The following is a 72,089-nucleotide window of genomic DNA, read 5'->3' on the forward strand; positions in this document are numbered from 1 at the left end:
TTATCAGCGTACCCAAAGATTAGAAACACATACATCATCCATTGAAGTGATCAGAAGAAATTGGAAGCATGGAGGTTTCTAGAAGGGTATTCACATATATTGCAGAGAAGAGGATGATGAGGATTGATGGTCCTGGAATACGATTTCAAGTGAGTGTCAATTAAATTAAATTGCCTTTTAGATTTCCGTACCGTTGTAAATTGATATCAAAGACTTCTCTAAATCTTTTTGTATCCTACTTCATTGGAATCTTAATTTTTTTTTACCAAGAACTGGCTCGTTTAACTGATTTTGACCTAATTTTGAATGGAGAAGAAGATGAGGCAAAGAAGATGGTCATACTTGGTTCGCTACCTTTTAGGGCACCAAAGTCGGATGTTACTCTTGATAATACATTCACCAGGACGGGTAATTTTTGTTAAAAGCCTATTGCTAAACAACAAATTGAAGTAGTATTTTTTTTCTTAATTGTTATATTTTTATCACAGATCAAGAAGTGCTTTTTAAAAGTAAAATCTTCATTTGTAGACTGAGATCTTCATTTGCAATTTAGTTACATTGCCATAAGCATGGAAGAGTTTTTGGGACGGTTGGCTTTGGTTGAATTGCATTTCCAATTTGGATTTGTTGGTTAGATTATTTACATCTGTCATGTTTCTAAATTGATCAGATTATGAAAATCTAGGTGAAGAATGTTACTATGAATTTTCTTGTGGAATTGGGTAAAATTTGAATTTCATTATCTTTGGTTTCAATTTCTTTCTTATCTAACTTAAGGTAAGGTTTTTGTTACCTGAAATATATGGATATAATATGTTTTGTATAAATTTCAGGTTTTCTCCACGTGAAACGTACACATTCATGAATCTGATTCATTGTTGCCCGTAAAAGTGGGTCTCAAGGTCAATAATTCTTAACCTTGCAAGACCCTTAAGAATGTCTTTACAGCTGCAAGTCAAGATCTCTTCTCACTATTTTTGGTGACCTTATTTGGTGAGAATAGAGGAATCAGGAGATGAAGGTAACATGGTTGACCGAGGTCTTTTTTGTCTGTGTACAAGAAGTAAATCTGGCCACATCTTTGACGCTCGCATTCTTCAATCCCAACAATAGTTCTCGTAAATCTACAACAAATTTTAGAAATTAGGGTGTTTACAAGAGCTTCACAATTAACCGTTTTAGTTCTTAAAATCGACCAAACCTACTTCAGGTAACTCATTTTCCTCTGTAAAATTTATTTTCTTTTAAAATTTGGTTGTCATGGAAACTTTTATCCGCCACACTCATGTGTTCTACACTTTGGTTTTTAGTTGTCGCCAGACAAAGATTAGAGCTTGATGAAAGTCGCAACCAGTTCTGCTCTACCAGGTGCTTGAAACCTTTTCTCATTTTGTCTAAGTACATTTTCAGTACTGGTGAGGAACCATTTTTATCTATTTCTTGATGAAAATTTTATTCTTGCTTTTGAATTTTATGTTGTTGTTATGGTGTTCTAGACTAAACTAATTGATCAAGACAGATAAATGAGAGTTGTTAAGCAGCCTCTTTAGGTAAATTAAGTTTTTTTTTCCTTTTATGTATTCAGGTTTATGCATTACACTGGCTAATCGGCCAAAATTTATCAATAATGTGGGTTTATATTTTTTTGACAACACAAGCACCTTACAAGGCTAGATAATGCGTTTTCTTTCATGAATTTCTGAATGATTACAAATTTTGAATCTCAGGCTCATTTATGATTAGATAAAAAATTTATTCATGCGTGTTTTTTTGTAGTGTTTATAAGTTGGTAGTTCTTTTATGATGTGGTAGTTTTTATATGACGTGAAAAAATATAAGTAACCTGCCATTATTATTTGTATAATAATTATTCAATGTATGTTATTTTTTTAATTTAGAATTCTAATTACAAAAAAATTTACTGCTAAAATTACTCTAATTCACGTTTTTTTTAAATAAACACTACTTGATGATTATGAAATAGGAAGTGAGAACAATGAAGAATTATCCAAGACTCACCTGCAACATGAGATGCAAGAGATTGAAAACAATCATGGCGGATTCATGAAAGTAATTAAGAAGTTAAATAAAAAATTGGATTTTGTAACAAAGAAATCATCAGGTTTGATCAAGAAATCGGAAATTGAAGATGTAATTATGAAAATGCCACTGTCGTGCAAGATACATAGATTTATGAAGCCTACAATCCACAGTCCATCAAAACCGGAGACGGGTTATCAGAATTCGTATAAGAAAGAGACTAGACATGAAAGAAGGGGGTAACAATTACCATTATCTCGGGCAGAATCTATGAGTTTTCCTATAAAAGGTCTGACCAAAAGCTACGATGTAACGACCCAAAATTTAAGACCAAAAATTTCTTTTAATAAATCATTACTTAAAGTATAATCATCATTTCAAAACATAATACGAGTATAAGTTTTCAGAACACATGTTCGTTATAAGAGTAAACATTCCCAGGTTGTCTAATCTATGGTGTGTGCCATGCGATCACCCCGAGCTCTTCCCTCCGCTGCCGGAAGTACCTAAAACCAAAACTGAAAACCGTAAGCACGAAGCTTAGTGAGTTCCCCACCCTACCACATACCATGCATAACCACAAACTGCACATGCTGGGCCACACCCCCTATCTTGGGCCTCGCCCCTACCTCGGGCCTCGCCCGCTACAACGGCCCCGCCGCTCCAGGCCCCGCCTGGCTTCGAGCCCCGCTCGGATACAGATCTGTTTTACTTAGGCCTCGCCTGTCATAGGGCCTCGCCCGTCAACAAATAATAACATATAAACATTTCATAACACATAACTAACACATGCAACTGGTTCTGTCCTAAGGCCTCGCCTATCCTGGGCCTCGCCCATGTCCTGCTACTGATGAGATATGGAACCCCATCCACACTCTACTATCGGTGAGATACGGGACCTTGCCCACACTCACCTCCCTACCAGGCACATACATGTATCACACAGACGACAAGTATAACTGTCATATAAACAATTCCCTGGGCACCCGCCCACTATTACTGGACCTCGTCCTGCTGATAATACTAGCATACTATGCCTAGGGCTAACCCCCGGGTCTTCTACTCATAACTACATGGGCCGACATTGTGGCCTTAGACCCATTCACACAAAGGGAAACTCACCTGCACTGGCTGAACTTGCTGATGATCTCACTAGCTGCTTCCCGACAACTCACGGAACTCCTGCTCCCCTTGCTCCCCGAACTACCAATATCAATGCAACACTGAGTCTAACCGACCCCCGAAAGACAACCAAGTCCACCCTGGTCCAAAGTCAAGGTCCTGGTCAAAGTCAACCTTCCAGGTCAACCCTACTCGCCGAGTTCGAAATAGTCAGATTCCTTCCATTCGCGACTCGACTCGCCGAGTCAGTCCATGACTCGCCGAGTCTACCGATTTCTGAGTCCAGACCTGTCCAACTCATTGAGTCTCCACCCGACTCACTTATTCGAGTCACAACTCGAAGGATTTGGGGTTTCGCGACCTGACTCGCCGAGTCCAAGAACAGACTCGCCGAGTACAAGGCAATCTTCATACGACTCGACGAGTTGTTCATCCCACTCGTCGAGTTTCTCCACAACTTCATGCTACTCGCCAAGTCCACTCAAAGGACTCGTCGAGTCCCTTCAGATCTCCTTACATGCAGAGGATTTTTGAGTCATGCATGGACTCCAAACTATAGATCCACCCTTCCCAAGCCTATTCCACACGTAAAGTTGCAAACTTTACGTGTAGAGAAGGAGATCTAGGCAAAATATGCCATAAACTAGGGTGTAAGGCCAAGGGGCTTCAAAATCGACTTAATGGCTGATACTTTATGCTTCTCCAGGCCATAACACACTTGGATCTGAAGTAGCAACTCCAGATCCGGCTTCTAACTCAAAATAATAACATTATGGCTAAAGAGCCCCAACAACCACACATAGATCTAGGTGCAAAAAGGGTCCAGGAACTAATTTATTACCTCCAAGTGCTCAGAATGAACTCACAATCCCAGATCTATAGCTCCTTCTTGCTCCTCCAAGTTCCTTCTTCCTTTTCCAAGCTTTAATGCACCTTCCAAGACTCAACTAGGAGATATGACGGCTAGGGTTTGATATCCAGGGCTAAAGAGGCAGTAAGGAACCCTAGGAAGAAGATTAAGACATTTATATAGGCTCCAAGTCCCGAATTTAGGGTTTTCCACGCACAGACCAGACTCGCCGAGTCACCTTGACCGACTCGCCGAGTCAGTCGCTCACACCTCGACCCGGAACCCGCTCGGACTCGCCGAGTCGACCCTTAATTTAGGGCTTTCCTTTCCTTTCTTGGCCCTTGAAACTTTGGGTGTTACAACTCTCCCCCACTTAAACTAAACTTCGTCCTCGAAGTTTACTATACTCTACTGCCGGCGATCAGCCTCCAAATCCCCACCATCCATTCTAGCACCAGCTGCCTAACTTTGCTGGCCTTCCGTTCAATCATTCAGACCAACATCAATCCTTACAGATAATAATCTCGGGTCCATCCTGAGCCTGAACATCCTGTAACATAACTTACTCAACCGACAATCTTTTGGTAATTTCCAAATACTGCACTGACCCCGTAGGGGTTCACCCTTTCTTTCCTTACGCGCTTTCCTTGCCTCCCCAAGGCAATGCTCCATAACCATTTATCCCTTCTGCCACGGTGAAGACCCTTTCCTCACCAAATCTATTACTCCTGTCACTCCCAGTACGGGTCATCGTTGCCAGTACCCACTGGGCATTCTTCCTACAATCATTCGGTGTCGAGCACCCCACGATCGACTAACTGAATCCCACCATACTCTGCATCCCCGCACTACTACTGATTAGAAATCCTGCTATTCTTATCTGGCTTCCGAATGAACTAAGACCATCCTGGTCCCTACCAACCTATCAATATCTGGATTACCGACTCTCACCGATTACTGACCCAGCACAACCACTAGTCGCTCCCAGCGACATTCGAAGATACTTCCGCCACCTATACTGCTCAATCTATTCTACCATGCTGGCACTACAATTTCCTAGGATCCCCGATCCCCTTGCCTAGATGCTAAGATCCTTACCAGGTCCCACCTGTGCTGCTAAAACTCACGGGCCTCGCCCACGGTGCTCACCCAACCATACTACTGAGCCACCCGGCTCTCAGGTTTCACCTATACTGCTATCATCATACGGGCCTCACCCACGGGTCTCACCCGATTATATCCTAGAGAGGCCTCTTCCAAGGTCTCATCTCTTAATGGCTATACAGGCAACTCCATACCATTCTCATCCATTCCCCATTTCCGATCCTTATCTGAATGTTAGGAGATAAGGGCCTTGCCCCGACTCCGCCAACGAAGCTACTACAAAATGCTACGGCTTCCCCGTAGTCTTACATCACTTTCCACCACTGACTGCTGACACGAAAACATCTCCTGCTATTTGACCTCAAGATCCCCATTCCGACTCACACGAGCTCTACATGCGGCCCTTTAACCTGAATCCGAACCACATACCCACCATTACCCTTCACACGCACGCACTGATGGGAAGTTGTCAAACTCCCAACCCTGAACTTCTAAATGCTGAACTACCCCCTATCCTTATCAGAAATCATATACCCGATCTGGATTTGCGTGCCCTTACCCTATACACTCGGAGGATTCTCCCCCACTTCGATCCTGCTCACGCCTCGATGCTCGATGAGCAGAAGCCCCAATCCTTGCTACCATAATCAATCCGCTGAGGAATCCCAAGCTTACCATAGCTAAGGATTTAACATGTCCATACTAAAACTCACACGACTCCAAACCAGCAAGACATACCGAGTCTCTCCAAAGCATGCTACGGATACTGCACTCAAGGTAACCTTCTTCGATACAACCCATCCCTTAATTACTAACCAAATATCCAAGGTATGCAAATGGCATATAACTCGATCACAATGAACCCGCTCGAAAATAAAATGCTCAACCGCTAATGATACAGAACCATAACAATATAATCATGCACAAACTAAAAGAATTGAAAACGGAAGTCGCATACTTGCAATGTCCGGTGCTGCTCGCATCTCTAGAGTAGCCATCTGAAAAGCCCTGCCTCCAACTGCAGGTGCCTCCGCACGGCCCTGACGGCCGTCTGTGATCCTCAAAGTCGCAGGGGCAGGTGCCATCACCCGTCCTGCTGAAAGAAAACTGGGGCACTGGGCCTTCTTGTGGCCCCACTGATTGCAGTGAAAACATATCAAGTCTGACCCCTGAGTGATGGTAGCAGTACAATCTTTGCTAAAATGACCAGTCCAACCGCACCTGAAACAGCCAGACTCACCACCACTACCACTCCTGCACGCGCCCCCGTGTGTCCTGCCACACCTTCCGCATCGACTGCGGTCCTGATAATCCCTCGATCTCGACTCTGATCCCTTGGGCCTTTTGCCCAAACTTGCGGCCACCTGAACCTCATCCGGCTTCATCTTCCGGATCTGCTCCAAATCAATTTCCCTCTCCCTGGCCCGAGAAATCATATCTTCCAGCGTCTTACAACCGGACCTGCTCACGAACTCCCTGATGTCATCCCTCAGCATCTCGTGATATCGTGCCTTCTTCATCTCCTCATCCACGACATACTGCGGAACAAGAAGGGCTCTCTCTCTGAACTTGGCGGTGATCTCCGCCACAGTCTCAGTAGTCTGCGTCAAATCCTGAAACTCCCGGGCCAACTGTTGCACCTCAATAATCGGCGAAAACTCCGCTCTAAACCTCGCTGAGAAATCACTCCAAGTCATCGCGTCCAACGCGGCATCATCACCCAAAGCGTGACTAATCTCCTCCCACCAATCCCTCGCTCTGTCCTTCAGAAGACAGGAAGCGAGTCTGACCTTGTCCTCCTCAGGACACCGGCTCATACGGAATGCGTTGGCCACATCAGCCAACCATCTGCTGCTAGCGATGGGGTCCCTAGCCCCATGATAATCTGGTGCCCCGCAAGCCCTGAACTCCCGAAATGTCAAGGTACGCGCTCCCAACAAAGCCATCATCTCAGTACGGAAGGCTCCCAGCCTCTCATCCAAAATCTCCAATATACCCTCCTTGGCCGTGCCAAAGATCACAGGAGTCTGAGCTAGAATATTGCGCGTAACCTCAGCTGATATCAACTCTCTCATCCACTCCTCGAGCTGCTCGGTCCCCAAACCCGAGCCTGATCCCACTCCGGCACCTGATCCGCCCGCTGGTCCCTCTTGCAATGTCACCATACTGAAACATACAACATAACCACTATCAGAATACTCCTCACTGCTGCGAGACCAAACATACTCACTACCAGGTTCCCGGTCTTGTCTCGGCCTTTCCCGAATCGAGTACGGATCCTCTGCTTTCAGTAGTACGGGCCCATACTACCTTCCACATCTATCCGTACTTTCCTCAGGAACTGCTTTGACTCCACCAGGTCCATTTTCTACTTCTACTGCTCCCAGCACTACCCCATCCTAGGCTTACCCTAGGGAAACCCTTGACTCAACTCAAACCAGTCCTCAGCTGTTGAAGGCCTCCTCGCAATGCCAATTAGCCATCACCTGGACACCATAACATGTGACGAGGCTCAGATAATCCTTCAAGTAAAAGACTCGTTCCTACAACGGTTGGACTCAAACAAGAGCTGCGCAATAGGACCAAATCCAACACTCTGAGATTATTCAACCCTGATCACATGTGACGTGACGTATCCACCTAATGGCTAACTCCCATCACTTAGAATCCCACAATGAACAAAGCAAGCAGCATTCAGACAAGGGGAAAATCTAATCATAACATACTCAAGCAATCATATCCACATAGCAAGAATATGAACTAGCATACAACACAACTCATAAACTCAGGCATAACCTAATCAGGCTATCCTACTACTGACTATTCAGCACTATCATGCAGATCAAAAACACATATAACAGGCACATAAGGCATCCTCCCTAGATCCTTAGTCCTAATCTAGCATGCTGTTCTATTAACTGATAATCAAAACATAAACTTGTATGGGTATTTTGGGGTACTTACTTGAGCTCGGTTGATTGCATGCACCACACCTCTTTTCTCTTTTCAAGTTCTTTTCTTTCTGAATTCTTTTAACTTTTATAAAACCGTTTTCTTTCTCAAAACTCTCTTTACAAAACTATCTTTTCGCTTTTGAAAACTTTTTATCCGACCCCTCAGTTTGAGTTCAGGCACACCCGAGAGTATGCCCGAATCCCTCAAACCAAGGCTCTGATACCAACTTGTAACGACCCAAAATTTAAGACCAAAATTTCTTTTAATAAATCATTACTTAAAGTATAATCATCATTTCAAAACATAATACGAGTATAAGTTTTCAGAACACATGTTCGTTATCAGAGTAAACATTCCCAGGTTGTCTAATCTATGGTGTGTGCCATGCGATCACCCCGAGCTCTTCCCTCCGCTGCCGGAAGTACCTGAAACCAAAACTGAAAACCGTAAGCACGAAGCTTAGTGAGTTCCCCACCCTACCACATACCATGCATAACCACAAACTGCACATCCTGGGCCACGCCCCCTATCTTGGGCCTCGCCCCCTACCTCGGGCCTCGCCCGTTACAACGGCCCCGCCGCTCCAGGCCCCGCCTGGCTTCGAGCCCCGCTCGGATACAGATCTGTTTTACTTAGGCCTCGCCTGTCACAGGGCCTCTCCCGTCAACAAATAATAACACATAAACATTTCATAACACATAACTAACACATGCAACTGGTTCTGTCCTAAGGCCTCGCCTATCCTGGGCCTCGCCCATGTCCTGCTACTGATGAGATATGGAACCCCATCCACACTCTACTATCGGTGAGATACGGGACCTTTCCCACACTCACCTCCCTACCAGGCACATACATGTATCACACAGACGACAAGTATAACTATCATATAAACAATTCCCTGGGCACCCGCCCACTATTACTGGACCTCGTCCTGCTGATAATACTAACATACTATGCCTAGGGCTAACCCCCGGGTCTTCTACTCATAACTACATGGGCCGACATTGTGGCCTTAGACCCATTCACACAAAGGGAAACTCACCTGCACTGGCTGAACTTGCTGATGATCTCACTAGCTGCTTCCCGACAACTCACGGAACTCCTGCTCCCCTTGCTCCCCGAACTACCAATATCAATGCAACACTGAGTCTAACCGACCCCCGAAAGACAACCAAGTCCACCCTGGTCCAAAGTCAATGTCCTGGTCAAAGTCAACCTTCCAGGTCAACCCTACTCGCCGAGTTCGAAATAGTCAGATTCCTTCCATTCGCGACTCGACTCGCCGAGTCAGTCCATGACTCGCCGAGTCTACCGATTTCTGAGTCCAGACCCGTCCAACTCATTGAGTCTCCACCCGACTCACTTATTCGAGTCACAACTCGAAGGATTTGGGGTTTCGCGACCTGACTCACCGAGTCCAAGAACAGACTCGCCGAGTACAAGGCAATCTTCATACGACTCGACGAGTTGTTCATCCCACTCGTCGAGTTTCTCCACAACTTCATGCTACTCGCCAAGTCCACTCAAAGGACTCGTCGAGTCCCTTCAGATCTCCTTACATGCAGAGGATTTTTGGGTCATGCATGGACTCCAAACTATAGATCCACCCTTCCTAAGCCTATTCCACACGTAAAGTTGCAAACTTTACGTGTAGAGAAGGAGATCTAGGCAAAATATGCCATAAACTAGGGTGTAAGGCCAAGGGGCTTCAAAATCGACTTAATGGCTGATACTTTATGCTTCTCCAGGCCATAACACACTTGGATCTGAAGTAGCAACTCCAGATCCGGCTTCTAACTCAAAATAATAACATTATGGCTAAAGAGCCCCAACAACCACACATAGATCTAGGTGCAAAAAGGGTCCAGGAACTAATTTATTACCTCCAAGTGCTCAGAATGAACTCACAATCCCAGATCTATAGCTCCTTCTTGCTCCTCCAAGTTCCTTCTTCCTTTTCCAAGCTTTAATGCACCTTCCAAGGCTCAACTAGGAGATATGACGGCTAGGGTTTGATATCCAGGGCTAAAGAGGCAGTAAGGAACCCTAGGAAGAAGATTAAGACATTTATATAGGCTCCAAGTCCCGAATTTAGGGTTTTCCACGCACAGACCAGACTCGCTGAGTCACCTTGACCGACTCGCCGAGTCGGTCGCTCACACCTCGACCCGGAACCCGCTCGGACTCGCCGAGTCCCTCCTTGGACTCATCGAGTCGACCCTTAATTTAGGGCGTTCCTTTCCTTTCTTGGCCCTTGAAACTTTGGGTGTTACATACGATCTCAACTCGGGGATGACCTAATATTCTATGTTTGATGTAATATTGTAACAAATCCCCTTTCCTTTCTTAGCATCAAACTTTATTCATCAGTTGACATTTATAAAATTTGAGGAATAGGAAGATATTTTGATTTTTATGTTGTTTAATAAGTAATACCACTCTTTCTGTCCATTTTTAAAGATATACTACAGATGGAGGCACTAGAGATACCCTTGCTGAAGCAACAATAAACAGAGATGCTGACTTTTCAGGTATGATAACATTTAATCAATGCGATTGGCTTCTAATATATGTTGTTGAATACATTTTCAATTTATTCCGAGCAATAATGTGACATCCCCAATTTAACGGTCAGAAAATATCAATTTGTTTATGCTTTGTTTTTAAAATCAGAGTAATCGTTTAAAGAAAACAGTTGCGGAATTTGTTCCCAAAATATGATAAAGATTTATCAAAGCATTTCTTTAAAGAAATGTATTTTCATTATATTACAAAATCTCGGGATCTTATGTTCCGATACAGACACATAAGCATAAACAGAACTTACATTATTTACACTAAAGATTTTACATCTCTTTTAATCTCTCCGTGAAATATATCTTCGTATCGATACATGTGATACAAAGAAAACTGAGTGGGTCAGGCTTGGGAGTCTGGTGAGCATATAGGGTTTTCAACCCACAATAATATAATTATTATATTCAATTATCAAACAATCAATTCAAATACCCACCCCTATTATCTCCATTTATTTCTTAAAGATTTATCCTAAGAATCAATTACCCTTCTCCCATTCATTCCTAAGGATTGCCCTAAGGAACTTGCACAAAGTCTAGTGCTACCAAGGTTCTTAGATTACCTCCGGTGAACACGCAATTCACAATAATTAATGAACACCTAGTTCAAGAACACCTAATGAACACTTAGTTCCAATATTACCCAATGAACACCTAGTTCACAAACACTTAATGAGCATTTAGTTCAAATATTACCCAATGAACCCAATCACCTAAGGAACACAAAGTATGAAAGCTCTTAATTCAAACAACGTGATAATAAAGTATATCTCAATCCTACAAAACCACTAATATTATAAACACATATAAATTATATTTCTAAAACAATTTATCCCATCCCATCGATCCCCACATACTAACCCTATACAATGATCTTACGAGATCTAGCCTAAGGAATCGATATGAACCACAAACTGACGAAGTTGCTTAGGAAATTCCCTGGCAGCAAACGAAGATCAATAAAGACATCAAATGAGGGGAATGGAATAAGTTTCACCACAAACCTTCGTTCGTAAAAGAAAGAACCATAAGACAGTTAAGTCAGGGGTAGTTATCTAGATAACAATGCTTGGGCATTGTCCGACTATCATGAGGTATTATACCCCCAGACTCTACCTATCCAGCATCGAACTTTACCTAGCAGTGGCCTGAATACATGAGGTATTTGACCCCCAGACGCACCCTATCCAGCAATATAACACCAGACATACCTAGCAGTGGTCTATTACTGACACACTTTATTAGGCAGTCTACAAAGTTCCCTTAATTACTTCGTGAAAGAAAACACTTACATATGAAGCTCGATCGATCACTTCATAAAAGAAACACTGACTCCAAAGCTCTCTCAAAATAAAAGTGTGGGGAAATACTACTAGAGTACTCCCGTATGCTCCCGTAACCGACACACAAAATTGTCAAAAATACTTTGTACATAATAGTACTTCTGGCACATTATAGTACTCTGGTATGTGAAAGACTCGTACTCGAGAACATAATAGTACCCTGTCACAAGCAGCACCCAAGACACAAAGCTTTGAAAAGGACTTCGTACATAAAATGTACTTCTGTACGTAGGACATACTCCACCGATCATCAATCTCACCCCACACATACTCTTAATAAGAGACTACCCAAAGTCCAATCTTAATTGAACTAAACATCCCATTTAAGTCTTAACCCAACACTAGGCAACGCCAACTAGTGTATGTTTAACACAAGGTTTTAAGTAATAATATCATATATACACATCTTAACACGTATTGAACCATATCTGATTCGCACGTTGTATATTATCAAATATATCTAACACGTATTTCGGATAATGACATATACTTCACATACATATGTATATTTCATACTTTAATCAATACTCGTATTAAAATCACGTTCCTAAAAGGGAATAGACACATGATACCTTATCGAATGAACACGTAGTTCAAAAATACATAATCCGTACTCCCGGATCTTAAATTTGCCTCATTACCTAATCCATATTCTCGGATCTAAAACTAACCTATTGATCTAATCCATGCTCTCGGATCTAAAACTAACCACTTGATCTGATCCATACTCTCGGATCCAAAATAAGTTTATCTCTTTAACCTTTTATCTCATGGTCCAACCCATCTTTTATTACCTACGAACAACCTCATCTACCTATGTTTTACCTAACATATTTGTAGATACAAAATACATATACAGTTTAGCTCATTAAAACTTATATAATTTATCCATTCCACAATCATCTCAAATAAACAACAATATATTATACACATAGCACGTATTTCATAACAAATACTTAATATTTATGTGTTAGAAGAAAAGTGACTACACACTCACTTGATCAGAAGATGATCGGACAACGTTACGACTTGTAGAAGTAGTATTCTTCGGTAGATCTGGAAAATCTTCACAAAAATTGACTTCTCGCGGACAGAGCTTCGGCTCGAAAACTTTACTTCTCGGGATATTCGGGGCTTCGGGTCTTGGGAATGATACCGGGGATTCGGGATATTTCTTGCACGAAAATTGAGGTAAAACGGGAGAGAGAGAAGAGAAAATGAGCAAAGGAATTAGACAGCCTCGCATTCTATTTATAGGGTGTTGAATCTAGGATTACGCTGGGCGTAAATCTTGGTACGTTGGGCGTACGCGATGTCATTGCGTGCTTATGTACTCGAGTGACATCATTGCATGTGTAGCTGAGGCGGTTCCGAGTACGTTGGGCGTACTCCAAAATTACGCTGGGCGTACTCGATTAAGCAGACTTCAAACTTGCGTAACTTTCGCATACAAGCTTCGTTTTTGACATTCTTGATATCCACGCGTAGGTAAGACTCAGCTCTACAACTTTCATTTAGACACCGTTGGCTAATTTTGACTTTATTATTATTATTATATTTTTAACAGGCCGGGACAGAAATTGTCCGTTAAAAATTCATAACTTCTTCCTCCGATGTCCATTTTCGTCTGTCTTTTCACCATTGCACTACTAATAATGAGATCTTCAATTCTCGTTTAGATTGCTTCGGCTAGAGTTCACTCGATCTCATAAATCGAACTTCAGGCTGCACACTGATAAGCTGAAACTTAGAAAAATCATAACTTCTTCATAAGAAGTAAAATTTGGGCATTCTTTTTATGCACGCTCTCGGTTTAACGAACTCTACAACTTTCGTTTAGATCCCTAAGGCTAAATATCACTCTAACGTAAATTCACTTTTTACGTCATTCAGCATCGTGTCGATTCTGTCGCGAAACTTCGATATGTCATAACTTCTTCGTTATAACTCGGATTTCAACGTTCTTTATATGTACGGAATCCTTGTAACATATACAACAATTTAGATGAGATTATTCATTCTAAATAATCTTCTATAAAAAAGTCATTTTTAACGTTTATCGTCTCTAAATTGACTAGCACTAATGTACGGGAGTTACAAATAAACATCTTTTATTAATGCGCTTAACTTCCTAAATTGGAAATATCAATTGTAGTTGTTGAATTTTCAACCGGAGAGGATCCTTGGTCTATATTTAACTTGCAAAAGGATTTTAATACACCAAGAAAATCATTATGGATTATCCTTGAATTGTGTCATTTTATGATGCTGATAGTAAGATATTTCAGAGAATTTTACACACTGCTAAAGAAAATAGGGACCAACAATGAAAAAAGACTCATTTTTGGACGAAATAAAAGAAAATCACTTTACAAGGACAAAAATTGGTTGTTCTTTTATTATTATTATTATAAGAATGACTCTTGTGCATATGGCCTAATAGTAATCATTATTGAACGTCTAAAAAAATAAAAAAAATAAATTTACTTCCACCGTCATATAACTATTTCCTGTCATGATTAAAGTTGACACTCAGTCAAACCTTTGATCAAATTAAGTAACTATGCTTTTTGAACTTACTGTAGACAATGAGTAGATTGATCTTCATACTAATCTATAACATTTCTTTATGCAACTGATAAAAACAAAAAATAACATTTGTTGCAGTTTACAAAATACGGCAGATGCACCAAATGACATTGTACTTCATGCAGCTTGACAAAACCTCTACCACCAAAAAACATCTACCACCAAAAAGCATATATTTATTTTTCTTTTTTTAACTCTTATTTTGAATTTCTCTATGTTTTTAATGACTTACACCGAAAAAAATCACACATCTAGCCCCGCAACGCGGGGTAACTCACCTTGCCAAAACCTTTATTTTTGTACAATGTTTTTTATTTTTTGGAATAGAAAGAAATAGGGAGGAGGAATAAGGGAAACATAATTTGTTATGGCTTTTGTTGGTTGAAAATGGACTGAAAATGAGCTGCAACAAATGAGGCATCTTTCGTTGTTTAGTATCGTCCCGACTCTAATTTATTTTTAGCTAGATGACATTGAGATTCTACCCCCGTTGAGTGGGGGTAACTCTCTAATTATTAGACTATAAGATTTATAATTAGTAAGAAAATTATAAATTATCAACGTAAATGCTATTTTAGAAAATAAATAAACTTTTTTTATTAATATTATTATAAAAATAACTCAATTATTATTAATAATAGTAATTAATTATAAACTTTTATAATTAAAATATTATAATTATTAACCAAATAATCAATTTTTTTTATTAGTATGAGTTAGGGGTGTTCGCGGTGCGGTTCACACCAAAACCGCATCGCATATGCGGTTTGAGATTTTCGAAAACCACAAACTGCACCGCAAAAGTTCTAAACCGCATTATGTGGTGCAGTTATATGTGGATGATTTTACAGTTTTTATGCGGTTTATACAATTTTAAGAACGTAAATACTAAATTTAATTTAAGACTTGTAGAATAAGACTTGCAATATTAATTTTTACAACCTTAAAAATCACAACTTAGTTTATCAATATAGTATATCATTGATAAAATCTTAATTATATTAAATATAAATTTTTTAAAAACTCACGATTTATATTAGGTACTTTGATTTTCAAATAAAGCATAAAAAAATCGGTCTTTTCTGGTCGTGAAAATTTGGGATGTCACGGTTAGTATCAGAGCATTAGTTTAATCGAACTAGGAATTTGTAGGATTTCTAGACTTAAACTTGGAATGCTAAGCGACGATTGCGAGATGAGTGTCTCCTATATTTTAGACACAAACACTAGCTTATTTTAGGAAAGATGCATAAATTGCTCTTATGTGCTAAATGATTTGTGTTATAACTATAAAGATGTCGTATATGCTATTATTTGATCGGATCTATGGTCTGTTGCCGACCCGATCTGGAAACCTTATGTGTTCAAATTTCTAAACGTTCGACTATGATATTAGAATTGGCATATAACTTTTCAGAGTAACAATGAGGATTAAACATCTATCGTAATTAAAGATCTAAGTTCACCTACTTTGGTGTATAGATCGACATTGTGAGAACACGAAGCGGAAACGCTAATGGAAATGTTAATCAGCGGCCTGTGACTGAGCGTACACTAGAAGTAGCAGCTGCACCCGAGCCAATCACGATGGTAGAAGTATAAGAAATGATTCAAATGATGTTGGATCGTCAGTTGGAAGAGACAAGGTGTAACGTCCCAAATTTCAAGCCCAAAGCGGCGGCAGCCACCACCATGGATTTTTCTATTATTATTCTTATACTGATTACAATTTACAGCCCAATCTGAATAACACACTCACACACTGATCTAATAAAAAACACACACAACCGTGTTGTGGTGGCATGTGGTGGTTGATGGTGGCAGCCACCATGGTTGGCGGCCATAGTGGGTTTCTCCTCCATTTTTCGGCCACCAAACAACACCTACAACACACATACTTCAGATTGCATAATACACTCCAACCACCCATATGGTAGTTCAAGGCGGCGACAACGATAGTTTTAAGATGGCAGTGGCGGCGGCCACCAAGGCTGACGGCCATGGTGGTTCTTTCCATCAATCTCCGGCCAGCAACCCTCGCACCATACGTCTCGGATTCAACATCAACACCCATCCAAACATAACACGAGACCACAACTCCCGACTAACGACTAGGCGGTTGGCCAAAATGAGACGACGACCAAGGGCCACTTCCAACGACAACAGTGGCCTGAATGACGTTGAACACCTTGAGAAGGGCAGAGATGCGAGATGAGGTTGGTCTAACCGATAGGTTCTAGTTGTTCGCAACCTGCTCTTCTTCGTTCACAACCCACACTTGGTCTCGGTGAGGTTTCCTGGCCATTCACGAGATTACAACAACATCAGGTGGCGGAACAACAACGTTCGTCGACGAGGCAGCAGGTGGAGTAGCAGCGTTATGATGGCGCTTACAACGACGGTTAAAGGAGGAGAAGAAAAAGAAGAAGAAGAAGAAGAAGAATGGTGGAGGTTTGGTGCCCACTTAGCGGCCACTAGTTGATCGGAATGGGTGGCGACGCCAGTGGTGGGAGGCATAAGGGTGGTGGTGGCGACTGCATTCTTTCCTACGGTTAGGGTTTAGTGGTAACCAGTAGTGCTAAGGCTATATACCCGTGCCCTAACAATCTTATTGCCATAATGCCAAGATTAACCCTCCTTTTCTATTTTTCTTTCAAACCAAGGCCATAATTTACTCTTCCCACCCCTGCTCACAAAATTCCTTTCATATTTAGTCCCATAGTTACCATTCAGCCCCTCCTTTACAAATTATTCCCAAATAAAGTCCATATGTTACCCTTTTAACCCTGGATTTCAAAATTCTTTACAAATTGAGTCTGAAATTAACCATTTAGCCCTTACTTCCCATAATCTATCCATCTTAAGTCTCGCTAATTTACCACGTGGTCCCTACCTTAATAAATACTTACAAAACTACTCCGGAACTGACACTTTTAACCCCCAACTTCTAAAATTGTAACCTTTGGCTCACGAAAACCAACACCTTGCTATATAATTATTGAATTTAGGGCTATTATATAATTATTAGTTTATTTATTAAATAAACGGGATGTTACAACTCTCCCCCACTTAAATTAGATTTTGTCCTCAAAATCATTCATTACCATTCCTTACACGCTCAACCATTCTAGTAACATGGTTACCATCCTGGGCACACCCTAGTCCTCCCAGGGTATTCGTGACCAATCTTCTCAAAGCCCTAAAATCCACATATGTATGAATTTCTTGCAACGGAATCACGTCTACTTCATCTGAAATCTGCAATCTTTAGGTGGTGAGACTCCTAGGTAGTTTATACTGCATCCGTATCGTTGAACCCAATCCGTTTATCCCTCAACTGACTACTCAACTTTTGATAACTCGAGGTTCCCACTATAAAACAGGGTCACATGCCCAATCATCCTTGCAGACTACTTATACTTGGCCAAGGCTCAAATACTCCCACTGTGAGTGACTTGTCACCCCCAAATCATCTAGCTATTATGTCCGTACTCACAAACATGAAATACAAATGCTAACACTGCCCAAATGCTGAAACTACTAGAACACTGAATTGCTTGAAGTAGTGAGCTGCTACATAGCTGCTTCCTAAAATCTATCGAGACCTTCCTGGTCTCAATCCATTCGTCAGTCATCTGAAATATCGGGTTCGAGCCCGGTCGCTGAGCTAAAAGGGCTCCCACATAGTTGCCTTACACGACTTCCAAACGAAATCCTTACCTGTAACTAGTTGCCACTAGTTATCACGCCACTGTGACTTTAACATCCTCCTGATCCAATAATACTTAAAATACATTCTCGGATTAGGGTTTGTCTTCGAAACGAGGTGTTACATAAGAGCATAAAAATTGTATTTATTATAGAAGAAATATAATGGTAGAAATTTAAAAAAAAAAAAGAAAATATAATTATTATAATGCAAATCAAAAAGCTTTTATATAGGTTGATTGTACCAACAAATATATATTTTTAGTAGGTTTTTATTTGATAAACCATTGAAAATCAAGCTTTAATAATACATGTTATAGTTTTGAAACTTAATAACTTGCTCAATTTGATAAACTCAATAACATACTCAATTTAGGGTATATAAAATACGTGTAGTAAATCATTTCAATGAGCCTAAATGACTATTTATACTTATACTACGAAAAACAAATTTCAAAATATTTAGAAAAAAAAACATCATAAATGGTCCATGTATTTTTTCCAGATCTGAAGTTTAGTCTCTAAGTTCAAAAAATTTCACAGAAGGTCCCTGTGTTTTAAAACTTTTAATGTTTGGTCCTTATTGCTCATTTTGTTAAGTTTTTGTTCGTTAACTAAAGGATATTTTCGTCATTTCACTACCACATAGATCATTTATGAAGTTTTGTCTTATTAAAAAAAAAGGAAAAATAAAATATAACTATTTAATACAAAAAATCTCTCTCTTTCTCTCTCTCTCTCTCTCTCTCTCTCTCTCTCTCTTCTCTCTCTCTTTCTCTCCACTAAACATTTCATGGTATCAAAAGCTTGATCTATACATAGATCTAGATTTGAAGATTGAAGCTTCAATACACTTAAAGAACTAAAGTGATGCAAGAAAATCTATTGTTATCTGGACCTGAATTTAAATCTGAAGTGTCAATGTGTTTGAAGGTCTCAAATGATGTCTGAAGTAGAACTCAATCCCAAATGGAGGGGGTTAGGTCGAGGAAGCATCAATTTCAGAAATAATTGTCAATAAGTCACAAAATGAGAATATGGCTTTAATGTGCTTCTGGAGGTTCGATAATGGTGGAAATTGAGGTTAAGGTCTTCCTAACAATGGAATGAAATTGATGATTCCCACCTTCCACTATTGTTTTTTTTTTTCAGATTTGTTGGGTTGAAGAACATATGCATATGCATCTTTGGAAATCAATCTTAATTTTGTTTCGAAATCAAAGTTCATTGATTTTAAGTCCTATGAGAAGAACTCACTGCTATGATGTTTCTTTGTTGTTGTATGTGTTTGAGGATGAGAATTATGGAGATGATGGTGGAGAACAATGTCATGGCTGGACTCGTTGATGAACAGAACTGGGTCGGGGACTAGAAATTATGTTCGATCGACTGAGAAATACAAACAAATGGTACTTTGGGGTAGCTTGATTTGAACCTTTGAATTGATTTCCAAAAAATAGATCCCACACCAAAGTATGAACCATTGTGAATCATTTTCCAAATTTTATGTGTGTGTATGTGTTAAAGAACTTGGAGGGCGTTTGGGATTATTTTTTTTAAATTACTTTTGTCTTTTAACTTTTCTAAAAAGTCAAAAAGATGTTTGAGAGATACAAAGGTCCTTTTGTAAAGAACAAAAAGGTGGGTTTCCAAAAGTCAGTAAAGTGTGACTTTTTGTGACATTTAGACTTTTAAAGCTAAATTACACTCAAAAGTCAAGAAGTACGACCCAAACATTTTTATAAAACAACTTTTGGCTTTTTCATCATTAAAAGCTAAACTCAAAAATAACTTTTACAAAAAGAACTTTTAAGCTCAAACACTAATCCCAAACACCCCTTTTATTATCTATTTCAAGAACAAGACAAATGGTTGTGTGATCAGGAGAGAGACCCTTCAAAATATAAATCATATATATAAGACAAAACATCATAAATGGTTCCTATGATTGTGAAATGACGGAAATATCATCCGAATATTATAATCAAATAATAGTTAACGGTCAAAAGCTAATGAAGTTAGCAAAAATGACCAAACATCAAAAGTTTTGAAAGCATAGGAACCATCTGTGAATTTTTTTGAACTTATGGACTAAACTTTAAATATAAAAAAATACAGACCATTTATGATGCCTTTTCTAATATTTATCAATTTAGGTACGGGGAGTCGGTATGGGACATAACAAGCATCGATGAGGCTGACCTGGAACTCTGAAACGCCGTCATAACGTGGGGAACACCCCCCCCCCCCCCCCCAACTCGTTGCATCCCGTCGAGCAAGTCTCGTGGGCGTTACGACGAATTGAAACGACTACATTTTTACCGTTAACTTTAATGACCATTTGCAAACGGTCAATATTCAAATTATTATATATATATATATATATATATATATATATATATATATATATATATATATATATATATATATATATATATATATTGTTAATCAAAAAATGGAGCAAAACTCAACCCCCCCACCCTCATCATCAAACCCAAACACAACCTCGCCTCTTGGATTGGCCGGTTATGAAAATTATTTTAACCTTTTATCGTCTTAAGGCTCACCACAAATCCCATACCAAGGCGCCACTTTCAATCCCGCTTTACCACCACTAGATTTTTCCAACTCATCTTATCTTCAACAAAATCAATTTGGTCAAAACCCAAATTTACATCAAAATATTTTCTCTACTTATGGTTCGATGCAACAAACAACCAACCAACCATCGCCTACAACACAACCATCGATTCAAGTGGAAGCGGAAGGTAGTAAGAGAGGGAAAGGGAAAGGAAAATCGACAGCGGCTGAAACAGAAAATGCAAACGTTCCACAACGGTGGATATCGGATGAGGTATATGCTTTAATGGTGGCTTGGTGTGCCACTTCAAAAGACGAACTTTGCGGAAATGGAATGAAAAATGAGCTTATTGGGGGGCGGTGCTCGACAAGTTTCACACTTTTTTGAAGAAAAATCCGTATTGCAACAATGCATGCTGAGCAGCAAATGGGGTCAAATAACTAAGCATTGCAACAAAGTCAACGGTATTTACAACTGACTTGAGACGCAACAACAAAGCGGAACCAACGACTTCAATTTGTTCAAATATGTTAAGGAACAATATCATGTTGAAATGGATCATGTTTTTGACTTTGAAAAATGATGGGAATTATTGCGAGCGGATCGAAAGTGGAATAAAAAGCCTACATCGTTGACGTTCAATCCAAAAGGTCTCGCAATTTTAGCTCGGTCGACGTGTCGGACGCATGGACTAACATCAACTTAAACACTGACGACGATGAGATCCCGGATGATATCCAAGAGATATCTCCACCACGACGACTGACCGAACGCGACAAAGCAAGGCGCGCTGCAAGATATGCGGGGGAGGTGGAGACGAGAGCAAAGGAGGTGGTGGAAATAAGAGCGAAATTCGACGAGCACAATTTATTAATAAAAGAAAAAAATGAGTTGAAACATCGTCATTTGGAGTTGCTGAAAAGACAGACACGGGAGAAGCAGAAACAAAAAGAGAGGGAACTAATGAAAGATTAGTTGTCAATTCTTCAGACGAGCGACAGGGTTTGGCGCCTGCTAATCTAGCAGTACTACAAGCGATGAAAGAACAAATTAGGAAGAAATATTTGGGTTAATTAGGATTGTTATGTAGTTTTAGTAGTAATTTGAATGAGATTTTAGTTATGATTTTAGGTTTAAAATTATGTTTTTTTAATTGTAATCGTAATTTTAGATTTTAAATATTATGTATTTTTCTTGTTTTTAAAATTTTATGTTTTATAAAATATATATTCATGTTAGTCATTAAAAAAATGCAAAAAGTAAAAAAAACGGGAAAAAAAACAAAAAAGTAAAAAAAAACAAAAACATAAAAAAAAAACCAATTTCGAAAAAAAAAAAAAAACATTTATTTTCAAAAAGTTTGTGTTAAATCTTGTTTCTATTTTCCCACTTGGTGTTATAACACCACTTGCTTATGTGACATGTGAGGTGACACAACTTGGTATTGTACATTGTTGTCCACACCCAATGCTCTAAGGATTCATCGATTTTAAAGTGAAAAAAGAGTGAAAGAAAAAAAAAGATAAATAGGTAAATGATTAATGTCTTAAAAAATTAAACCTTATTTTTTGGCTTAACTTATTTAGGTTATGTTTGGCGCGCCACACTTAGCTGATAAACTAGCTTATTTTTTGAGTTTTTTATGTTGTCGTGTTTGGTAAGTAAAAAAGTAGCTTATTAGCTAGCTTATAAACTAGTTTTTTGAAAAACTACTTAGACTAGCTTTTTAAAAAAATTTCAAATACACTCTTTAATTAATTATAGAAACACATATTCTTACATGTCGTTTTATGTAATTTTATATATTTCAGCTAGTTTAAATAACACTATCTTTTTAGCTATCAGCTCGCTTTTCAGCTAACAACCAACTTTTCAGCTAGTACGTCAAACATAACCTTAGTCGTTATGCCTAGAAACATCATTAGATGTACATATTAGGTGTTTAAGTGATTATACAAATTAATAACAAAAACAACCCTTTATTTTGATCAATTCTAACTTTCGGTTCCTTATATTTTCCGGTTCAGTTCAGTTTGTTGGGTCCGATTCAACTTTTTTTCATACACTTAATTTGATGATATTGATTGCTGATTCTTGAAAAAATTATTTCGAAACAAGAAATGTCTAACGAGTAACGACAAGTAAATTTAACATACAGTTTGTCAAAAGAAGGAAGTAAGCATGATATTTATGGACAGGTCAAACGTCAAAGAATAATAATCTGGGCTAAGCAATCTTGAAACCCAACCATCTTCAAGCCCACAAAATTACTTCCAAAGCCCTAACTTTGCTCCCGAATAATCCACATCTATAAAAGTATAAATCATCGTCTCGTATGAGATCTAGGGTTTTATTTTTTCTTATCAGTGCAGGCGGTCGGTAAGTTTCTGCTCAAGGAAAATGGTGAAGGGTCGTCAAGGGGAAAGAGTCAGGTATAATGCTATTCTCTTCTGTGAACCTAGTCTCCTAGTCATATTCAAAATCTGTTTGGAACGTATTCGCTTACTTATCATTTTCAATTTCAGACTCTACACCAGAGGAACGATTCTGGGCTACAAGAGGTAAAGTAAAGTTGATTTTCTAAATAACATTGATAGGATTGTTCAATGAAATTGCTATTGAAATCGAAAGTTTGTTGACCTTTTCTCATCTTTTGGTTCAGGTCGAAGTCGAACCAGTACCCAAATACATCTTTGGTTCAAATTGAAGGAGTTAACACGAAAGAGGAGGTAGGATGGTATCAAGGGAAACGGATGGCGTACGTCTACAAGGCAAAGGTGAAGAAGAACGGATCACATTACAGGTGCATTTGGGGAAAGGTTACTAGGCCTCATGGTAACACTGGAATTGTGCGTGCTAAGTTCACGTCTAATCTTCCTCCCAAATCCATGGTAATTCACGCTTATAAATCAGAAACGAAACATAATTACAGCGTTTTGAATGATTTCTGGTGTCAGAATTTGATAAATGCTTGTCTCTTTCGTTTTGCAGGGATCTAGGGTTAGAGTGTTCATGTACCCAAGCAATATCTAAGGTATCTTTTATACATTTTCTTCTTCACTGTGCTTTTACTTGTTAGAAATCTGTTATTCAATTGATTGTTTATGAATTGAGGGGATGAAAACCAGTAAATTTAGTCTTCAATTCATCATTTTGCTACATTCTAGCTAGGTGATTCTCCTCTCTAGTAAGCTGACGAATAGAAATAAGTTGACCCACAATCATTTACTAGGTTTATTAATCATTCATCGCTGTTAAACATCTGATTCCTTAAACATGTATGTGTATGATCTCTATGCATACACAAAAACGTCAACCAAAACAATGCTTGCTTGATGTTTTACCTGATTGTAATTCCTTGTAATCGCAGGTTTAATCAACATTGGTATGGAGGATGTTGCTGCTTTTATTTTCATTGTTCTTGTAGTTTTTTGACGATTTGTGATGGAAGTTTTTTATTTTTTATATGGAACATGTCTAGAGCATTACAATGTCTTCTACCTCCTCTTTAAGATTGCAAGACTACATGTTCAAATGAATTTCTTCATCATATAATATGCATGTAATGATCAGTTCTAATGGGATCTAGTTTTGGACTAAGGTAAAATTGCTCAAATCAAGTTGAACACCTAATGAACACTTAGTTCCAATATTACCCAATGAACACCTAGTTCACAAACACTTAATGAGCATTTAGTTCAAATATTACCCAATGAACCCAATCACCTAAGGAACACAAAGTATGAAAGCTCTTAATTCAAACAACGTGATAATAAAGTATATCTCAATCCTACAAAACCACTAATATTATAAACACATATAAATTATATTTCTAAAACAATTTATCCCATCCCATCGATCCCCACATACTAACCCTATACAATGATCTTACGAGATCTAGCCTAAGGAATCGATATGAACCACAAACTGACGAAGTTGCTTAGGAAATTCCCTGGCAGCAAACGAAGATCAATAAAGACATCAAATGAGGGGAATGGAATAAGTTTCACCACAAACCTTCGTTCGTAAAAGAAAGAACCATAAGACAGTTAAGTCAGGGGTAGTTATCTAGATAACAATGCTTGGGCATTGTCCGACTATCATGAGGTATTATACCCCCAGACTCTACCTATCCAGCATCGAACTTTACCTAGCAGTGGCCTGAATACATGAGGTATTTGACCCCCAGACGCACCCTATCCAGCAATATAACACCAGACATACCTAGCAGTGGTCTATTACTGACACACTTTATTAGGCAGTCTACAAAGTTCCCTTAATTACTTCGTGAAAGAAAACACTTACATATGAAGCTCGATCGATCACTTCATAAAAGAAACACTGACTCCAAAGCTCTCTCAAAATAAAAGTGTGGGGAAATACTACTAGAGTACTCCCGTATGCTCCCGTAACCGACACACAAAATTGTCAAAAATACTTTGTACATAATAGTACTTCTGGCACATTATAGTACTCTGGTATGTGAAAGACTCGTACTCGAGAACATAATAGTACCCTGTCACAAGCAGCACCCAAGACACAAAGCTTTGAAAAGGACTTCGTACATAAAATGTACTTCTGTACGTAGGACATACTCCACCGATCATCAATCTCACCCCACACATACTCTTAATAAGAGACTACCCAAAGTCCAATCTTAATTGAACTAAACATCCCATTTAAGTCTTAACCCAACACTAGGCAACGCCAACTAGTGTATGTTTAACACAAGGTTTTAAGTAATAATATCATATATACACATCTTAACACGTATTGAACCATATCTGATTCGCACGTTGTATATTATCAAATATATCTAACACGTATTTCGGATAATGACATATACTTCACATACATATGTATATTTCATACTTTAATCAATACTCGTATTAAAATCACGTTCCTAAAAGGGAATAGACACATGATACCTTATCGAATGAACACGTAGTTCAAAAATACATAATCCGTACTCCCGGATCTTAAATTTGCCTCATTACCTAATCCATATTCTCGGATCTAAAACTAACCTATTGATCTAATCCATGCTCTCGGATCTAAAACTAACCACTTGATCTGATCCATACTCTCGGATCCAAAATAAGTTTATCTCTTTAACCTTTTATCTCATGGTCCAACCCATCTTTTATTACCTACGAACAACCTCATCTACCTATGTTTTACCTAACATATTTGTAGATACAAAATACATATACAGTTTAGCTCATTAAAACTTATATAATTTATCCATTCCACAATCATCTCAAATAAACAACAATATATTATACACATAGCACGTATTTCATAACAAATACTTAATATTTATGTGTTAGAAGAAAAGTGACTACACACTCACTTGATCAGAAGATGATCGGACAACGTTACGACTTGTAGAAGTAGTATTCTTCGGTAGATCTGGAAAATCTTCACAAAAATTGACTTCTCGCGGACAGAGCTTCGGCTCGAAAACTTTACTTCTCGGGATATTCGGGGCTTCGGGTCTTGGGAATGATACCGGGGATTCGGGATATTTCTTGCACGAAAATTGAGGTAAAACGGGAGAGAGAGAAGAGAAAATGAGCAAAGGAATTAGACAGCCTCGCATTCTATTTATAGGGTGTTGAATCTAGGATTACGCTGGGCGTAAATCTTGGTACGTTGGGCGTACGCGATGTCATTGCGTGCTTATGTACTCGAGTGACATCATTGCATGTGTAGCTGAGGCGGTTCCGAGTACGTTGGGCGTACTCCAAAATTACGCTGGGCGTACTCGATTAAGCAGACTTCAAACTTGCGTAACTTTCGCATACAAGCTTCGTTTTTGACATTCTTGATATCCACGCGTAGGTAAGACTCAGCTCTACAACTTTCATTTAGACACCGTTGGCTAATTTTGACTTTATTATTATTATTATATTTTTAACAGGCCGGGACAGAAATTGTCCGTTAAAAATTCATAACTTCTTCCTCCGATGTCCATTTTCGTCTGTCTTTTCACCATTGCACTACTAATAATGAGATCTTCAATTCTCGTTTAGATTGCTTCGGCTAGAGTTCACTCGATCTCATAAATCGAACTTCAGGCTGCACACTGATAAGCTGAAACTTAGAAAAATCATAACTTCTTCATAAGAAGTAAAATTTGGGCATTCTTTTTATGCACGCTCTCGGTTTAACGAACTCTACAACTTTCGTTTAGATCCCTAAGGCTAAATATCACTCTAACGTAAATTCACTTTTTACGTCATTCAGCATCGTGTCGATTCTGTCGCGAAACTTCGATATGTCATAACTTCTTCGTTATAACTCGGATTTCAACGTTCTTTATATGTACGGAATCCTTGTAACATATACAACAATTTAGATGAGATTATTCATTCTAAATAATCTTCTATAAAAAAGTCATTTTTAACGTTTATCGTCTCTAAATTGACTAGCACTAATGTACGGGAGTTACAAATAAACATCTTTTATTAATGCGCTTAACTTCCTAAATTGGAAATATCAATTGTAGTTGTTGAATTTTCAACCGGAGAGGATCCTTGGTCTATATTTAACTTGCAAAAGGATTTTAATACACCAAGAAAATCATTATGGATTATCCTTGAATTGTGTCATTTTATGATGCTGATAGTAAGATATTTCAGAGAATTTTACACACTGCTAAAGAAAATAGGGACCAACAATGAAAAAAGACTCATTTTTGGACGAAATAAAAGAAAATCACTTTACAAGGACAAAAATTGGTTGTTCTTTTATTATTATTATTATAAGAATGACTCTTGTGCATATGGCCTAATAGTAATCATTATTGAACGTCTAAAAAAATAAAAAAAATAAATTTACTTCCACCGTCATATAACTATTTCCTGTCATGATTAAAGTTGACACTCAGTCAAACCTTTGATCAAATTAAGTAACTATGCTTTTTGAACTTACTGTAGACAATGAGTAGATTGATCTTCATACTAATCTATAACATTTCTTTATGCAACTGATAAAAACAAAAAATAACATTTGTTGCAGTTTACAAAATACGGCAGATGCACCAAATGACATTGTACTTCATGCAGCTTGACAAAACCTCTACCACCAAAAAACATCTACCACCAAAAAGCATATATTTATTTTTCTTTTTTTAACTCTTATTTTGAATTTCTCTATGTTTTTAATGACTTACACCGAAAAAAATCACACATCTAGCCCCGCAACGCGGGGTAACTCACCTTGCCAAAACCTTTATTTTTGTACAATGTTTTTTATTTTTTGGAATAGAAAGAAATAGGGAGGAGGAATAAGGGAAACATAATTTGTTATGGCTTTTGTTGGTTGAAAATGGACTGAAAATGAGCTGCAACAAATGAGGCATCTTTCGTTGTTTAGTATCGTCCCGACTCTAATTTATTTTTAGCTAGATGACATTGAGATTCTACCCCCGTTGAGTGGGGGTAACTCTCTAATTATTAGACTATAAGATTTATAATTAGTAAGAAAATTATAAATTATCAACGTAAATGCTATTTTAGAAAATAAATAAACTTTTTTTATTAATATTATTATAAAAATAACTCAATTATTATTAATAATAGTAATTAATTATAAACTTTTATAATTAAAATATTATAATTATTAACCAAATAATCAATTTTTTTTATTAGTATGAGTTAGGGGTGTTCGCGGTGCGGTTCACACCAAAACCGCATCGCATATGCGGTTTGAGATTTTCGAAAACCACAAACTGCACCGCAAAAGTTCTAAACCGCATTATGTGGTGCAGTTATATGTGGATGATTTTACAGTTTTTATGCGGTTTATACAATTTTAAGAACGTAAATACTAAATTTAATTTAAGACTTGTAGAATAAGACTTGCAATATTAATTTTTACAACCTTAAAAATCACAACTTAGTTTATCAATATAGTATATCATTGATAAAATCTTAATTATATTAAATATAAATTTTTTAAAAACTCACGATTTATATTAGGTACTTTGATTTTCAAATAAAGCATAAAAAAATCGGTCTTTTCTGGTCGTGAAAATTTGGGATGTCACGGTTAGTATCAGAGCATTAGTTTAATCGAACTAGGAATTTGTAGGATTTCTAGACTTAAACTTGGAATGCTAAGCGACGATTGCGAGATGAGTGTCTCCTATATTTTAGACACAAACACTAGCTTATTTTAGGAAAGATGCATAAATTGCTCTTATGTGCTAAATGATTTGTGTTATAACTATAAAGATGTCGTATATGCTATTATTTGATCGGATCTATGGTCTGTTGCCGACCCGATCTGGAAACCTTATGTGTTCAAATTTCTAAACGTTCGACTATGATATTAGAATTGGCATATAACTTTTCAGAGTAACAATGAGGATTAAACATCTATCGTAATTAAAGATCTAAGTTCACCTACTTTGGTGTATAGATCGACATTGTGAGAACACGAAGCGGAAACGCTAATGGAAATGTTAATCAGCGGCCTGTGACTGAGCGTACACTAGAAGTAGCAGCTGCACCCGAGCCAATCACGATGGTAGAAGTATAAGAAATGATTCAAATGATGTTGGATCGTCAGTTGGAAGAGACAAGGTGTAACGTCCCAAATTTCAAGCCCAAAGCGGCGGCAGCCACCACCATGGATTTTTCTATTATTATTCTTATACTGATTACAATTTACAGCCCAATCTGAATAACACACTCACACACTGATCTAATAAAAAACACACACAACCGTGTTGTGGTGGCATGTGGTGGTTGATGGTGGCAGCCACCATGGTTGGCGGCCATAGTGGGTTTCTCCTCCATTTTTCGGCCACCAAACAACACCTACAACACACATACTTCAGATTGCATAATACACTCCAACCACCCATATGGTAGTTCAAGGCGGCGACAACGATAGTTTTAAGATGGCAGTGGCGGCGGCCACCAAGGCTGACGGCCATGGTGGTTCTTTCCATCAATCTCCGGCCAGCAACCCTCGCACCATACGTCTCGGATTCAACATCAACACCCATCCAAACATAACACGAGACCACAACTCCCGACTAACGACTAGGCGGTTGGCCAAAATGAGACGACGACCAAGGGCCACTTCCAACGACAACAGTGGCCTGAATGACGTTGAACACCTTGAGAAGGGCAGAGATGCGAGATGAGGTTGGTCTAACCGATAGGTTCTAGTTGTTCGCAACCTGCTCTTCTTCGTTCACAACCCACACTTGGTCTCGGTGAGGTTTCCTGGCCATTCACGAGATTACAACAACATCAGGTGGCGGAACAACAACGTTCGTCGACGAGGCAGCAGGTGGAGTAGCAGCGTTATGATGGCGCTTACAACGACGGTTAAAGGAGGAGAAGAAAAAGAAGAAGAAGAAGAAGAAGAATGGTGGAGGTTTGGTGCCCACTTAGCGGCCACTAGTTGATCGGAATGGGTGGCGACGCCAGTGGTGGGAGGCATAAGGGTGGTGGTGGCGACTGCATTCTTTCCTACGGTTAGGGTTTAGTGGTAACCAGTAGTGCTAAGGCTATATACCCGTGCCCTAACAATCTTATTGCCATAATGCCAAGATTAACCCTCCTTTTCTATTTTTCTTTCAAACCAAGGCCATAATTTACTCTTCCCACCCCTGCTCACAAAATTCCTTTCATATTTAGTCCCATAGTTACCATTCAGCCCCTCCTTTACAAATTATTCCCAAATAAAGTCCATATGTTACCCTTTTAACCCTGGATTTCAAAATTCTTTACAAATTGAGTCTGAAATTAACCATTTAGCCCTTACTTCCCATAATCTATCCATCTTAAGTCTCGCTAATTTACCACGTGGTCCCTACCTTAATAAATACTTACAAAACTACTCCGGAACTGACACTTTTAACCCCCAACTTCTAAAATTGTAACCTTTGGCTCACGAAAACCAACACCTTGCTATATAATTATTGAATTTAGGGCTATTATATAATTATTAGTTTATTTATTAAATAAACGGGATGTTACAACTCTCCCCCACTTAAATTAGATTTTGTCCTCAAAATCATTCATTACCATTCCTTACACGCTCAACCATTCTAGTAACATGGTTACCATCCTGGGCACACCCTAGTCCTCCCAGGGTATTCGTGACCAATCTTCTCAAAGCCCTAAAATCCACATATGTATGAATTTCTTGCAACGGAATCACGTCTACTTCATCTGAAATCTGCAATCTTTAGGTGGTGAGACTCCTAGGTAGTTTATACTGCATCCGTATCGTTGAACCCAATCCGTTTATCCCTCAACTGACTACTCAACTTTTGATAACTCGAGGTTCCCACTATAAAACAGGGTCACATGCCCAATCATCCTTGCAGACTACTTATACTTGGCCAAGGCTCAAATACTCCCACTGTGAGTGACTTGTCACCCCCAAATCATCTAGCTATTATGTCCGTACTCACAAACATGAAATACAAATGCTAACACTGCCCAAATGCTGAAACTACTAGAACACTGAATTGCTTGAAGTAGTGAGCTGCTACATAGCTGCTTCCTAAAATCTATCGAGACCTTCCTGGTCTCAATCCATTCGTCAGTCATCTGAAATATCGGGTTCGAGCCCGGTCGCTGAGCTAAAAGGGCTCCCACATAGTTGCCTTACACGACTTCCAAACGAAATCCTTACCTGTAACTAGTTGCCACTAGTTATCACGCCACTGTGACTTTAACATCCTCCTGATCCAATAATACTTAAAATACATTCTCGGATTAGGGTTTGTCTTCGAAACGAGGTGTTACATAAGAGCATAAAAATTGTATTTATTATAGAAGAAATATAATGGTAGAAATTTAAAAAAAAAAAAGAAAATATAATTATTATAATGCAAATCAAAAAGCTTTTATATAGGTTGATTGTACCAACAAATATATATTTTTAGTAGGTTTTTATTTGATAAACCATTGAAAATCAAGCTTTAATAATACATGTTATAGTTTTGAAACTTAATAACTTGCTCAATTTGATAAACTCAATAACATACTCAATTTAGGGTATATAAAATACGTGTAGTAAATCATTTCAATGAGCCTAAATGACTATTTATACTTATACTACGAAAAACAAATTTCAAAATATTTAGAAAAAAAAACATCATAAATGGTCCATGTATTTTTTCCAGATCTGAAGTTTAGTCTCTAAGTTCAAAAAATTTCACAGAAGGTCCCTGTGTTTTAAAACTTTTAATGTTTGGTCCTTATTGCTCATTTTGTTAAGTTTTTGTTCGTTAACTAAAGGATATTTTCGTCATTTCACTACCACATAGATCATTTATGAAGTTTTGTCTTATTAAAAAAAAAGGAAAAATAAAATATAACTATTTAATACAAAAAATCTCTCTCTTTCTCTCTCTCTCTCTCTCTCTCTCTCTCTCTCTTTCTCTCTCTCTTTCTCTCCACTAAACATTTCATGGTATCAAAAGCTTGATCTATACATAGATCTAGATTTGAAGATTGAAGCTTCAATACACTTAAAGAACTAAAGTGATGCAAGAAAATCTATTGTTATCTGGACCTGAATTTAAATCTGAAGTGTCAATGTGTTTGAAGGTCTCAAATGATGTCTGAAGTAGAACTCAATCCCAAATGGAGGGGGTTAGGTCGAGGAAGCATCAATTTCAGAAATAATTGTCAATAAGTCACAAAATGAGAATATGGCTTTAATGTGCTTCTGGAGGTTCGATAATGGTGGAAATTGAGGTTAAGGTCTTCCTAACAATGGAATGAAATTGATGATTCCCACCTTCCACTATTGTTTTTTTTTTTCAGATTTGTTGGGTTGAAGAACATATGCATATGCATCTTTGGAAATCAATCTTAATTTTGTTTCGAAATCAAAGTTCATTGATTTTAAGTCCTATGAGAAGAACTCACTGCTATGATGTTTCTTTGTTGTTGTATGTGTTTGAGGATGAGAATTATGGAGATGATGGTGGAGAACAATGTCATGGCTGGACTCGTTGATGAACAGAACTGGGTCGGGGACTAGAAATTATGTTCGATCGACTGAGAAATACAAACAAATGGTACTTTGGGGTAGCTTGATTTGAACCTTTGAATTGATTTCCAAAAAATAGATCCCACACCAAAGTATGAACCATTGTGAATCATTTTCCAAATTTTATGTGTGTGTATGTGTTAAAGAACTTGGAGGGCGTTTGGGATTATTTTTTTTAAATTACTTTTGTCTTTTAACTTTTCTAAAAAGTCAAAAAGATGTTTGAGAGATACAAAGGTCCTTTTGTAAAGAACAAAAAGGTGGGTTTCCAAAAGTCAGTAAAGTGTGACTTTTTGTGACATTTAGACTTTTAAAGCTAAATTACACTCAAAAGTCAAGAAGTACGACCCAAACATTTTTATAAAACAACTTTTGGCTTTTTCATCATTAAAAGCTAAACTCAAAAATAACTTTTACAAAAAGAACTTTTAAGCTCAAACACTAATCCCAAACACCCCTTTTATTATCTATTTCAAGAACAAGACAAATGGTTGTGTGATCAGGAGAGAGACCCTTCAAAATATAAATCATATATATAAGACAAAACATCATAAATGGTTCCTATGATTGTGAAATGACGGAAATATCATCCGAATATTATAATCAAATAATAGTTAACGGTCAAAAGCTAATGAAGTTAGCAAAAATGACCAAACATCAAAAGTTTTGAAAGCATAGGAACCATCTGTGAATTTTTTTGAACTTATGGACTAAACTTTAAATATAAAAAAATACAGACCATTTATGATGCCTTTTCTAATATTTATCAATTTAGGTACGGGGAGTCGGTATGGGACATAACAAGCATCGATGAGGCTGACCTGGAACTCTGAAACGCCGTCATAACGTGGGGAACACCCCCCCCCCCCCCCCCCAACTCGTTGCATCCCGTCGAGCAAGTCTCGTGGGCGTTACGACGAATTGAAACGACTACATTTTTACCGTTAACTTTAATGACCATTTGCAAACGGTCAATATTCAAATTATTATATATATATATATATATATATATATATATATATATATATATATATATATATATATATATATATATATATATATTGTTAATCAAAAAATGGAGCAAAACTCAACCCCCCCACCCTCATCATCAAACCCAAACACAACCTCGCCTCTTGGATTGGCCGGTTATGAAAATTATTTTAACCTTTTATCGTCTTAAGGCTCACCACAAATCCCATACCAAGGCGCCACTTTCAATCCCGCTTTACCACCACTAGATTTTTCCAACTCATCTTATCTTCAACAAAATCAATTTGGTCAAAACCCAAATTTACATCAAAATATTTTCTCTACTTATGGTTCGATGCAACAAACAACCAACCAACCATCGCCTACAACACAACCATCGATTCAAGTGGAAGCGGAAGGTAGTAAGAGAGGGAAAGGGAAAGGAAAATCGACAGCGGCTGAAACAGAAAATGCAAACGTTCCACAACGGTGGATATCGGATGAGGTATATGCTTTAATGGTGGCTTGGTGTGCCACTTCAAAAGACGAACTTTGCGGAAATGGAATGAAAAATGAGCTTATTGGGGGGCGGTGCTCGACAAGTTTCACACTTTTTTGAAGAAAAATCCGTATTGCAACAATGCATGCTGAGCAGCAAATGGGGTCAAATAACTAAGCATTGCAACAAAGTCAACGGTATTTACAACTGACTTGAGACGCAACAACAAAGCGGAACCAACGACTTCAATTTGTTCAAATATGTTAAGGAACAATATCATGTTGAAATGGATCATGTTTTTGACTTTGAAAAATGATGGGAATTATTGCGAGCGGATCGAAAGTGGAATAAAAAGCCTACATCGTTGACGTTCAATCCAAAAGGTCTCGCAATTTTAGCTCGGTCGACGTGTCGGACGCATGGACTAACATCAACTTAAACACTGACGACGATGAGATCCCGGATGATATCCAAGAGATATCTCCACCACGACGACTGACCGAACGCGACAAAGCAAGGCGCGCTGCAAGATATGCGGGGGAGGTGGAGACGAGAGCAAAGGAGGTGGTGGAAATAAGAGCGAAATTCGACGAGCACAATTTATTAATAAAAGAAAAAAATGAGTTGAAACATCGTCATTTGGAGTTGCTGAAAAGACAGACACGGGAGAAGCAGAAACAAAAAGAGAGGGAACTAATGAAAGATTAGTTGTCAATTCTTCAGACGAGCGACAGGGTTTGGCGCCTGCTAATCTAGCAGTACTACAAGCGATGAAAGAACAAATTAGGAAGAAATATTTGGGTTAATTAGGATTGTTATGTAGTTTTAGTAGTAATTTGAATGAGATTTTAGTTATGATTTTAGGTTTAAAATTATGTTTTTTTAATTGTAATCGTAATTTTAGATTTTAAATATTATGTATTTTTCTTGTTTTTAAAATTTTATGTTTTATAAAATATATATTCATGTTAGTCATTAAAAAAATGCAAAAAGTAAAAAAAACGGGAAAAAAAACAAAAAAGTAAAAAAAAACAAAAACATAAAAAAAAAACCAATTTCGAAAAAAAAAAAAAAACATTTATTTTCAAAAAGTTTGTGTTAAATCTTGTTTCTATTTTCCCACTTGGTGTTATAACACCACTTGCTTATGTGACATGTGAGGTGACACAACTTGGTATTGTACATTGTTGTCCACACCCAATGCTCTAAGGATTCATCGATTTTAAAGTGAAAAAAGAGTGAAAGAAAAAAAAAGATAAATAGGTAAATGATTAATGTCTTAAAAAATTAAACCTTATTTTTTGGCTTAACTTATTTAGGTTATGTTTGGCGCGCCACACTTAGCTGATAAACTAGCTTATTTTTTGAGTTTTTTATGTTGTCGTGTTTGGTAAGTAAAAAAGTAGCTTATTAGCTAGCTTATAAACTAGTTTTTTGAAAAACTACTTAGACTAGCTTTTTAAAAAAATTTCAAATACACTCTTTAATTAATTATAGAAACACATATTCTTACATGTCGTTTTATGTAATTTTATATATTTCAGCTAGTTTAAATAACACTATCTTTTTAGCTATCAGCTCGCTTTTCAGCTAACAACCAACTTTTCAGCTAGTACGTCAAACATAACCTTAGTCGTTATGCCTAGAAACATCATTAGATGTACATATTAGGTGTTTAAGTGATTATACAAATTAATAACAAAAACAACCCTTTATTTTGATCAATTCTAACTTTCGGTTCCTTATATTTTCCGGTTCAGTTCAGTTTGTTGGGTCCGATTCAACTTTTTTTCATACACTTAATTTGATGATATTGATTGCTGATTCTTGAAAAAATTATTTCGAAACAAGAAATGTCTAACGAGTAACGACAAGTAAATTTAACATACAGTTTGTCAAAAGAAGGAAGTAAGCATGATATTTATGGACAGGTCAAACGTCAAAGAATAATAATCTGGGCTAAGCAATCTTGAAACCCAACCATCTTCAAGCCCACAAAATTACTTCCAAAGCCCTAACTTTGCTCCCGAATAATCCACATCTATAAAAGTATAAATCATCGTCTCGTATGAGATCTAGGGTTTTATTTTTTCTTATCAGTGCAGGCGGTCGGTAAGTTTCTGCTCAAGGAAAATGGTGAAGGGTCGTCAAGGGGAAAGAGTCAGGTATAATGCTATTCTCTTCTGTGAACCTAGTCTCCTAGTCATATTCAAAATCTGTTTGGAACGTATTCGCTTACTTATCATTTTCAATTTCAGACTCTACACCAGAGGAACGATTCTGGGCTACAAGAGGTAAAGTAAAGTTGATTTTCTAAATAACATTGATAGGATTGTTCAATGAAATTGCTATTGAAATCGAAAGTTTGTTGACCTTTTCTCATCTTTTGGTTCAGGTCGAAGTCGAACCAGTACCCAAATACATCTTTGGTTCAAATTGAAGGAGTTAACACGAAAGAGGAGGTAGGATGGTATCAAGGGAAACGGATGGCGTACGTCTACAAGGCAAAGGTGAAGAAGAACGGATCACATTACAGGTGCATTTGGGGAAAGGTTACTAGGCCTCATGGTAACACTGGAATTGTGCGTGCTAAGTTCACGTCTAATCTTCCTCCCAAATCCATGGTAATTCACGCTTATAAATCAGAAACGAAACATAATTACAGCGTTTTGAATGATTTCTGGTGTCAGAATTTGATAAATGCTTGTCTCTTTCGTTTTGCAGGGATCTAGGGTTAGAGTGTTCATGTACCCAAGCAATATCTAAGGTATCTTTTATACATTTTCTTCTTCACTGTGCTTTTACTTGTTAGAAATCTGTTATTCAATTGATTGTTTATGAATTGAGGGGATGAAAACCAGTAAATTTAGTCTTCAATTCATCATTTTGCTACATTCTAGCTAGGTGATTCTCCTCTCTAGTAAGCTGACGAATAGAAATAAGTTGACCCACAATCATTTACTAGGTTTATTAATCATTCATCGCTGTTAAACATCTGATTCCTTAAACATGTATGTGTATGATCTCTATGCATACACAAAAACGTCAACCAAAACAATGCTTGCTTGATGTTTTACCTGATTGTAATTCCTTGTAATCGCAGGTTTAATCAACATTGGTATGGAGGATGTTGCTGCTTTTATTTTCATTGTTCTTGTAGTTTTTTGACGATTTGTGATGGAAGTTTTTTATTTTTTATATGGAACATGTCTAGAGCATTACAATGTCTTCTACCTCCTCTTTAAGATTGCAAGACTACATGTTCAAATGAATTTCTTCATCATATAATATGCATGTAATGATCAGTTCTAATGGGATCTAGTTTTGGACTAAGGTAAAATTGCTCAAATCAAGTTGAAGAATAATGGTTTTCACTTTACAAGATCCTACCAAATTGAAATATACATGTTCAAATGAATTTCTTCATCATATAATATGCATGTAATGATCAATTCTAATGGGATCTAGTTTTGGACTAAGGTAAAATTGTTCAAATCAAGTTGAAGAATAATGGTTTTCACTTTACAAGATCCTACCAAATTGAAATATTTGTTATATTGATATCAATTTTCAATTCTATATCTACTATACAAACGACAACAAAGCTCGTTACAATGATGTTCCTATTTTGCTACAAGGATCTTGACAATAATCTTGGGGGCCCTCCATAGGATCCTATAGTATAATCCTAGGTCCAATCTTTCTACAAGGATGTTCCTATTTCAATTAGAATCATCGGTTTTTCTCGTCAATTTTTTTATTATTTATTTATTTTTTTTTATCAATATCCTGATTTTAAGAAAGTTGGCACAAACTAATGACTGTTATTGTTGCAAAATAATTTAATTATTACCAACACCAAGGTTTTATATTCAATAAAGGTTTCTTAAAAAATGGAATGGTAGTTATATTTCCATGTTTAACCAAATGCTTGGGTTGATAGTTATAATCTAATTTTCTTAGAAATGAAATCTTGACGTTTGATTTTTTTTTCTCCCAAAAATAATGTTTCTTAAAACATGTTGGTACGCCCTAATATTGTTGTGACCGTGTTAACTGAATTAATGTCATTAATGTGTTGTTTAAGTATGTATGGTAATATAGTAAGAGAACATGACTGGTTGTGAAGAAGAACATCGCATGGGAATGCATGACTGAAAGGGAGCTATTATCGCTTCTTTGATGAGCCCATGTTATGATAAAACGTTTGTTGGAGACCAACATTGGGTCATACATTAATATGGTTGTCGCTTAGGCTATACGTCCAGGGGACCTTACAAACACAACATTAGGAAAAAATATAATTTGTTTGTGGCATGTTTTAATACACTTGTATGTGTGGTTTGCAACTTTATGTACATGCAAATATATAACTATGCAATATGTATTATAAATCATGTATACATTAAGTATTAATGTAACTATAAAGTTACTCACCTAAGAAGCTTATGAGTTTTTGATAAGAAGTCAAAATGACTACAGGTATAAAAATCGAGTATAATGATTCTTATTTATGAAAATAAAGATGATGCGGAAATTTGTGGGAACTATAGATTGTATTAAGTTAGTCATAGCCTAAAAATACAGGAGTGAGTACTATAGGCTAGGTTAAAAAGCATCATGACTGTTTCATAAAACCAGTTTGGTTTCATGTCTGTGAGGTCAACGATCAATAACTGATGCAGTCCATCTCCTTAGACATATTTGGGAGAAATATAGAGAAAGAAGTATGGACCTTCATATGGTGTTTATCAACTTGGAAAAAGGTATATGATAGTGTATATTGAGAGACGATTACATCTCCTTAGACATTTGTGAGAAATATAGAGAAAGAAGTATGGATATTCATATGGTGTTTATCAACTTGGAAAAAGGCATATGATAGTGTATATGGAGAGATGATTTAGTGGACCTTATAAATTAGAGAGGAACCAGGGAGATATGACATGGATATACGTGATATGTATTGTTAGTCTAAGACGTGGGTTCGTATTCCAATCGGTTTAGTGACATAAAGTACTTTTTAGTAAAATTTGGGCTCCATCAGAGTTCGACTGTCATTTTTTTTCCATGTTCTTGTTTTACAGTTTATATTGTGTTTCCTTGTTTGCCTTATTTAGCATGCTTTCGCATTCATATGCTCGTTCCATGTTTTTCTCATGTTTTGTCTTACTCCTAACTTTGACATATTTTCCCTTTTTAGCATCCTTTACAGGTCATTGCGACGAACATGTCAGAGGTTATCTATGTGACATAGTCAATTAGGCCTGACAATCGTGTCGTGTTCGGGTTTGCGTATCGCGGGTTGACGGGTCAAAATATTCAACCCAAACACGACCCATGTAAATATACTAATCACGGGTTGGCGGGTTTGGAACATAAATCCATATATGACCCGTCAACCCATTTATTTATACGGGTTCACAGGTTGGTGGGTTCATAGGTCAGATTTGGGTTCGTGGGTCCGAATTTTAGACATTTAAGTCTTAAACATTCAAATGAAAAGTAAAAACATTCATTGAAACGTGTTACAGACTTAGTCTTATAGGTTACGACTTATAACCTTAAACCATCCACCACGAGTCAAAATGTCAAAATAGTCAAATGGTTTATGAATCAATGATATATTATATAATACGTATTAAATATCAATACTTGATACATAAATACATTTAAAAATAAAATATTTTTTTTTATTAAGAATATAGACGGTTTAGCGGGTCAACCCGTTTATTTTTTGAGAAACTTATATATGACCTGTTTAATAAACGGGTTGGCGGGTTGAAAAACTCAACTCAAACTCATTTATTTCGTGTCGTGTCGAAAATTCCCAACCCTATAGTCAATCTTTAAGGCAAATTGTCGGCATTGTACCTCCCTTACCCAATAAACGGATTTACAAAGTATGTTGTTGTCGTGTCAAAATGACTATATACATACGCTGTTACACAAGACAATATGATAGTTTACAAAAATAGAAAATATAGTAGTTACAAATTTGATCGAGTTTATGAAATCATCTCAAATTCGTTTTTATGTTTCATTTCTTTGTAAATTTTGTTAGTTTGGCAACAAAATGCAATCATTAACGAAATAACATATGAAAAATTTAATAACTATTAATGAAGTGATGGGATTTTGTTCCCTTCAAACAAAATATAAGTGTTAGAGTATCATTATAGATGAGTATACTAGATTAATTACCGAGCTCGAGTCCCAATACCTAAACCCGAACTGATTCCAAAGATTCAACAAGGGATAATGACTTAAAAAGGTAACGAAGTTTCAAAAGTGTACAAAAAAGACCATTGTTGTTTTTTTTGTACACAAAATACCATTTTACCAGCTATTGTAGGTTATCCGGTTTCCAAATGTTCAAAAAATACAATTGTTGTTTTTTTAGTACAAAAAATACCATTAATGTTACTATTTGTACACAGAATACCAACAAAATACACATGTGTTCAACTAAAACACTGTGGTAACCAGGTACTTCAGGTAAATGGGATGAGATGAGCGTAATCAGCAAGTGCTTGTTTAATTTTTGTTGAAATTGTTGGAAAAGATCTTACTTCCACCGTATGATCAGCCGAACAAGATTACAAGTGATGCTTCGGCTGATAAATTTTTCTTCAAATCGGTGATGAGAAGAGCGTAATCAGCAAGTGCTTGTTCGGCTGTTAGATAGGCTAAAGTAGAAGCATTCTTGTATGCCTCTTTCTGGCTTCCATATGGCATCGATTCACCACAATATCGATGCTAGATCAAATCACACAGCTTTTGATAAAATTGTATTATTAAATGTCTGCAAGTGAACAAATTAATGTAGAGTAGAGTGATTAGGGCTTTTACTTCGGGGAAGATGTCCATGGCACCAAAACGAGGGGCGAGTTCTCAAACGAAGTCGGTGTTGGCAGCGAACCAATCGATGTCGCCTTCGTTGCTGCAATAAAGGAAGATTGGGCCCAAACGACTAGGGCCTGGGCCCACCCAATGATCGGAGTTGATGAGATAATGTTGTTGGAACTTGGAAAGATCGTTGAAACTGAAATGATCAAGAGTCTGATCAAAGTATCGTGTCTCGTAAGTGTACTTCGGCTGAACAAGAATTTTTTGGGTTTTGAGAAGCCGTGGGGATTTGTCGAGAAACGAAGGTGGCCGGTGAGATTCCGGCGTTGATGAAAGTAGGCAGATGATTAGGAGGAAGAATAAGAAAAAGGGGTTTTGCCATGGTGGTGGAGGGTGGTGATGAACAACAGTAGTGACCGAAGTGAAGTGGAGGGTTCTTTATAAAAAGTAGCTAAATTTTCATTACATTCAAAGAAGGAAAAATGACTTAAAAAGGTAACGAAGTTCTAAAAATGTACAAAAAAAACCATTGTTTTTTTTTTGTACACAAAATACCATTTTACCGACTATTGTAGGTTACCCACAAGGTATTATTTGAACACATGTGTACTTCATTGGTATTTTGTATATAAAAAATATACTTTAATGATATTTTGAATACTAAAAATAAAATAATGATATTTTTTGTATATTTTTAAAACTTTATTACCTTTTTAAATCATTATCCCATTCTAGAAGGTGTTGAGTTCCCACTTTCAACTGAAATTGGGATTGAGTACTATCCCGTTCTATTCCATCATTTTACCCAAAATACTGATTCCAAATTAAAATAACCAAATATTTTATTAAATGTTTCACGAAGAGAACAGTTTGTCGAACACTTGGTTATTTACATCCCTATGTATAACAGTGTAGGTGTTAAAACAAATAAATATTATGGACGAATAAATATTATTATATTATACAATTAATAGAAAATAATAGTTGTAAGTTAATATTTCTCTCTCTCAATCGGAGCATAATCGTCGTCAGTTCTCAAAACGCGACCCACCACCCTCTCCTACTCTATCCTTTTCACGTTTTCACTTCCTTATTTTTCATTTCATTTCATCTTCTTTTCTCTCTCTTGGTCCCCTGATGTTTTCTCCTCCAGTTTCATCGCGCTCTGTGCACTAATTAGTAATTACACAAAGAGGAACACAGCAACCGATTATACTCTCCTTTTTGCTGTTTCCAATTCTCAAATGTCCGCAATAAAGAGCCCCCCATCGAGCAAATTGTTTACGTTAGGGCTCGTATCAGCATGGTACTCATCGAACATTGGTGTGTTGTTACTCAACAAATACTTGCTAAGCAATTACGGATTCAAGTACCCAATATTTCTTACAATGTGTCACATGTCCTCCTGCGCTTTGCTCAGCTACATCGCCATTGCATGGATGAAAATAGTCCCTTTGCAGACCATCCGATCTCGTGTTCAATTCGTTAAAATCTCTGCCTTGAGTCTAATCTTCTGTGCGTCGGTTGTCAGTGGTAATATCTCGCTTAGGTATTTGCCTGTATCGTTTAATCAAGCAATTGGCGCTACGACGCCATTTTTCACGGCGGTGTTTGCGTACCTCATAACTTTGAAGAGTGAAGCTTGGCTCACGTATATCACCCTCATTCCTGTAGTCACCGGCGTTATTATCGCCAGTGGGGTATGTTTTCATCTCTATTCTTTTCAATTCGATAAGAATCTGCTGAAATTAGTGAAATCAGCTCCGATTTTGAGTATTTTCTTTTGCTAATTTCACTTCTTTAGGGCGAGCCAAGTTTCAATCTGTTTGGATTCATAATGTGTGTTGGTGCAACAGCTGCCAGAGCACTCAAAACCGTGGTACAAGGGATATTGCTTACTTCTGAAGGGTAAACATTTCTTCATTACAATAATCTATCAAGGTCCATTGATCTGTATCAAGGCTGTTATATCTGACGAGTAAATACGTGTTATTTTGCTTAAGTGAGAAGCTAAACTCCATGAATCTCCTTCTGTACATGGCTCCTATTGCTATCATACTCCTGCTTCCAGCAACAATGTACATGGAAGAGAATGTGATTGGCATAACAATAGCCCTCGCTAGACAAGATTTTGGGATCATTTGGCTCTTGATTTTCAACTCTTCACTTGCTTACTTTGTGAATTTAACCAATTTTTTGGTCACAAAACATACAAGCGCCCTTACACTTCAGGTTAGGATCATCGAGTCGTTGACACTTACAAAAGTTTATAAAAAGTTTTCATCTTTTTAATTGGTTTGATTGGTTCAGGTCCTTGGAAATGCAAAGGGAGCAGTAGCAGTAGTTGTCTCAATATTAATTTTTAGGAATCCGGTTTCTGTAACTGGGATGGCTGGCTACACACTCACAGTTCTTGGTGTTATTCTCTATGGAGAAGTTAAGAAACGTAGCTCCAATTGAGAAAATGTTACTGTTTTTAACTTTTAACTTAAGCTGAGTTGACTCGTTTTTTGCTTCTGCATTCAAGGGCACGGCATTGATAGGAACAATTTTGGCAAGGAAGCCCTTAGGCTAACACATCTCTAGACTTTCCACTATTAGAGAAAATTCTTCTTTTGTTAGTTTTTGTTACATTCTTTATGGAAAAAGGTTGTAGAATTAATTAATCCCACAAAATTACATTATATCAAGTTTGTAGTGATTTATCTGTTTAAAAACTTTTCAAAATCCCAAGATAAGGGTGTGTTGGATACCCCTTTTCCATGATTATATCTTTGAAACCATAAGAAACACGCAAGAAAAAGGAGAGTTTTGAGCGTATGAGAAATAAGTCACAACTAAATTTCAAGTACAGAGGAAGTAGTAAGTTTAGATAAATATGGGCACCCATGGAACCAGCCAATCAAACAAAAGGAAGTCAATAAGTCGAAAGGAAAGCTTACTCAATAAAAGACAAACACAAGCAAAAAACAAGCCGAAAACTTTGTTGGAAAATGGTAAGAAGATGAAGATGATGAATTTGTAGGTGTTTCAAACTTCAAACTTCTGGGATAGAAGCTGCAGCTGCTGTTGCTGCTGCTGCTGATGCTGCTGATGCTCGCTTAATGGATGCAGACTTGATGAGATGATTGTAGCTCCCCTTCTCCTTGAAGAGCTGTGAGAAATGATGCTTGCAATACAAAATCCCCTCCAATGCTGCATAGTTTGATGGAGATAAAGAACAGCCTCCATGGGAGCATTTGAAACAAGACTTGTGGTATGATTCATTCTCCACTGTTACCTGAATTAAATAACAAATACCAAATCATCTAACTAAGTGACATTGTGATTTTTAAGCATGAAATGAAAAACCCTTATAACATACCTTCTCGAGAGGATAAGCAGTTTTGCCACAAGTAGCACATTTCTCTTGAGTCCCCGAAAACATGCCAGCAGCTTTGCTTGGTGACTTTGTCTACACATATAATCATAATTAGGTGTTGTTCCTTTTTCACCATTTAACCTTTGAACATCATTTAATGAGAAAAAAAAATCATGGCATATATTTATGTAAAAAAGACCGAAATTTTACCAGCATTGGAGATAACTTCTCAGCAGTCTTTGCAGCTTTAAAAAAAAAACCCGACAACCCGTCAAAGATTCAAACTAAAAACGATCAAAAGAAACTACAAAAAGCAAATGAGGATGAAAAAAGCATACGTGATTGGAAGTTTTTGTTGAAATTTCCACTCTCCTTGAAGAGTTGCTCAAAGTGAGGCTTGCAGTAGAGCACACCTTCCATTGATGAGTAATTGCTCAACTGAAATGTAACTATAATTACTTACTATGCCATTATACCTTTAGTCTAACACTAATACACAAAGAATGATAAACAGATTTTAAAACAGGTTAGATTTGCATTCTTGATTTATCTTTTTATTTCCACAATTTCGTATAAACTTCATCAATTGTTGCTGCATTTTATAAGAATGATAAATAGTTTGCAAAGAAAAGTCAACTATAACTGTTCTGAAAGTCAACCAGTCTTGATTATCAATAAACTATATAGTTGTGCCCATTTCATTATCTTAATTCATAATGGACAAGCATATTACAAGGAATGTTAATTAGAATAATGTTCCCTGAATAATTTACATCAATTCCAGAACTAATTATCGTACAATTAAAAATTGATCATATGAAATAAACATTAAAAGAAAATTATTCATCGTCATCATACCTTAAGGGTACCTTTGCAATGGCTACACTTGAAGCAAGATTTGTGATAATCAATACCATCAGCCGACAAAAGCTCCACTGGGTAAACAGTCTTCCCACAAGCCTTGCATTTTTGCTGTGTTCCGGTAAAAGACATAATTGCCCTTTTCCCCTATGGATCTGATCTCGATCTTTTCCTCTACCTTCCTATTATTGTCAACAACCAATCAGATGTGAAACCTTTATACCCTTTTCAATTCAATTCAATCTGAACCAACACCTGTAAAAGAAAATCCTAAAGGCTTTCAACTTTACCAATCCGATCTGATAGAAAATTGCTGAAAAGATCTGAGATTTTGAAACCCCGTCGTAATCAAAGTTGCGTTTGTTTCAAAGAAAAGTTGGGCTTGTTGAAATCATCAGTTTCTAGAAAAATATGAACATTAATTGTTGAAAACTGAAAAGAACCTACTATTTCGAAACCCCATCATATCGAAGTTGCTTTTAGCTTTAGAAATGACTGGGGTTATGTTGGAATCGTCAATTTTAAGAACAACATGAACATCAATAGCAGAAAAGATCTACTATTTTGAAATCCCATCATAATCAAATTTGCTTTATATTTTTAAAAAAAAGTTGGGTTTGGTCGTATCATCAATCTCGAGAAAAACACTACGAACATAAACTGCTGGATGTTATATCTTTTGAAAGAAAGATTAGATTGGTAACATACCTTTGATAAATTCAGATAGTTTTGTTGAAATTTGAGTTGGATTTGTCGATCGAAGTCAAAATCCTTCTGTTTTCAGAGGTCAAATTGTAGGGAATGTCTGAGAAGGATAGACGCAGCGCAAAGAAATGGGTTTTTTTTGGGGAACTGTGTGATATTTATATATATCAACCAATACTGGGGAAGAGATGTGCTTTTTGCAAGCGTTAGTGGATGGAGCGAAGATGATGATAATGAAATAGATGAAAGATTCTTGACTGATTTACAAAATTAGTCCCTTATGTATCTCCAACATGCAGAAATTTCCTATTTTACTTCAGTTTACACATATAGGTCATACGGATCTTTGGATATATTCATATACCCATTGGTAGAAAAGTATCTAATTTTGATGGTTTTCCTAACTTTTATTAGTTACTTAATAAATAATCTCTAAGACTCTAACTGCTATGGAATATGGATACAAAATATTTGTATGATCAATAATACAGGGCCAGTTTTGTAATTTCCTCTATTTCTTTGCTGGAAACGCATTGGCTCATGTTTGGCTGTTTGTCGCCATTTCATTTAACGTATGCTGACCAAACACTCTCCTTTTTCTACTTTTATTTTCTTTTCCATAAAAAATAAAGGAAAAACGTATTATTTTATTTTTAATATTCAAGAAAGAGACTGTGAGACTGTCATAATCTGGGTAGAACCCCTAGAAGTATAACTTTAACCATAAAATGCTTTACATTGTTGATTATTCCTTTTGTATCATTAATAAAAAAAACAAAGAAATATATTATTTTGGTTTATAAATCCATTTATAAACTAATGATAAAATTACAATTCGTCTCTTTGGTTTTGGTTTGTCAAAACTTAGGGGCTGTTTGTTTTTTGTCTGCAGATCTGCATGATCACTTCTGTATGCATCTCGCAGACCACGCGCAGACATATACCCTTACAAACTGTTTGTTTTTTGGAAGTGCACATACTAAAAAGGTCTGCATGAAAGTCTTCTTGGCACAGATATAGCCCAATATCTTCTAACATCTTCACAACTCAAAAAAAGAAAAAAAGAAAAAAAAACTGAATACGTTCTTTTCTCATAGCGCCTCCATATCTCCTCACCATCCATCGTTCCTCCACCGATCATTCTCCCCCTTCCGACCGACCACCATACACAACAGAATACCGACGATGCTTGCCTCCTCCTTCGTCCACTGCCGGCTTCATCCACAGGTACGAAAATCTGTTCTTCCCTAAAATCAGATGTCAATTTCTTTCAACATCTAATCTGATTGAATAATAATGATGTGATTTTGGGCATGTGGAATACTTCTAATTTTGTTTTTTGCTCATCTGAATTGCTTGGTTTGGGTATATGAAATCCTTCTAATAATCAGGTTCATATAGAGGTGATGATTTCATATTGCACACCAAGTGTTCGATAAAAGTCCTCAAAGAAATCAAAAGTTTTATTGGATCAAGAAGAGGGGCTGATGCATCTTTAACACATCCTGGTGTTTGCAAAAACTCAAGCAATGTATATATAAGTGTATAAAGAACGGAATACCACTTCTGAAATTATTAGTAGATTATATATTTCAACTCAAGTTCTTTGTGAAAGCAAGATAAGAGCCTTCTTTTGAATCAAGTCATGGTGTTTGTGTTATGTTACATGTCAATGACAATGATAACAAATGAGTTCAAAACACATAGATTGATTATCAAGATTGCTCGATGCTTAAGCAAGAAACTAGACTTTGTTAATGACGATCAAATGACCATATTGTGCTAAATGTTGTAGTTGCATCTCAGAGAAGAAGATCAAGAGGATGGATTTTTAAAGTTCTTTCATTGTAAAAATATTGATATTATATCATTTTGTTTGTTGTAGTTTTTTACTATTATATATTATAAATATTGTTTATATATGATTTGTTTGTTGTAGCATTTTCTTATCTATTATGATGAAATAATTATTAGATGTTGTAAAACTCAAATAAAATATTGTAAAATTAGTTTAATTAAACTTCAGTTTATTTTTCAGTAGCCTGCAGACGTAAAAAAACAAACAGACTTCTTATTACAGATTGCAGGCGTTTGGTCCACATCTTCTGTTGCAGAGACTTGCAGATGTGGTCCGCAGACTGCAAACATTTTGACTTCAGAAAAACAAACAACACCTTACATAGAGCGAGTGAGCGACAAATATCAAAATGTTTATGCATTGCCCCTATAGTTTCAACTTTTTTGCGTGTTTGGTCATGGTTTTCTATTCTCTCTTAACTAATTTTGGAATCTCACTTTTATCTATCTATTTATTTTATATTACTTTCATATTCTTTTAACTAATTAAATTAGAAAAAAATGTGTTGGCCCACCCTAAACCTAGCCCCTTCTTCCCGTTGTTCATTGTTCCTTATTCCCGTCAATTTCCCAGCAAAACCCGCAACCTTCGATGCTCTCCCTTCCAACAGCATCGGTCCCTTTAAAGAAATTAGAAAACTAGATGACTATCATATTTACAAATGGTCCATATAATTCATAAAAGAGACCACAATATGTGGAAATTTTGTTTAGTTGATGGTCTCCGAGATTTTAAAATTTTGCACCGGAAAGCTTTATACTTCATTAAAAAAAGTAAGGGTTAAGTTCATGAAAGATTACTTATGTATATTTTCTTAACTTTTTGACTTTTTAAAATGATATATAATTAAAAAAGAAAAGACAAATCTCTCTCTCTCTCTCTCTCTCTCACATACACACACGATAGACATAACAGTCATACCAACATCATCACCATAATAATAATGAAATAAGCCTTCCTGCCTTTCCATAATAGTAGTAAAACAACCCTTCTTTGCACACCAATTCCTCTATAAGTTTCTTCTCCTTATGTAGTTTCCATGTTGCCTTTATGTAGTTTCGTCTGCTTATGTGAGTAATTCCTGAAAGTGTGTTGCAAGTTCTTGTTATGAAATCGTGTAAATTATTTTGCGACAAATCTCATATATGTATCCCATCTGCCCAAGTTGGAATCAGGACGTTGCCATTGCTCTAGTGGCCAGGAGTAGGCTGTGCGGCACAATCATAAATGGACAGCTTAGCCTATTGTTATAGGTGAGTTCTCTCACCTATAACCTTGAAAACTTAAAAAAACCGCTACAAACGCTGTACAATTCATTTTTTTTTAAAAGTTGAAGTTTAGAAATTGTATATTGATAATTTCATATGGACTTAACCCTTACTTTTTAACATAGTTAACCATAAATACTTAGGGTGCAAGATTTTCTAATTTTAGGGACCACCGGTGTAACAAACTTCTCATTGGGACCATCTATTGTCTCTTTTTTAAACCACAAGACTATTTTTGTCCTTTGTTTAAATTAAATATAATAGTTTAATTTGACATAACTTTATTTTTTTATATATATTAAGAGCAAAGAGTATTATTATATTAGATTACTTGTCTTCAACAAAATCAACATTAATGGGATTTCTTAACTGGATTTTATTTATTTGTTTATTTACGAGTCTAAGGACAAACATGGCCAGGTTACAAACTTACAATTTCTTTACAGCTCAAACTATTAGAATATTCAAACAAATTACTTTGAACTCATTTTTAATACAGGAGAGATTAAAATTTTAATTACTAAAATCTTAACTAATTTCTATTATGACGTAGAAATAATACATAAAACTATTTAATGACAAAAGGTTTTATAAATTACTTAACAAAAAAGACGTTTTGACAATATTAGCGAACTTATAAAATTGCGTATGGTTAATATCATAAGATTACGGTCAAGCTAGCCAATTGATAAATTTTTTGGTCGTGAAAAACTGCGTATGTGGCATTCTTCTCGTAACACTCTGCCATATGAAATATCCTAGTATTGTGGCTTCTAGTCCTTAAAAACTAAATTGAAAATAATAAACCTTAGAATATCATTTCAGAAATCTCTGTGTTATTGTTATCCAGTCTCAACATTTAATCCGAGGCCTTACGATTTCTCGACTGTGGGGATGTTAATGTATATGTACGTTTATATATTATAGCCCACTGGGTCAGGCCCTTTGTACTTTTCATAACCAATTACCATGTTGATATGTATATGTATATCAATATATATAACTATATAAGTATCTTTCGATAATCATTATTGAACCAAAGGCTTTCGTTCGGAGGGGGGTAAGTAATAAGGAAAACAATGTTTGTTGGATAAAATATCGGACTAAAGCCACAAAAGGAATTAATGGGGCCCGTACGGGTAATGATATTATGCTCCGCACGTCATATTCCTTAATTGCAGCCAAAACTTCAATGAGGTCTCAACTTTACCCCAATATGTAGGTGGGTTAGTTAAAAAAGTTGAAGGTGGGTTAAATAGTAAAATACTGATAAATGGAAAGAACGAATGCTATTGAAAAAAAAGAAGTTCAAATATAACCACAAAGTGGGGATGAAAATATATAACAAGGCTTGAATTCAATCAATACTCGTTTCACCTTAAACTTTCTCGTGTTGTCTGTAACCTTATTGGAGCTAAATGATCATGACCTTACCATGTTCGTGTTTTTTTAATAAATGAATCAAGTATGTTTGACTTGATATTGATGTAAAATATATTGATGTAAAATATATTGATATACGTGATGTCTTTAATTTATCTCCAAAAGTTCCCATATGAAGAGAGGGCATACTCAAAGATATGGAAAGACATACAATACTATATCTAGTGGATGTGGGATAACACCACTCGAAGGTGGAGCCCGATGATCGATGATCATAGACTAGGATGTTTAAATGATGGAGGAACTAGATGTCGACTTTGATATCATGTAAAATATACGTAGAGTCATTGATGTTATTTAAAAAAAATATGAATAAAGTTGTAACGTTCCTAAAATCTAAGGTAAAATTTTCATTTTTAAAACAATAAATTATACAAAGGAGTTGTTCCAAAACCGATCAAATTGAATATATTATTTAAACATCAGAGTAATATCATTAATTGTCAATGCGGAAAACTCTAAACTCTGGTGGATGATGTGTAGTCATGCCAGGCCGTTCCTTTTCGAACCGAAGTCCCTAAAACCATAAATGTGAAACCGTAAACACAAAACTTAGTGAGTTCCCCAAAATACCACATACCAAAACATACAAGTGTCATGGGCTACCCCATGGTCTTTCCTTCCAGTGTCGAGAGCCAAATCTCGGTCTTATATACAGGTACCAGGGGCTAGAACCTGGTCTTTCATACAACTGTCAGGGGCTAGATCTTGGTCTTTCATGCAAGCATCATAGAGACAACTAGCATTCTACATAACAAGTAATGGGCCGATATTGGTGCCTTCAACCCATGGATATAGTCAGAAAACTCATCTCACAATATGAAAGAATAGCTATGCCAATCATTGCTCTAAAAGCTATCTTTACTGATCACCTATACAATTAAGAAGAACCTAAAACTCAAACTATACATCAAATTACGCAACATGCCCTTAGGTCAAACTTAGTCAACCCTGGTCAAAGTTAAAGTCAATGGTCAAAGTCCAACAGTCAATATTTCTTCCCAACGAAGTACGTCCTTCGTACCAAGAGAGTACGCCCAACATACTTTGATGTTGACCAAAAGCGGGGCACTGATCGTGTACGCATAACGTACCACCAATTACATCCAACGTACACAGCCCAGTCCAAAAACTCCATTAAGAGCTTATTCCATTAAGCCCTTACGTCCAAACTCAGATCCAAGCCCAAAATAATGTCTTAAGTCATAAAGTTTCCAACTTTATTACTTTGCATGGCTATAAAGTGCTTAATGACCAAAACCCTAAATTCTTAACCCAATAAGACATCACAACTATTGTATGGAAGGGATAGAAAGGCCAAGATCACATTTTTATGGTTCATAATAGCTACATAATGGATAAAGTTTCCAACTTTATCCATTAGAATGGTCCCAACAAACAAGATCTAGTCTTTAAGTCTCAGAGGGACCAAAAGTGCATCTTTTACAACTTAATCCATTAAGTACAAGTCACCAACCTTTGGATCTGAATCAAAATGATGTTTAGATGGATAATGTTTCCAACTTTATCCATAACAAGGTCACAAACTTTCAAGATCTAAACTTTATGCACTTAAAGTGACAAAAAGCTCATAACACCCAAAACTAGCTAGATCTAACAATTTCGTCATCAAGATTCAAACTTTATACCTCTAGAAGAAAGATCAAGGTGAACAAAGTTTGGATCTACAAGCTCCAATGTAACCGACACTTCTTCAATGAGTTCCTTCTTCTACATGGTGCACCGAAAACCAGTGTTTTAAAAACCGGTTCGAACCGACCGGTTGAACCGGTCGAACCGTGAACCGGAGGTGAGGGCGGTTCGATTTGGACCAGTTTTATAATGATTTCCTGACTGGATTGAACCGGCCGGTTTTGGTAAAAAAACGGTTCAACCGGCTGAATTGAACCGGAATGGACCGGGTTGAACCGGACATTCTTGGATTTTTGTGTTTGTTTTGGTATTCTTTGTTTGATTTTGACTTCTATAATGATTGTTTTTATATGTTGCATTCTATTTACGTTTGTAATACTAAAAGATGACAAGTTTTTGTAATCAATGTATGCAGGATAATAAAAAACATATAAAAATATAGAACCGGTTTGACCATCCGGTTGAACCGGAAAACGTCACTCGACCGATTCAATTAAAAAAGCTTTCCTAATCATGTTTTATTGACAAAAGCTTTCCTAATCATGTTTTATTGACTGGAAAACGTCTCTGAAACAATTTTTATGGAGCAACCCCTCAATTTTATTGACAAAAGCTTTCCTAATCATGTTTTTTTTCCTAAAAAGGTCTCTGTACAGTCTTAAACAAGCCCCGCATGTATGGTTTCAAAGATTGAGCACGTTCCCGATTCAACAAGGTTTCACTTGCAGTCAAGCTGACACCATGATATTTACCTTCCTTAAAGGATCTTGTCTCATTTACCTCCTCGTTTATGTCGATGATATCATTCTCACCGGAAATGACGAGTTTGCCATTAAACGTTTCAGTGATTCTCTTCACAAAGAATTCGCCACCAAAGATCTTGGTGAACTCAGTTACTCCCTTGGCCTTGAGGTCACACATACGTAAATGCATTGTTCCTATCTCAAACAAAATATGTTTCAAAAATTTTGAAACAAGTTGGCTTGATTGATTCCAAACCTGTCGCTACCCCTATGAGTACTACTGACGTGTTCTCTTCTAACATATGTATTTTCACTTAATATCTCATTGATATTATTCATGTGTATATATAACAAAGTACAAGATATGTGAAACTAACTAAGCTAATAAACAAGAGTTCAAATCCTATATAACTGTTAACTATGGTATCTATCAGGATCATGGTTATCTTTAATATCCAGAACTTTAGTATCTAGAATATCGCCAATACCCCCTGCAAGCTGAACGGTGGTGGTCCAACACGAAGCTTGGCACGAAATACATTTGTTATGTGAAAATACATCTGTTATGGTATCAGAGCGGGCACGTCATCAACCCTACCCGACCTCCCATTTATTGCTTCTCTCTTCTCGATTCTTTTCCAATGTCTACATCTGAAACTCCCATCTCTCTCAACACCATCTTACATTTTCTCACCATCAAACTCTCTTCCACAAAATACCTGGTGTGGAAAAATCAAATCACACCCTTATTGTCCTATCAGGATCATGGTTATCTTTAATATCTAGAACTTTAGTATCTATAATATCGCCAATGTCTTCCATAGGCACCGCTTTTTCAGATCCTACTTACTATCGGTCTTTGGTTGGAGCTCTATAATATTTAACAATTACTCGACCATATCTTGCATACGTGGTTAATCTGGTTAGTCAATTTCAACATGCTCCAACAACTTCTCATTTTCAGTCAATTTAAAGGATCTTGCGATATGTCAAAGACACTCTTTCAAATGGTTTGGTCTTCAAATGTCCAATCAACCATTTTATTGTTGGCTACTCTGATGCAGATTGGGTAAGATGCATTGAAACTAGATGATCCACATATGGTTATTCCATTTTTCTGGGATGTAACTTGGTCTCATGGAGTGATAAAAGCAACCTACTGTTTCGAGATCTAGTTATGAATCTGAATACAGAGCTATGGCAAACACGACCTCTGAAATTATTTGGATCACCCACCTTCTGCATGATCTAAATGCCTTACCGCGTGATCGACTTACTCTTTTATGTGATAATCTCAGTGGTGTTTTTTATGAGCCAAAATCCGATTGCTCACAAACGTACAAAACATATTGCTATTGACTATCACTTCGTTCGTGAGTTGGTTTTAGCTAGGAAACTTCATACCAAATTTGTTTTCACCAAGCTCCAAGTGGCAGATATCTTCACCAAACCGCTTCCTCAACATGCCTTTGAAATATTTTGAGATCATTTGAGATAAGACCGCCACCCGTTCGCGCGCGCGCGCGCGCGCGAGAGAGAGAGAGAGAGAGAGAGAGAGAGTATTGGTGATTATAGTTAAGTTTGGTATATATTCTGTATTACTTTAGCATATATTTTGTATTATTGTATTTCCTTATTTACCTTCTTGTATTCTATATATATGTTTGTGTTTAATTGTATTCTATATATATGTTTGTGTTTAATGTACACATAAATCATTCAACCATATTATTTCAAGTGATAAATTTTAAAGGAGAATAGAAAGTATTTTGAAAGCTATTCGTGCATTTTGAGATGCTTGATATGTTATTATCTTTAATATCTACTATAATAAATGAAGGTTTCTTTGTTACATGTCCTCTTCTCATTCATTTGGACACATGTCATTGTCTAAAAATTTTAAATTTTTTATTTTCCACTTGTCATTTTATTGTATTTTTTATTTTATTAAATTAAAATTTCACATTTAATGTGTAAGGTAATATATATGTAAAGTATTTATTAGAAAAAGTTTATATATATAATATATTCAATACATTAAAGTCTTATTAAATTTAATAATTTAAATTTTTCTCATTTTTCTTATAAATTCAAACTTTTCAAATTGTTAAAATTTTATATTTTTTTTAATTAAACTCATGTAATACATGAGTTTACACCTAGTATGCTTAATAAAATACTATTTCCTCTCTTTTTGTATTTCAATACCAAAAACATAAGAAAGATTTAGATATATGCTTTGAATATAAAAATGGTTCACGAGACCTAATTACATATCTTAAAACATAATTTATATAGAATCTTTTACTAAAGTTATATAAGCATCATTGAGAATTTATTATCTTTTCGCAACAACATACTCTAAATTAGTTTTTAGTTTAGGCATTTTTCACCATGATAACAACACATAATAGTTTTGGTTTACGTCTCGACAATACGTTCTCACAATTTTATATATACGAAATGACAACATGTTCTACATTTTGATCTATTGATAATGAATGACGTTTTGATTATTGTATGTGTACCTTTGTTCGTCAATCCAATTGTACTAGAGTACTAACTACAGATTTGTTGAGATCGAAATGATAATGGAAGCTAAAAGATGGGGCATGAATGTAAAAAGGTGTGGCATGAACGTGCTTTCTCCAGGACATAATAATAGGAGTGCCCCTAGTAATTAATTGCACATTATTGCTCCGTGACAGGTAATTCTTTATTTTATTCTATAAATTTATAACATATGATTTTATACTTTTAAGCGATAAGTATATGTTTCTAATATTAAAAAATATAACTGATAAAATAATAAATTAATTAATTTGTCATCGTATTAAAAAGCAACGTACTTTAAATTTCTCAAAATAAGAAACGAATACATTGTTCTTTGTGGAGTTTAATTGGTCATATCGTTTTAATATAATTACCACATATATTGTTTTTTTTTTCCATAACACGACATTGTTTATGTTCAAATAGGAAAAACATGATGATGCAAAGTGGAAGAAAAAAACAAATCTCGTTATCTCGGACTATAATGAGATGTTAGGTTTCTTTGATAACACGACCTTGTTGTAAAAAAAAAAAAAAAAACTCGTTACCATTGGTTTTTGTAATTGGAGAACATGAGTAAAATGTTAAATCTTTCTTCCTTCATTTTCTTTTATTCTTTTTCTTTATCTCCAAACTCTAACATATAATGTTACTACTTTTGCAACATTCGTTCAAAATTTTAAGGAATCAGGAATTTACATAAGAAAACAATCATTAAATTGCTTATCTGTATGTCCTTGATGATATCAAACCAATTATGAAGTGAAAATGGTCAAAAGTAATTCATGTCGAAACATGCAAAAAAGGTCTCCATGCTAATACCTTTATTTAAACATTTAAAACGGATATGGTTTTCAATTGAATATTTCTATCAAGTTTCATGTTTTAGTTTTAGCTTTGATTTATGAGATTGTGACTGGATATGGTTTTATGATTAAAACTCAAAACTTCTTAGGAGAACGTTATAAAAAGATCAATATAAGATCGTTTATTTTATATGGATCCATTAATCTAGATTGTTCACCAATGAAGATGGGTACAAATAAACATATAGTACATGTTAATAAAGTTCTTAGACCTATGTATTTAATATTTTGACAAAGTTACACAAATGGTCCCTGTGGGTGATAAAAAGTACCAATAATAGTCTTTAAGCCTATTTTCTTGATATGGATGATCTATGTGGTTGAAAAACTTACATGATTTATTGCTAAAGTCATTAGAAAATAATAGTTGAGTACTTCTCAAATTGACAATTTACCACTCTTTTATTATTTGTCATTTTCTCATTTTGTTTTAGGTTTTTCTATCATTTTTTAAATGGCTTCTTTTTTATCTCTCACACTAAATTTTATTTTTATTCAGTAATCGTTAATGGTTAAACACTTAATCTTGACATTTATATATGATTGTCTTTTATATTTGTTTGATTTGGACAAAATAACTTAATAATTTAAGCCAAAAAACATGGCTTAAATGTATCAACACACCAACATATTATCTAATTTTTTTTATCCAACTTCTCCTATGTTGAAATTGATAAATATTATAAAAACTATTTGTTGAAATGTAGGGGTAAAATGACCATTTAGTATAATTCAGTTAGCTCATTTAGTCTAGAAAAGAAATAGAATATATATATATATATATATATATATATATATATATATATATATATATATATATATATATATATATATATATATATATATATAGTAACATCCATTTATAGGAATGATTCATCCGAGTTTAATCTATTAAAATATTAAGTGTTTGGGGTTTTGGCTTAGCCACGACATGGTGATGGAATGACCACAACATGTCAACTTGGTTCTGAAAACACATGTTCGCGAGGCACCATGACGTGACAGTCTGCTTGCCACGACGTTGTGACTGTTGGGTTCAAAACCCTAAATACCGAGATATGTGCCCTATTTAAAGGCACTGGCTCCGAAGGTTGCCTCATTTGGCAGCATCCATCTTTTGAGAATGAATCCCACCTAAACCCTAGCCTCCTTGCGTATGTTTTGAGTGTGTTAAGCCACTTTTGTGAAGGTTGAAGGAAGAAGGAGTCGACCGTGGTGCTTTTGTGCTTGGTTCCAACTTAGATCTTGCATCTTCATCACATTTATGATATTCTAGGGGTATAAAGTCTCCACCTTGCTCGTTATGTCTCTAGATCTAGTTCTAGACAATTTTATGAGCTTTTTGGTCCAAATCTTCTTGTTCTTGGAGTTTTAGTGAACTCCAGAACCCTTAGATGTATTATTTGGCCTATGGACCATGGTGTTCATTAGAAAAATGACATGTGTGGCTTTTTGGGGGTGTTCATGCCTTTGGTGCAACCATCAAGAACTTAGGCTTAGAGATCTTGGCTTATTGGAGTGTCTTAATGGATAAAGATGGAAATTTTATCCATCAAGAGTTTGTGAAGGATCAAATCTAAGCTTTAGAGCTACCAGAGTTAAAGGTTAAGAGCTTAATCCATTAAGTTGTGAGAGCCTAGTTCCCACGACGTGATAGTCTTCTTACCATGACTTGGTGGCCGATGTCACCACAACGTGATCCATGGTTGGCCACGACGTGGAGGCTAGTTGAAGTATACTTAACTGTTGACTTTGACTGTTGACTTTTGACCAAGTTGACTTTCGGTCAATTTGAGGGTTTTAGAGTGTAGACTGAGATAATACTTCTTTTATTGATTGGGTGATTCATAATACTACTATATGATAGTTGTTGTGTTTGATTTCTGTTCACGAGGTAAGTTTTCTCATGATACTATGTAGGATGCTAGTTGTCTTTGTGATACTTGCATGGAAGATTATGATTTGGCCCCTGACAATTATTTGAAATGTAACGCCCCGATTCTCAGGTATTGTCCGATTGTAGTTTCTTGGTTTGGCCCTACTCGACGAGTTGGTTGCCCTACTCATCGAGTAGCAGCGAGATTGAATTGCAACTTAAGTGACTGACTTGGCGAGTCCAGGAGTGGGACTCGATGAGTAGGAGCTGGCAAAAGAAACCCTAAGTCCCGGGTTCTGCACTCTATTTAAGGAAGCTTAAGCCCCATTTGGCCTCCTTACAGTCATATAGAACTCAAAGGAAAACCCTAACCGAGTATTTGTGCCATTAGTGCCTTGAAAGCTTGAAAGGAGAACTTGTGGAAGGAAGAACTTGGAGAAGAAAAAGGACTAGAAGCAAGGGAGGAGTGGAACCCGAAATCTACCTCAGCTAGCACTCATAGAAGGTACCAAGCCAACACCTTTATCCGTTTTCCCTTCTAGATCTCATATAGAAGAAATCTAGGGTTTTTGAGGTGTAAGTAAGGTGATATTGCAAAACATAAGCTAGATCTGAAGTTGTAACTTCAGATCTGGACCATTCCCAAGTTCTAGATCTATAAAGTTCCTTTCTTGGACGTGAATGAGGCTTTCCTTGTGCATGAAACCCATTAAGAGCTTAGTTTTGGACATTAAGGACCTTTTTAGCCATGCATACACGTAAACTTTGCAACTTTACGTGAAAGGCATGCCTTGGAACTTGGATATGTGGTTTGGAGTCGATGCATGGCTTAAAATGGATCTCTATGGCTTAAGGACTAAAGGAACTCGGCGAGTCGCAAGAACGACTCGATGAGTCGTATGAATATAGCCGTGAACTCGACGAGTTGGTAGAACAACTCGGCGAGTCCGATGAAGGTGGCCTTAGACTCGACGAGTTGCATGAACAACTCGGCGAGTCAGATGAGTTTCCTCCAAGTTAGAAATGTGTGTGTATCAACGTATTACTAGAAGAGAAACACGATGAGTGGCTCTAGGGCCTCAATCGAGAATCGTGGGAATTCGACGAGTCACGCCGGTGACTCGACGAGTAGATAAAAGTTTCGAGGAACTCGGCGAGCAGCCGAGGGTACTCGACGACTTAAGGTCAACATAGACTGTTGACCTTGACTAAGGACTTTGACCTTGATCAGGGTTAACTAGTTGGGTTATGGAGTACTCTATGAGGACAGAGACTTATGAGCATAATCGTATTATGGTAATAGGTGGTAGAGTCTTTTACAAGTGATCAAAGAGTTATGATTATTTACAGAGCTGACATCTACAAGGTGAGTTATCCTCACTATACTAAGGGGTCTACAAGGTGAGTTATCCTCACTATACTAAGGGGTCTAAGGCACTAAGGCCGACCCATTGGATTTGATATCCTAGTAGTTATTGATATGTTGAGTTGAGCTAGTAATGTATGTCAATTGATATGCTAGTCGGGTAGATCTGTAGGACTGCCTGTGATACTGATTGATTTCCTGTATGTGCATTTATCTGTTACATGTCGAGATGTTGTGTGGGGTAGGTTGAGGCTGTACTGCTCCGTGCGGTAGCCAACCAACCCGAGAGTATTCCAGATATGAGCCGAGGGCCCGGTAGGCATTCCAGACTCATATTGAGGACTCAGGAGCATTCCAGATACGAGCTGACGGCCCGGTATGCATTCCAGACTCGTACTGAGGGCTCAATGGCATTCCAGATACGAGCTAAGGGCCCGATAGGCATTCCAGACTCGTACTGAGGGCCCGGGGTAGTCCAGCTTGCAAAGCTGTGGACCCAATGCATGCTGTTCTGTTTTGATTGATATGATATGCTAATGTTGATATTGCTATGTAGACTGTATGTGTATCGATATTTTGGGGTAACTCACTAAGCTTTCGGGCTTACAGTTTCAGTTTATTGTTTCAGGTACATCAGGGGATCGCGGCAAGGCCAAGGCGTGATCGTACATCTCCTCCTATTATGTTATTTTTGGGGACAAGACTCTAATAAACAATGTTTTGAAAACAAAGTTGTAATATGTTGATGAACTAGACATGTTTTTAAAAGTTTAAATTTGGTTGAAATTTTGGATGTTACATGAAAGACCATAAGGGACCCCATAGCAATTGCAGGAGTGACGTAAGACTACAAAATTTTCATGTAGCCTTCACTTCGGATAAAATAGGCCCGTTAGCTGAAATAGGCCATCAAAAAGTGATTGTAAGTCTATGATTTGTCCCGTAGCCTTCACTTGGGATGCAATAGGCACAATGGCTGAAGTAAGTCGTATTGCATGTTTATGGTTATGTATGATATGTGGTATTTTGGGGGAACGCACTAAGTTTTATGCTTATGATTTATGTTTAAATGTTTATGGTACTTTTGGATCCACGGGAAAGGGCCCCGCCTGATCGCACTATATCCCTTGAGTTTTTATTCCACATTATCTTTTTCATGATTCACTTAACTGTTTTGAGAATACTTTATGTATGATTGTCTTTGAACAAATGAATAAATGTTTTGGGCTGTTTTAAAAATGAAATTTTACTTAGTACTTTTGGGTTGTTATATATATATATATATATATATATATATATATATATATATATATATATATATATATATATATCATTACTCATTCAACTGCTTTACCTATATAAACGACATCTCTTTCTCACCCTTTCTCTCTCTCTCTCTCTCTCTCTCTTCATCTATATTTTAACTCTCATTTATCTCTAAACTACCTTTCGCTGCCTAAATTATGGTTTGCATGACCATCATGAACCCATCCTTACAGCCGTCACTTCCTGCTCTCATTTCACTCGCTTCCTTGTCATATTCTCATAGGAGTACTATAACGCCTAGTTTCCTGGTACGTATTTAATTTAATTATTTAATTATTTTAAAAGAAAGACTCGACGAGTTTGTAACAGCTCGAATTTCCAGGTATTTATTATTATTTGTATTTTTGGAGAATTGTGAGTGGACTCGTCGAGTTGGAGCTCAAACTTGCCGAGTAGGATCGCGATTTTGGATGCGGGTTCGCGTCTGGACTCGGCGATTCCAAGGAGTGGACTCGGCGAGTCCACGCTGTTTAATGAAACCCTAATTTCCGGGGTATGAGACCTATTTAAGGGGGTTTATGGCCGTCATTTGCGGCCACCAACCCCAGAGAGAACCCTAAAGAACCAGTGAGCACTTTGTGAGAGAGAAGAGGAAGAACCTTGACTATTTGTGGGTATTTTTGCATATAGAAGAGGATCAAGGCAATAGGAGACCAAAAAAGGTGCTAATCCAGTGATTTCTGAGCTCAGGGACTTCATTTGAGGTATCCATTCGTTCCTTTCCCAGTCCTTGTTGTGAATCTTAGAGTTAGGGTTTCTTTGTGGAAGAGATCCATGGAGTATTTGGCCTCTTTTTGTGCTAGTGCTTTAGATCTGGACCCAAAGAGGTCCAGAGACCCTTTTCCCTCAAGCTTTATGTGTGTTAATGGAGGCCATGAGCTTAGAATAGCATTCTAGAGATCATATCATCAAATAAGGCTTTTGGACCTTTGCATGAGCACCAAGATTGTGACTTTATGTGATGGATGTGCTTGGAAGGAATGGATCTAGGAGTTATTGGAACGGATCTGACCTCAGGAGTGAGTTTGAGCTCATGCATGGCGTAGACTCGCCGAGTCCGAAGAACAGACTCGGCGAGTAGCATGAAGATTGTCCATAACCACTCAGCGAGTGGTCTTGCCAAGTTAAGGGGCTAACTCAGTGAGTCAGGGAGAGTCAGAGAGGGTTGACAGGTGGACTGAGTCAAACTGGAACTCGCCGAGTTGTTTTGAGACTCGGCGAGTTGAGTCACGGTGGCCCTGCGATTCATGCCAAGTGGAACTCGTCGAGTTAGAGGAGTACTCGACGTGCCAAGAGAGAATCCGAGGGAGTTAGCGAACACGTGTAGACTCGCCGAGTTGCTCTTATGTACTCGCCGAGTCCGGTCAAAGTTGACCGTTGACCGTTGACCAGAGTTGACCTAGTGGGGTTAGTCAACCTTAGTTGTGAAAATGTTAATTAGAGATGTATTGTATTATAGGAGTGTTATAGCTCGAGGGATCGAGTACGAGTGGGTTTAGGGATTTGCGAGCTATCGAGATACACGAGGTGAGTCTTCTCACTATACTTTACCTTGAGTAGGTAACTAGAGTTATGTGATACAGTGCTTGTATGCTATATATGTGTTATGTGTTGCGCTGCATTATTCTTTGTGATTTATGTTGTGCATGTTTACAGAGTTAGAACCTGAGGGTTCACAGAGTTTGGGTGCACGAACCCACAGAGTTATAGCCTCGAGTGGCTAATATGTGTTGTATGTGGTATTTTGGGAGCTCACTAAGCTTTGTGCTTACAGTGTTTGGTGCTATTTGTTTCAGGTACTAGTGACGACCGTGGGAAGGCGTCGGCTTGATCAGTACACACGCATGAGATTTTATGATTTTGAGATCTTGGGATTTTTGTATTACTTGGATTGAATTTCAAACATGGTTGTTTTATGAATATTAAGTGAATTATGTTTTATAAAAATTGAAAAATTTGTTTTGAAATTTACGGTGTTACAGAGTTGGTGGTCTTAACTCGTCGAGTAGAGGGCAAACTATGCGTGAGGTTTAAGCTATCTACTCGGTGAGTGGAGTCCCTGACTCGGTGTATAGCTCGGCCAAGGTGAAACCTTAATTTCAGGGTTTTGCACCATATTTAAGCATCCTAATCCCTACCATTTGGCCTCATTTACAACCTCCTTGTCCTAAACCCTAATACACGAAACCCTATAGCATTTTGGGAGTGTGTGAGCCATTTTTGAGTGGTTTGTGTGTTCTTGAAACCTAGAAGAAGAAGAAGGAGCTTAAAGGTTCAAGGAAAAGGTTATAGATCCAAGGATTTCATTCCATTCTCATCACTTTTTGGTAATCAAGCTCTTAACTTGCCTTATAGTTCATTAGATCTCTTTGTGGACACTTTTATGGAACAAAATCCTTGGATCTATAATTTACTTGGGATAGCCCGATGCAACTTATATGTTCCGGACTCCGGTTCGATGCCGGGGCAAGCCCGAGGAATGTTATATGATTGATGTCTTTGTGATTCTTGCATGTACTTGTTTGTATGTTCCAGACTTCGGTCCGATGTCGCGGTAAGCTCGATGAAGATTTAGCTTATATGTCATATGTTATGTGTTCCAGACTTCGGTCCGATGTCAGGGAAAGCCCGAGGAAGCTTTACATGTTACATGTTATATGTTTATGTGTTATGTGTTTGTTGTTATGATATATGAATACCGAGCTTCGATCCGATGTCGGGCGGGGCCCGATGTCGGATTTCAGTCCAATGCCGGGTGGGGCCCGTTGCAGTGGTAAGGCCCATTATATGCTATTATGTGTTTATTGTATGATATGTGGTAGTTTGGGGGAGTTCACTAAACTTTGTGCTTACAATTTTCAGTTTTTGTTTAAGGTACTTCTGCTAGCAAAAGGAAGGGCTCGGGATGATTACATGGCACACACCACAGTCTTCTAGCCTGAGATATTTCACTCTGATATTTGATATGATATTTTGATACTTTGACAAGTTGTGATGCTATTTTTGAGATACATAGTTTATGATGTTCATATTAGGGGTGTGCACTAAACCGCACAAACCACATAAACCGCCCACACCGCACCAAACCGCACCGCCTAATGCGATTTAGAACTAGTATGGTGCGGTTTGCGGTTTGAAATTTTGTTAAACCGCATTATGCGGTGCGGTTTGTGGTTTTCAATTATAACAATGCGGTTCAAACCGCACCGCATATATATATATATATATATATATATATATATATATATATATATATATATATAATACAAACACATAAAAATTACACAGAAGATACGAATTTGGTTTTATTACTAATGAATTTTGATATCACCAATTTCAATTTTTGTAAACAAATTTGTGATAGATTATTTATCTGATTGTCTAATGTAACAATGACTAGTATTGTTAAAACATTGGCAAAACCAACTTATCTTGATTCTATAACTAATATATTTATGTATAAATTTTATGTACATAATATTAAAAATACATATCCTTTTTCAAACCGCATAAACCGCAAAAAACTGCACAAACCGCCCGCACCAAACCGCACCACATAACGCGGTTTAGAACCTTCGCGGTGCAGTTTGCGATTTTCTAAAATTTCAAACCGCACATGCGGTGTGGTTTGCGGTTTCGACTCGAAACCGCACCAAACCGCACCGCGAACACCCCTAGTTCATATGTTGATGATATTAATGGTTTTAATAATGATTTAAAAACGAAATTTTTGGACCGTATTTTTTGGTGGATTCCTTGTATATGTATTGTGGTAACCTATAATAATTACAAATAACAAAATCAAAGATAACAAAATGATAAAAATAAGGTAAGAAAAAACAAAATAAAATTTAACGGTATTAGTCACTATGCAATATAATGAACCCAAATAGATGATCCACATAAAAAAAATGCCGTAAGGAGTATTATTGGTACATTTTGCCAACTAGATGGATCATTGTGTAGTTTGTTTAATATTTTTATAGAAAGAAAAAAACTAAATTTTTTGTGTACCACATAGATGTTTTTTTGCAATTTACTCTATTATCAGCATTGAGAATCTTCATAAAATTGGTAAAAAGATATTCAAGTTGATTTCTTTGTGTATTGTAATACTAGATGCGAGACCAGGTTTTTTTTTATTTAAAATATTCTGTTAAGCATTATATATTTAATAATTTACAAAATTGAATTTGAAAAGAATATCAATATTAGTTGTAAATAAACCAATTTTTGTAAGTTTCTGTAAATTATCATGAATTTAAAATGATTGGTAAAAAATTATATTTTTTCAATTGGAAATGTTGATTTGAATTTAAATTGAATTTAATACTTTAATTAACAAATTACGTGAGAATTTATGGAGACGTTTAAGTTTTCTTATTTTATTTATTATATTTTTAGATTAGATTATTTTATGATTTAATAAAAAGCCAAAACACCACAATTTGCCAAATGGATTTAAATGAAATTTAAAAAATTAGAAAAATAACTTGTATGATATTGAACTAGGTGTGAGACCTGTAATACACGATTTTTTTTTTTTTTATAAATTTAATATATTTTGTTAAGCATTACATGTTTAATAATTTACAAAACTGAATTTGGAAAGAATATCAATATTAGCTATGAATAAACAAATTTATGCAAAGTTTCTGCAAATTATCGTGAATTCAAAATGGATTACCGTAAAATTATGTTTTTCAATTAAGAAAGTTAATTTGAATATAAATTGAATTTAATACATTAAGGGACAAATTATGTGAGGATTTATGGACACATTTAAGTTTCCTTATTTTGTTTATTATATTTTTAGATTAGATTTTTTTATAATTTAATAACAAAACCAAAAAAACAACAATTTGCCAAGTGGATTTAAATGAAATTGAAAAAATTAACAAAATGATATGTGGCATATTAAGTTAGGTGATAACATGTAGCAAAAAAACCTTCATTTATTAAAAAACTTTCATTTATTAAGTAGTATTAGGTGATAAGATGTGACAAAAAAATTTTATTTATTAAGTAGGATAAAATTATTTAAAAAATTAATTACATGAACTCTGTTTTCTCCCCCTAAATATTTAATATCTAAATTGTAAATCAAAAAACCATAATCACCAGCTTATATAGCTAATCAAATCAGTAAACAACACAAATCTGCATCCGTTGAGAACGAAAAAAAAAAAAAAAAACCCAATGATTACCACAAAACAGGATTAACCCCATATTACAGCTATGTACACCAATTTATATACCTAATCAAATCAGTAATCACCATTGAAATCAATCTACAGTAGCCAATTCAGGGATTAAGAGCAACATCTCCCTTAAGCAGTCTATCACATGAAAGCTAATCTACTCAAAAGTCAAATCAATCAAAAATTCTAACCCGATTCAGCAAGAGATTAGAAGACCATTTATCAGTAATAGGAATTTCATAACTATGATCAGCACCGATATCATCATGGTGGAACCACCGTCGGAGAACTTAATTTCGAACTTAGTACTCATGTTGGGGTAACAAATCCCCCATTTTTGCCCTGTCCCATCACTCTTCAAACCCTTAGTTGCAGTGTCGTTGGTATCAAACAACTCGTAAATGTAAACCTCCGTCACCCCTTCTTTCCTTAGCGGCGTCCCTTTGCCTGATCGGAGATGCTTAACCAAACCTTGCAAGTACATTTTAGCGTAAACGTCTCGCGCCTCTACTGAATTGAAGGGATCGAAGCACGGCCAACCTGTCTCGGCCACAATCACCGGAATATTCTCGTGTCCAGCAACAGCCATCGCTGCAATAACAGCATCCACCATCAGATCGAACAAGTTGCGGTACCTGACGCCGGTGATTGTGTCCTCTCTGAAGTTATAAGCGTGTTCTTGAAACAGAGAGAACCCGATAGGGATCTCCGGTCGTAATTTGTAGACAGAGTAGGGGTACAAACTCACAAAGAACGAAGAGTTTGTTTCGGTCAAGTAATCGAGTAAGGGTTTGATGATGAGATTACTGGCAGGTTCTTGGAACTCAGCGGAGGAAGGCGGAAACGATGTTGTCATAATGTTGACGAAGGAGAGAGTTGTGGAGATCATGATTTGCCGGATCCCCATGTCAATGAGGGATCGATGGATGTTATGAATAGCAGGGATGACGAGATCTGCGGAGGTAACATCGCCCTCAGCGAGGACATTGGTTCCTACGGATATGGCGGTGATGTGTGCACGTGGATAGAACGGAATTACGTGATCGTAGAGCCACCGATAAGCCGCCGAGCGGTTGGCGGAGATGGGAGAGATGAGTGAATTAGGAATAGCGAGGAAGAGAGATATGTTTGTATAGGAGAAAACTCGGATGATGTTAGGGTCAGGAACAGGGAGGCGGACGGCGGTGATCTTTAGGGATTGGAGGATGGCAACAACGTCTTCCGGCGGAGGAAGACCCGGAGAGGAGATGTATGTGACGCCAATTGTGGTGGCGGCGGCAGGGGAGAGGATGAAGAGTAGAGAGAGAAAGGTGACGAGAGAGAGTGGGTGGGACATAGTTGCAGGTTTTTGGCTATTCGAAATTGCTTCTCTATTGTCAGGGATATGCGCATTACGCCGAATGGCGTATAATAGCAAGCGGTGATCGTTTACTGCCGTTAGCTGTTTATCACCTCAGTATTGGCGGGAGTTTACGGTTGCAAAGATCGGACTATAGAAATTCAACTTTCTTTCCAAGAACTTATGAATTCCTATCATTTATCATTTGTTATATTTACACAAATATTCTTTTTTTTTTTTTTTTTTTTTTTTTTTTCTTTTTTCTAGAATTAATCTCTCTTTCTCACACATCTTTGATAAACAACTTCTCACAATAAACAAAACGATCATAGCTTCATACAAATAAATCTCTTGATTTCTTATTAGTAAGCCTCCAATATGTTTTGCAATTTGTTCTCTACTCTACTTCTTATTTTCTACATGTCTTTTTTTGTTAGAAAATGTTAGAAAACGGGTCGAACTGGAATCTAGAATCTCATTTTTTGATAGATCATGTCTCTCCACTTTGCATGATTAATATTTTAATACTAATATAATTGTTTGGGTTACACGAAATTTAATGTGTTAATCTATCAAATCCACTTTCTTTCGGGTATAAAAGAAAGCAACTATAGAGAGAGTACATGATAGTGTATATCGCAAGTGGAACGCATTTTTTTTTCTTTTTTCTTTCTAAACGAGAGGTAATCACTTTTTAACCAAATAACCCAAAATACCTTATACACATATTGAACATTGAGATGCTAAAAATAACACTTTTCAAGTGTTTGACACTCTCGTCAATTATCTCCATAACATTATGCAACTTAGGATGTTGGAAATACAAACTAATAGTAGATTTATCTTTAAACCTACCTTGAATTTCACCAAATTTACCTACTCGTAAAAGTTTATATTCACAAAAAATTATAAACCGAACAAAAAGGCCTACTATATTCAATATTTCAACTTGATATTTTGCTGTCTCCATGACCCATCGATACAAGCAAGAATGGAAAAATATTTTGTAGCGAATTCATAATTTTGTGAAAGATTTTTTTTTTTTTTTTTTTCATATAATTGAACAAAAGAACAATTTATAAGTTTTTGAAAGGGATAATGACTTAAAAAGGTAATATATTTTTTGATTTGTACACATTTAGTCACTGAGTTTTTTTTTCGTCCGTATTTACCCCTACAAATTGTTAAATTGTACACATTCAATATTTATGACCTACTCCATGTTAGCCGGTAAAAATGACTTAATAGGGTAATATATTTCTCACTTTGTACATATTTATTCCTTAATATTTTTGTACACATTTAATCCTTAATATTTGTTTGCAACATAAGTCATTTTTGTTTTTGTATTCATTCAATATTTATCAATTATTTCTTTAGGTTTTTCTTACAACTTACATGTAACAATCATTAATGAGGTGTTTGAGATTTTTGATGCTTATGTCCATCGCGGTCTCGACTACTTGGTTGTTTGGGCCATGTGTTCTGAACGACATAACTTCTTCATACTATTTTGGATTTTAACGATCTTTATATCCATAAGTTTGTATTTTAATCTACTACAACTTTCGTTTAGATTACTCCCGTTAAAAACTAATACATATTTACTTATGATCTTTATATGGATGTTTTTTTTTAATAAAATCGTAAGTAAAAATATATTACATTTAACGGGAGTAGTCTTAACGAAGTTGTACTAGACTTAATAAACGAACATGTGGATATAAAAATCGTTAGAATCTGATATCGTATGAAGAAGTTACGACTTTCAGAACACAAAACCTAAGCCAAACCACATGACCTACGCAACTAAGCAGTCGAGACCGCGATGGATATAAGTATCAACAGTCCTAAACACCTTACCAATGATTGTCACTCGTGAGAAAAACCTAAAGAAATCATTCATAAGTACTGAATTTCAAAACAAAAAAATATCAATGACTAAATGTATATATAAAAACATTAAGGACTAAATGTGTATAAAATGAGAAATATATTACCCTATTAAGTCATTTTTACTAGTTAACATGAAGTAACCGGTTATAAGGACTAAATGCAGTTTAACAAGCTGATGGGGTAAATATGGACAAAAAGACAACTCAGTGACCAAATGTATACAAATCGAAAAACATATTACCCTTTTAAGTCATTATCCATTTTTAAAAACTTAATCTTAATTTCACAATATGATTGTCAGATTACACAATATGATTGTTAAATCACACACTAGGTATGTCTATTTCTGAAACCGAGTTAGTTTTTGCTTAGATTTTATGAAAAAAAATCTTATAGGAATTAATCAAAATTTATGTTTTCTTTTAAATAAATAAAAAGGGGCGGTAGTTTAGGAAATAATTTGAGCGGCAATTTGAGAGATCTTAAAAAATAAAAACAGCCACCGCCTGATCGACATCATACTCCTTCTAGGTTATGCCGTAAAAAAACCCTAACTTTTGACTATCATCGATCTCTGCACGTATGGAAATTGGCGTTCTACAGGTTTCACTACTAGAAAACTGGTTCAATAGCTATAACACAATCCGTAGCTATTCCGTAGCTATAAGCGGATAGTTACAAAATTGCTACGGAAAAATATCTGTAGCATAATGGCCCGTGGCTAAATTCTAGCTACGGAAGTGGATAACTCCGAAATAGCTACAGGAGTAAATAGCTATGGATTTTTTGTAGTTAATCTGTAGCTAATTACTTTTTATTTAAAAAAAAACAATAATTTTTTTTAAACAAAAAACAATTAATTTGGTCAAAATGAAATAAAAATTCATTTCATTAACATATTACAAAAACATCATCTATACAACAAAATGTAAGGGCTATTTACACATTACAATAAAAAAACAATTAATAAATATTACAATAAACATCATCTATACAACAAAATAAAAAAATTTAGTCAAACCTGAAAGTATGTTGCTATTTACAACACTTACAGTGCACTGATGAAACTAATTCAACTTCAACTTTATAAATATCTAAATTAATTATAACAACTGTAAAACACAATTCATATGAAACTAAAAATTTACATAAAAGCTAATTAATTAAGCTTGTGGTTGGGTAAGAAGGTAGGATGCATGGCTGACCATAGTGGACGATGGTCAAAAAGAAATCACTAGTAGACCTTTAAGTGTTGTGGTAGCTCCGTTATCTGTCTATTATATGAAAGTTAAGTGTTATTATTATTATTATTATTATTATTATTATTATTATTATTATTATTATGGAATCAAGGAATTGTGCATTCCGTTGGAATGAAAAACAATTTACTTTGTTTTGTGGAATGAAATTATTACCTGTAATCTCCTAATGTCATGTAAGCCATGATTCAACTGCATATGATCTAAGTTTCCATTCCTAGTTGAAGTCTTTCCAAGACTCGTAGAGTTGAGATTCCTAAGTTTAAATCCAGATTGTGATCATTTCCTGCATCATATTACACAGAAAGTTGAGTTTCATTAAAATTTATAAAAATAAAAATAAAAATCTATGAGATTTACCAAAATGAGATGCAGAAAAGTCTCCCCTTTTCCAAATTTGTTCGTGGCCATCCCTCGGTACTTTGAGTTTCCCCTTGAAAACCCATTGCTATGGCGCCTTAGTAAGTGCACGAATTCTTCTTTGGAAAGATTCTTGATCTGCTATAATACAACAAGAATAAGGTAAAAACTACACAAACAACAATTTGCTCAACAATATCAAATTAAACACCACATACAATCCGCAAAAGATGTGAAAGCGGAAGGAAATTAAGAACGAAGATAAAGAGGGCAAATAGGAATAGGGCCAAAGTGAATACAATAAAGGCAACAAAACAAATGTCTGTAACTGCTCTAAATCATGGAGGTATACAAATCAAAGTAGAACAAGAAGCACAACTTTGATAGATACAAATTTAGATTCTATGAACTTATGAAACAAACACTTCATAAGAAAAAATACCGAGCATGAAGTACTAGATCAGTAGAAATCGAAAAAAAATGAAGTAATCGAGCATTAGAAATCGAAAACTCACATTGCGGTTGTATACATGAAGTAAATATCAAAAAATAAAATAAAATAAGTTCAGTGTTTTTCTTGGAGATGAAATCGAACAGCCGAGAATAAAATCAAGCAGTAGACCGCCGGAGATATGCGACTGAGGAAGTAGAAATCGAAAACTCACTGCAAGACATACGTTTCGTGGAGCAGTGACATCAAGGTCAACCGGTGGTGGTTGCTAAAGCGGTGATGGTGATGTCGAATGCAGATGAGATTGAAGACGAAAAGGTTGAAGAAGGAAAGGTGGGAGATTGGAGGCGACCGGATTTGGGAGGGAAACGAAACTTCAAAATATTTAGGGGAAAAGGAAGCGGGTAAACAAAACCTTTGGGAGGCTAAAAACCTAGAAAAACGCAAGACAAAATCTAGAAACATTTGGGAGGCTAAACCTAAACC

General features: G+C 36.4%; 5 protein-coding genes across 8 annotated transcripts; 3 read left to right on the forward strand and 2 right to left on the reverse strand.

The window, feature by feature from the left end:
• Positions 1-23,171: 23,171 nt before the first annotated feature.
• On the forward strand, positions 23,172-24,456 carry LOC145032966 (large ribosomal subunit protein eL33y). The gene is made up of 5 exons (XM_078981933.1): positions 23,172-23,300; positions 23,394-23,429; positions 23,531-23,759; positions 23,860-23,902; positions 24,239-24,456. Exons 1-4 carry the CDS (start codon positions 23,269-23,271, stop codon positions 23,899-23,901), a joined length of 339 nt encoding a protein of 112 aa, XP_078838059.1. The 5' UTR covers positions 23,172-23,268; the 3' UTR covers position 23,902; positions 24,239-24,456.
• An 11,949-nt stretch (positions 24,457-36,405) lies between these two features.
• Positions 36,406-37,690, forward strand: LOC145032969 (large ribosomal subunit protein eL33y). Its single transcript, XM_078981939.1, has 5 exons — positions 36,406-36,534; positions 36,628-36,663; positions 36,765-36,993; positions 37,094-37,136; positions 37,473-37,690. The coding sequence occupies exons 1-4, from the start codon at positions 36,503-36,505 to the stop codon at positions 37,133-37,135; spliced, it is 339 nt and encodes a 112-aa protein (XP_078838065.1). The 5' UTR covers positions 36,406-36,502; the 3' UTR covers position 37,136; positions 37,473-37,690.
• Positions 37,691-42,292: 4,602 nt separating this feature from the next.
• On the forward strand, positions 42,293-43,902 carry LOC145032967 (putative sugar phosphate/phosphate translocator At3g11320). The gene is made up of 4 exons (XM_078981934.1): positions 42,293-42,918; positions 43,023-43,126; positions 43,222-43,450; positions 43,529-43,902. Exons 1-4 carry the CDS (start codon positions 42,463-42,465, stop codon positions 43,676-43,678), a joined length of 939 nt encoding a protein of 312 aa, XP_078838060.1. The 5' UTR covers positions 42,293-42,462; the 3' UTR covers positions 43,679-43,902.
• Positions 43,903-44,036: 134 nt separating this feature from the next.
• Positions 44,037-46,365, reverse strand: LOC145032968 (LIM domain-containing protein WLIM2b-like). 4 transcript variants are annotated; one of them, XM_078981938.1, is made up of 7 exons: positions 46,149-46,365; positions 45,731-45,841; positions 45,438-45,622; positions 44,918-45,017; positions 44,790-44,824; positions 44,583-44,672; positions 44,037-44,498 (listed from the first exon to the last, which is right to left on the reverse strand). In XM_078981938.1, the coding sequence occupies exons 3-7, from the start codon at positions 45,570-45,572 to the stop codon at positions 44,256-44,258; spliced, it is 603 nt and encodes a 200-aa protein (XP_078838064.1). In that variant the 5' UTR covers positions 45,573-45,622; positions 45,731-45,841; positions 46,149-46,365; the 3' UTR covers positions 44,037-44,255. The 4 variants fall into 4 exon arrangements, with proteins under 4 accessions (XP_078838064.1, XP_078838062.1, XP_078838061.1 ...); XM_078981936.1 differs by lacking the exon at positions 45,731-45,841; XM_078981935.1 differs by lacking the exon at positions 45,731-45,841 and having other exon boundaries at positions 45,438-45,695.
• Positions 46,366-66,221: 19,856 nt separating this feature from the next.
• LOC145029379 (glucan endo-1,3-beta-glucosidase-like) lies at positions 66,222-67,698 on the reverse strand. The gene has a single exon (XM_078977930.1). It carries the CDS (start codon positions 67,632-67,634, stop codon positions 66,495-66,497), a length of 1,140 nt encoding a protein of 379 aa, XP_078834056.1. The 5' UTR covers positions 67,635-67,698; the 3' UTR covers positions 66,222-66,494.
• Positions 67,699-72,089: the final 4,391 nt, after the last annotated feature.

The sequence above is a fragment of the Lactuca saligna genome, chromosome 2, assembly GCF_052625555.1.
Source record: "Lactuca saligna cultivar CGN05327 chromosome 2, ASM5262555v1, whole genome shotgun sequence".
Taxonomy (NCBI): domain Eukaryota; kingdom Viridiplantae; phylum Streptophyta; class Magnoliopsida; order Asterales; family Asteraceae; genus Lactuca; species Lactuca saligna.

Coding starts and splice junctions, on each gene's coding strand:
- LOC145032966 (XM_078981933.1), top strand. CDS start 23,269: ATGGTGAAGGGTCGTCAAGGGGAAAGAGTCAG. Junction 23,430..23,530: donor ACGATTCTGGGCTACAAGAG/GTAAAGTAAAGT, acceptor CTTTTGGTTCAG/GTCGAAGTCGAACCAGTACC. Junction 23,760..23,859: donor ATCTTCCTCCCAAATCCATG/GTAATTCACGCT, acceptor TTCGTTTTGCAG/GGATCTAGGGTTAGAGTGTT.
- LOC145032969 (XM_078981939.1), top strand. CDS start 36,503: ATGGTGAAGGGTCGTCAAGGGGAAAGAGTCAG. Junction 36,664..36,764: donor ACGATTCTGGGCTACAAGAG/GTAAAGTAAAGT, acceptor CTTTTGGTTCAG/GTCGAAGTCGAACCAGTACC. Junction 36,994..37,093: donor ATCTTCCTCCCAAATCCATG/GTAATTCACGCT, acceptor TTCGTTTTGCAG/GGATCTAGGGTTAGAGTGTT.
- LOC145032967 (XM_078981934.1), top strand. CDS start 42,463: ATGTCCGCAATAAAGAGCCCCCCATCGAGCAAATTGTTTACGTTAGGG. Junction 42,919..43,022: donor GCGTTATTATCGCCAGTGGG/GTATGTTTTCAT, acceptor TCACTTCTTTAG/GGCGAGCCAAGTTTCAATCT. Junction 43,127..43,221: donor ATATTGCTTACTTCTGAAGG/GTAAACATTTCT, acceptor ATTTTGCTTAAG/TGAGAAGCTAAACTCCATGA.
- LOC145032968 (XM_078981936.1), bottom strand. CDS start 45,572: ATGTCTTTTACCGGAACACAGCAAAAATGCAAGGCTTGTGGGAAGACT. Junction 44,825..44,917: donor CAACAAAAACTTCCAATCAC/GTATGCTTTTTT, acceptor TTTTTTTTAAAG/CTGCAAAGACTGCTGAGAAG. Junction 44,673..44,789: donor AGAAGTTATCTCCAATGCTG/GTAAAATTTCGG, acceptor TTATATGTGTAG/ACAAAGTCACCAAGCAAAGC.
- LOC145029379 (XM_078977930.1), bottom strand. CDS start 67,634: ATGTCCCACCCACTCTCTCTCGTCACCTTTCTCTCTCTACTCTTCATC.